General features: G+C 37.5%; 5 protein-coding genes across 6 annotated transcripts; 4 read left to right on the top strand and 1 right to left on the bottom strand.

Moving 5' to 3' along the window:
• The first annotated feature begins 3,705 nt into the window (after positions 1–3,705).
• On the top strand, positions 3,706–4,710 carry LOC131022724 (V-type proton ATPase subunit D-like). Its single transcript, XM_057952236.1, has one exon. The coding sequence runs from the start codon at positions 3,706–3,708 to the stop codon at positions 4,486–4,488; it is 783 nt and encodes a 260-aa protein (XP_057808219.1). The 3' UTR covers positions 4,489–4,710.
• Positions 4,711–4,985: 275 nt separating this feature from the next.
• LOC131022722 (protein SIEL) lies at positions 4,986–11,008 on the bottom strand. Of its 2 annotated transcripts, XM_057952235.1 has the most exons (9): positions 10,230–11,008; positions 9,723–9,803; positions 8,970–9,203; positions 8,637–8,828; positions 7,717–7,857; positions 7,326–7,415; positions 6,711–7,192; positions 5,732–6,402; positions 4,986–5,646 (listed from the first exon to the last, which is right to left on the bottom strand). In XM_057952235.1, exons 1-9 carry the CDS (start codon positions 10,995–10,997, stop codon positions 5,633–5,635), a joined length of 2,673 nt encoding a protein of 890 aa, XP_057808218.1. In that variant the 5' UTR covers positions 10,998–11,008; the 3' UTR covers positions 4,986–5,632. The 2 variants fall into 2 exon arrangements, with proteins under 2 accessions (XP_057808218.1, XP_057808217.1); XM_057952234.1 differs by having other exon boundaries at positions 4,986–6,402; positions 10,230–11,006.
• Positions 11,009–27,493: 16,485 nt separating this feature from the next.
• LOC131022721 (uncharacterized) lies at positions 27,494–30,145 on the top strand. The gene is made up of 2 exons (XM_057952233.1): positions 27,494–27,764; positions 29,864–30,145. The coding sequence occupies exons 1-2, from the start codon at positions 27,654–27,656 to the stop codon at positions 30,089–30,091; spliced, it is 339 nt and encodes a 112-aa protein (XP_057808216.1). The 5' UTR covers positions 27,494–27,653; the 3' UTR covers positions 30,092–30,145.
• A 12,392-nt stretch (positions 30,146–42,537) lies between these two features.
• Positions 42,538–43,445, top strand: LOC131022720 (PRA1 family protein B4-like). Its single transcript, XM_057952232.1, has one exon. The coding sequence runs from the start codon at positions 42,538–42,540 to the stop codon at positions 43,150–43,152; it is 615 nt and encodes a 204-aa protein (XP_057808215.1). The 3' UTR covers positions 43,153–43,445.
• A 252-nt stretch (positions 43,446–43,697) lies between these two features.
• LOC131022719 (probable leucine-rich repeat receptor-like protein kinase IMK3) lies at positions 43,698–46,205 on the top strand. The gene is made up of 2 exons (XM_057952231.1): positions 43,698–45,240; positions 45,341–46,205. The coding sequence occupies exons 1-2, from the start codon at positions 43,698–43,700 to the stop codon at positions 45,928–45,930; spliced, it is 2,133 nt and encodes a 710-aa protein (XP_057808214.1). The 3' UTR covers positions 45,931–46,205.
• The last annotated feature ends 25,884 nt before the right edge of the window (positions 46,206–72,089 follow it).

Below are 72,089 nucleotides of genomic sequence, written 5' to 3'. Positions count from 1 at the left end.
TTGCAGAGTGAAGTTGTTGGTCTGATCAACCGACCGTGGATGTAGGAAGTATTTTCCGAACCACGTAAAAATCTCTGTGTTATTTACAGCTTTCAGTACTTAGTTTCTTACTTGTGTTCTTCATTTCTTGAACTGAAAACTGATTAATTGCAAAGAGAAACTTAAGACTAACAACGTGCTCAACTCAAAAGGCTATTGCGAAACAAAAGATTTTCGCTGCGTGTGTTATCAGTCTGACTGATCTATCTTCTGATAGTCAGTGAGATTTATAACATCTCTGTTTATTAAACTCGACTGAAGCCTTATGTGCATCAGTTAAGTTCTTGTGACTTAACTGATAATCCTTACTGAAGAGTCTTTCAGTATCAGTCGTCAACCCTGTTTTGGTCAAAACTCTTTTCAGTAAACAGGTGTCTGAGTTTGTGTTTAAAGTTTCGTTTTGATCTCTATATTGAGATATTCAATAAAAATAGCCTATAGGTGTATCCCCCCCCCCCATACACCTATTCGAAACCCTCCGGACCTAACAGAGTCTCTAATCGGGTCGGGCGACCTGGCCGCATATGATGCGGTGGACCGCATGCAAGTTTTTGCGTATGTTTTGTTATTTATATAATATTTTATAGCAGTAATCATTGATATAGATATCAAATTTTTGGATGTTATGGTTGTATTATTATATAGGTCAGTAAACGTGAATATCCATGTGAAAATTTCTAACCGACTAAGTGAATTCTTCCCGAAGAAAGAACATTTATGAATACTCAAAATTCATGAGAAAGTTAACTCATGCCTAACGGTGAAGTTTCAATGAAAATAGTTAGTTAAAATTAAGTGTTGTCTTGACTTGTAGATCAAGCATATTTTCGATGAAATATTTCAAACTATCAACCTGTATTTTATATGAATCAGTCGATTTATCCGAAAAAGGTTTTGAAAAATATGACTATATCACATTCATTTAGCTACCAAATGGTTTTCTTATCACTTGAAGTGGATAAGGACTCACTTAGACCAAAAGAAAATAACCAAGTTATTTAGGATCCGAAGTTCCTTATTTGTGTGTTATTGGAGCACTACTTTTGTCATGCATGATATACAATTCAAAGTTAACATGCTAACAAGATATAATATTTCTCCAAGAAGGAGAATTTGAAATGGTATTAGCCATGTTATCGGTTATCTTCAAAGCAAAATACAATTGGTATTTATTATAAAAGAAATTGAAATTTGATATTGGTGGCTAATGTTAATAATATATCTAATCCTGAAAATCATATTGAACACTTTCAAGATATATTGTTATCTTGAGGGGAACAAGATCTTTTAAATAATTCCAAAAACTAGACCTTGAAGGTCAAATGGCCCTGAAGGCCGAATTGTTGTACTATTTTTTCCTTACAAAGTTTTTTTTCCTACAAGGTTTTCTTAGTTAAGGTTTTTAACGAGGCAATTAGTGTAACACATGAGTAAATGTATGCCTTGTAGTTTTTTCCTCTATCGATTTTTTTTTCTATAGGATTTTTATGGAGAGGCTTTTAACAAGGCATGAACATCTAAATAATAACGTCAAATGAGGAGTGTTTTTGGAGACAAATTGCTTATATCACGCAACTCAAAAGATACATGAAGATTTGTTCAAGTGATAACTGAGCAGACTTATTCATGAAGATATTAACAACATCAACATTCAGAAAGTTGGTATACAAGATCGGAATGCGTCGAGTTGAAGATCTACAATGATGATGTTTTAGAGGGAGTAGTTGTACTATTTTTTCTTCGATTATATTTTGTCTTGTTAGATTTTTTTGATAAGATTTTTATGAGGCAACATATTTTTAGGAATTTTGTCATTCAAATGAAAGTGTTGTAAATATATATACATATATCTTTTCTAGTATAAATGATAATCAAACTCTAAATTTTAACTTTATATCTCTCTATGAACAATGAATAGGAATATTTAGTTCTCATAATAATATACGCTAGATTTATCTAGTCTCTGCAACATAAAGGGGGAGATTTAACTGCGGGATTTAACACAGTGTGTATTGTTTTGTAATGTATACATGCTTTTTCAATCCTTACCATTGACACCTCACTTATTTTAGAATTTCCTAATTTTCAGGAATAGATTTTATAATCCTTTTTGGCAAAATTACTGTAAGTATTTATTATTTATTTTACCAAATTAAAGATTCGTGGGAACCAAATTTATAGATAACTGATTATTAATTGTTGATACTGATTTGAAATATGTTTATACAGAACTGATCATCTATCCACCGTGGGCAAGCGTAACGTGCCCACCATTGATGTGGCAATTTTAATTAGAAAAGATAACTAATAAATCTTACTCTAATTAAAATGGATCGGTTCTGTATGTTTATAATGGATCATGTTCCATGATAATTATTATTCTTGTTCATTGTTCATAGAGAGATATAAAGTTAAAATTTAGAGTTTGATTATCATTTATACTAGAAAAGATATATGTATATATATTTACAACATTTTCATTTGAATGACAAAATTCCTAAAAATATGTTGCCTCATAAAAATCTTATCAAAAAAATGGTGGGTAGGTGATCGGTTCTGTATGTTTATAATGGATCATGTTCCATGATAATTATTATTCCACCCCTCTCATCTCTCCAATCACCAATTCTCACACTACCGCACCTTCATCTTTGTAGATTTTCTTCGGCTCCTCTTGCTCTAATTAAGGTACTCTCTCGAATCCCTAATTCGTTCGATTCTTATGTTGATTGAATCGTTGTCTTTTTCTGACTACGCATTATTAGGTTTTAGATCGCTCTAGTGTTTGACTGCATTCAATTTTGTTTTGGTAATACTCGATTAACATTTGGTGGCTTGTGTGGTTGAGATCGTTGAAGAATTCCCTAGAGATTTCGCTGTTTGCTGATTTAATATATATTCTTGAATTGACGGTGGATCTCAACTTGATTTATGTGATCTATATTTAGTCTGGAATCACTCGATTTTCATCTCTGCAACTTGTTGAGTCACAGAGAGCAAGTTGCCTCAACTGCTCTTTCTTCAGTTCGGCTCCGACTAATTTCTCCCAATTGTCGTAATTCTTAGACATTTCTCTACCTCCACGAAATTGGCTACACAAAGTATGGCTTAAGATTGTTTATATGTACTTCTTTTTATGAGGGAAAATAACTAATTTTTTCATTCAAGTAGATGAATGAGCTAGACTTATTACAGAGATTATTGATATCTTGATTCATAAAATATTGCAAGATTACTAGCAAATAACTAAAATTCAATTCCGTGTGTGAAAGTCTTCTTCAGCTTGACATAGAAATTGTTTTTCAATATTTTGTTGCTTCGTAGTCTGAGTGTAATATTTCATAATCTTCTTTATTTGTTCGTTTGGAGGAAAGGGCTAAGAAATTTGTGAATTTATGAAGAAGCGTGAGTTGGATTGATGGATTCGTCCAGCTTTTGTTAATTAGGGTAATGCACAATGGTTCTACAAGCTAAAGGGTATGTTTGTTGTTTCAGGTGTCGAGAAAGAATAGGCAGTAATAAAACAAGGGGTTGATACAGAGGTACATCTCTGATATTTCAAAGATCTAAAGTTGTAATTGTGTTCATCCGACCTGGCATGCTTCTTATTTGGTGTTTAATGCGTACACCATTTGTTTTTCTTTTTCAGCTATAAAATTTGGCGAGATGTCCGGACAGACTCAGCGCTTGAATGTTGTTCCGACTGTGACAATGCTTGGAGTAATGAAAGCTCGACTGATTGGGGCTACGAGAGGCCATGCATTGCTCAAGAAGAAGAGTGATGCTCTGACTGTGCAATTTCGGGCAATCCTAAAGAAAATTGTTTCCACGAAGGAATCCATGGGAGATATCATGAAAACTTCCTCCTTTGCCCTTACAGAAGCTAAATATGTTGCTGGTGATAATATTAAGCACTCTATTCGCGAAAATGTCAAAAGTGCATCACTCAAGGTTAGATCGCATCAGGAAAACATTGCCGGTGTGAAACTTCCCAAGTTTGAATACTTCGTGGATGGAGAGACTAAGAATGACTTGACTGGTCTGGCAAGGGGAGGCCAGCAGATCCAAGCATGCCGCGCAGCGTATGTGGAATCTATTGAGCTGCTCGTCGAACTTGCTAGCCTCCAGACATCGTTCTTGACCCTTGATGAGGCAATCAAGACCACAAATCGCAGGGTCAATGCGCTGGAGAATGTTGTGAAGCCACGCATAGATAACACAATAAGTTACATCAAAGGAGAGTTGGACGAACTGGAAAGGGAGGACTTCTTTAGGCTGAAGAAGATTCAAGGTTACAAGAGGAGAGAGGTCGACAAGCAGCGTGAATCTGCCAAGGCGTATGCTGAAGAGAAGGTTGCAGAAGAAATGTCGTTACAGAAAGGTATCTCTCTTACATCGGCCCATGACCTGCTATCCCAGTCGAAGAAAGACGAGGACATAATCTTTTGAAAACGGTTTATTAGTTTGATTTTGTTTAAATTATGTTGTGTGATCTTGCTAGATTTCCTGTCTCTTATTTAGAAGGCATTATATTATTATTTGGCGAAGAGTTATTTTCCCGAAATAAGAGCCTTATGTATGCTTTGTATTTATTCTTCAACCCATAAAAACCTTTGTGATTCTGGAAGTTTTGTTGGTTAAAAAACATCTGCTGATCTATCTTTATTTGAACCGTTGCTTTTGATAGCTTGATGATGTAATTGAATAATCTATTTATTCATCCATAGTTTCATCAAGTTTTTATTTAATTTTTGGGTATTGCCAGCAATGATAGACATGAATTTGTTCAAATACTTGAAAGCTCAGTAATGAAGCTGAGAATGATGAATTCTGACATTGTTGCCCAAATATCTTAATACATTCTCTAATTCATGTAGTAATACATTCTACAATTTACATAATCTTTTAATTCATGCGTTTCACAACAAATTTATACATGTTCCACATTTTAAAAAGGGTGTAGCAAATATATATTGAATAATAACACTCGACTTCTCAATACAAATAGAAGATGAAAAACCGTTTTGCAGACTCCAACTGACTAGGAAGAAGAGAAGAAAAAACACACATACTTATTTTATCTCAGATTCACTTTCCCCCCTAGCTTTACAAACCCACACTTCCTCTGCTACAAAAAACAGATTCACTTTCCCCCCTTCCTTTACAAACCCACACTTCCCTGCTACAAAAAACAACACTCACACACACACAAACCATCTTTTCTTCTGCATCCATTCCTCTCTTTCCCCAAAATGGCTTCTCTCAACGCCAACGCCAATATCCCACTCCACCGCAGGCTGGGCGCGGGGCCCTCGGGCCTCGCCGGCGTTTCATCCCTCATTCTCACCAATGACTTTTCTCAAAGGTCCAGACTCTGCTCGCTGCATGCATAATCTCAAATTTGAATCCACCATCGTCATGCAGGCTTTAAAGATTCTGTTTATCTATAAACATCATCTAACAACCATAGACAGATGAACTTCTGTGCCTCTGGAAAGGTAGACGAGCTCGTGTTTGGGCCCGTTGTAGCGCTTCACATATCGATCCTCGGACAAGTATTCCATGGCTATGGAAACCTTCAATACCAAGTGTTTCACTCTGGGTGTCCTAAAGAAAGGAGCAACAAATTTAAACTTCTCGGATCCCCCAAATTCATCCAAATCAAGGAAGACAAACTGAGTTGATTTCTCACCAACAGAAATTGCAAGCCACAATTTGATTTCACTAGACATGTTGCGCAATGTGATCTCAAATGGAATACCAACAGGTAAACCTGGAACAAAAGGGAGAGGCTTTTGGAAATCATTACCACAAGCATCCAATTCCGCGTCAAGGTATTTTAGCTCTCCAGATAACACAATACGCTTCAGCGAGAAGAGCTTAAGAGAGTTCAGAAGCAAGTCCGGCATGTCCACGGCTTTGTCCTCCGAGTCACCAATTTCATGTGATACGTTCAGGAGCTCAGTCACAAAATGTGAACCTTCAACTGGACCTTCTTTATGAAGACATTCAACACTACGAATCACAGAATTCAGTTTCTTCGTATATTCCTCAAAACACGAGGTGTCTCCATGAGACAATCTCATAGCATAAGTCACAAGCATTAGCTCTAGGATATGTAATTCTTCATTTCTGCTCATTCCCACGTATCTATATAGCATTTCTGAGAGTCTCCTTTCCATTTTACCCAACAAGTTCTCCAAAGCTCCCATCCCTTTCAACTGGAGATTTGTCTTAGTAAAAGAATATGCCCAAGCATTTCCAAGCAGTTTAATTATGTGTATGTATTTCAAAGCAAAAACCACGACACCCGCAGTTTGGTGTGTGTCGCGAGTAAAACTACTGATCCCCTCTTTCCAACTCCTGCACATGCAAACCAGTATAAATATTACTGTACATATAGAAAAGAAAACATGACAAAATAATGAACGTATGAGCCAACGAGTTTAAGAGAGCAGTGCGTAATCCATTCAGCAACATACTGAAGAAGAGAGATTCCGTACAAGAATAAATCTTTAACTGGCTAGTCCTGACTGATTTATAGATCTCAGCACCATAAGAATGACTGAATTACAAAAAACCAAAGCAACTTTTCTCAAACTTACGAGGCTCTAGGACTAAAAACAGAATGCAAAAGTCAGCTTCGAAGCTTTGAGTGAAATAGTAATTACCTCAATGTTCGAGTTACTTCATTCATGCATCCGAGTTGAATCAGCGGCCACAAATCAACAACTTTTTGGAATATAATTTCCACGCAGCTCATAGCTTTAACTTGTGACTCAAGGGGAGTTGTGAATTTCTTAGGTCCCATTGTTACAGGAAAAAGAGAGGAAACTTCATTACTCTTTTCATGTAAGTGATTATGATTGTACTTCAAACCAAAATCCAGTAATCCCCCCTCAAAATTTTCAGAAGTTGATGTAAAAGTGAATCTGCTGCACTGAGATAGATATGTTAAAAGGGTGTTCTCATCCACAACCTCAACAAGACCACAGGATATTCTACCCAAGAGTGTAACTGCATAAGAAAATATCTGTGGAGGGATACTGCTGGTTTTTCGTTCAAGTGACACAGGAGCTGAGATGGCCAGCACAAACAATCCAGCTGTTCTCACCTTGTTAAATCCCAACTTGCCATCAAAGGAAGGCTCCAACTGGAAATTTATTCATATCAAGAAAATGAATTGGAGCAAGCAGTATGAGTGCACGCACATAACTGTAAATTTTGACAATAGCATTGAAGAGAAATATCAAATATCTACTTAGAAACATCAAACATACACTTACCTCTTGAGAAACCTCTTGAATGATCTTGACTACAAATTTTCTATGCAAACAACCAATTCTATATAAAGCATAAAAGATATCGGCTTCATCCTGAAAATATTGGATCAAGAGGACTAAATTACTTACAAAAAACCCGAGGAAAAAAAAACAAAACAAAAAAAAAAACATAACGGAAGAGTTATTTCCCTGCCATTTTACGGAATTGTGCTGCTAAAATGTATTTTGGTAGTGAGACCACTGGAACATGAAGATGATGAAAATTTATCTGGATTTTTAGTTTAAAATGATGTGATATATTGCAAAATAAAATAGCAGAATAGTATTCTCTGCAGATGGATTACATTAGGTAAATTCACTTTCAAGATAACAACAAACTTTGAAAAGAAACCACCTCTGGATAGAGCTCCAAGTTCTTTATAAGATTCTCGATGCAAGATCGAAACATTGCCAACTTCTGTAACTTAGTATACTGGAGAGTCTTCCTCATTGCAGACCTTATCAAGGCATCATTGTCAATTAAAACACTAAAGAACTGCAATGAACAAACAGATTAATGTGCCACTATATCCATCAGACAAGACATATCAACTCGACTGCTGTAGATATAAATAGCAAAGAAGAGATGGTAAAGGATGAGGGAAATAGCAATGAAATTATTGACATATCCAGCAATAACATTAAGGCCTATGATTATGGTCTTAAACAGCATTAGGGTCGCAACCTATATACCAACTTCATATTAAAAAATAGGGAAAATTGCACCTAAATACACAAACTTTGCCAAAAATCCATATTTGACGCGAAGTTAGGATTTTACATTTTAATACACCAACTTTCGTTGTTGTCCAAATTTGACACGACTTAATTCTTAAAAATTCAAAAAACAACCCCTTTTTGTAAATAATTATACAAAGACCCACTTATGTTATAATTTGGGACATTTAAACCAAAACAAGATATTTCCTTATGATGTTTTCTTTTAAATCATTTTAGAGTCGGATCAAAGATTAAAAGAAAACATCATAAAGAAATATCTTGTTTTGGTTTAAATGTCCCAAATTATAACATAAGTGGGTCTTTGTATAATTATTTACAAAAAGGGGTTGTTTTTTGAATTTTCAAGAATTAAGTCGTGTCAAATTTGGACAACAACGAAAATTGGTGTATTAAAATGTAAAATCCTAACTTCGCGTCAAATATGGATTTTTGGCAAAGTTTGTGTATTTTCACGCAATTATCCCTAAAAAATATTGGTTGAGTCCCCTTCTGAACAAGAGAGCACCAGAATGTATGGTCAGAGCAAGAATTTACCATGTGCAGGTGAGATTCTGCCACATTTAGATGGCCGTATGTAGCCATATGATGCAGAGTCTCCAACGCTTGTAAGCGTACCATCACCAAGTCATCATTCAGCATATCCATCAATATGTCTACAGTCCCACAAGAAAATTCAGCAGATAGGACCGTCGGAGTTTGCAGAGCACGGCAAGCAGATCTTCTGACCTTGAGTAAAAATAGAAGATGAAAACAGAGAAACAGCCACGAATATTCATCAAAAAGTTATACAATGAACATAATGGAACTTTAAAAAGCAATCGGAATAGGTGGCATCTACAAGCAATGGTGAAAGTAACAATACAATACCTGAAAAAATTCATCCTCCAATCCATGAAGAAAAGCAAATGCAGCAGCAGTTGCTGGAATTTTAGATAATTTAGCAGTGTACCGGCCTGGGTAAACTTTTTCTTTGGTTGATGGCAAAGCCTTCTTAGATAAGGTTTGAAGCAATATATTCTCTGAAACAGTTGGAATCTTTCCAAGCGCATTAAAAGCAGCAACCCTTACCTCCATATCCATGTCTCTTACCATCAAGCAAAGCTGGAAGCATAGGTGCAACAAAAACACCGGACTAAGACAGCAATATAACAGTGATAATACAAACAACATAACTTAACCAAAACCCAAAGAAATCAAGCTCTTTCTAGCATGAAATTCCTTACAAATCTTCCACAAATTTACACACATTAGATGATAATGAATTGGTGCGGCTCCAATAGAGTAATGAACATCAAAACCAACCCTCGCCAAGGAAGCATTGCAATATCAGAGCCCCATAAGTTGACATACTTTTATCCATGAGAGCAAATCAACTACCATTCGTACAAAAATCTCATCCAAAAGATAGAAGCAGTTGGAGTTATTACAAGCGTGTTAATGTATATTTCCTAAAATATCTAAAACCGGTTAAACACGAATGCATCTATAAGCATAAGCCAAGTAGCCGAATGGTTCAGTCATGTGCTACAACGCCGGCATGCCTGATCATAGTGTGCACATGCGGGATCATTACTTAGCAGGAGGAACCTGTTAACTAGTGCAGAAAGGAACATATCAAACCTGTAGAAATAATGCATCAGACCAATCTCTTTTACTTTCATCTGGGTTTAATGCAACATGCAAATGCCCCCATTCACTGACCTGGAACCATGAACGAAATATTAAACATTGACAGGGCAAGTTAAGAGCATCTAAAAAATCGTACGATCATCAGTAAATAAATGCAAAGAAAGCTGCCCTCAAAACCTTTCTAAGTAAAAGCAAACACTTTCCAATAGGAAAAGACAGAAATTCAAAGAGAAAGAGACCAGCAATACTAGATTGCTCTTAATTACGCCTTCAAGCAAAACGATGCCAATGACTTACTCTCACTCCGACGTGTTATTACAAGCTGTGTTATATTTAGCATCAAATATAGGGAAAGTTCAGACGAGTTCAACTAAACACTGTTCCACTTCCTATACGCTTAAAATGATAGTCAATTAACACATTAGCATTGGAATAGAACTAAGCAATGTCTGTCATGGAAGGATTTCAACTAAAGTTACGGAGCATTAGAGACAATACCGCGCGCACAGCCGACCGTCGCACTGAATTGTCCGCATCAAACAGAAGCTCTGCAGCACGAAAGTAGCAACCTCCAACCAAACTTCGATCCTCCACCACAACACCATCATTCAAAATCATCACCAAACCATCCAATGCAGCTTCCCTAATATAGGGATAAGGATCCTTAGTAAACCCTAAGAGCACCGTCAGCAACACCGATGGCCTCATGCGAAATTTACTCACATTCCTCAGCATCCATTTTCTCGTTTTCACGCACTCATAGAAACAGAGGGAGAGAAACAACGACTCATCGGAGAAGAGGTCGAGTGCGGTGGAATCCGCCGGGTTGAGAAACGAAAGAGCGTGGGGTAGGGCGGAGGTTGGTGTTGAGGGGAGGAGGATGAAGGCATGGACGGCGGCTCCGACTCGGTGGCGCAGGCGGGGGTGGTAGTCGGACAGAGCGGAGAGGAGTGAGAGAATTTGTTGGTGGTTAGAATTAGGATTTTGGAGATGGAGGTTTAGGGTTTCTACAATGGTGGTAAGAGTTGAGTCGGACGTGCAGGGGTTGGTGATGAGAGAGAGGACGGCGACTGACGATTTAGGAGAGAGATTAGGGTTCCGGCCGACGGCGGCGACGAGGCGTTGCTCCATCAGTAGCGGCGGACGTTGATGGGGAGAAGACGTTACTTTTGCAATTTTGAATTTTGGGCCCAATTCTTTAATTTTGTATTTGGGCCGGAAATTATAAAATAAAACTGAATATTTTGGGCCGACGGATATGCACATTTTTCTTGGGGTAATTCTATTCATAGCCCCCGTTTTACTCAAGTTTTCTTTTTTGGGCCGTCCCACGAATCTTGATACGTTTTCATTTTGGGTAATAATTATTATCTTCTCTCTCCTACTTTATCACTTTTATTACTCTATCTCTCTTACTTTATCACTTTTATATTTTATTAATTACACACTTAAAACACTAATCTACAAGTCCTTAATTTCAATGTCGAATTCAAACGTGTCAAAATTCGTGGGACCGATGGAGTAACTATAAATAAATATGAATTTACTATTTTACGCTAAACCTCATAGCCTCCACATTAAATACCCTATAGCCAATATCCCCCAGACAATAAAATTTTATGTTTTCATACGCAATTTTTTCTTCAAATTCAGTGTAGACCTTTGATTAATCTCTCTGTTATTTCTTTCAAAAAAAAATCTATCGACAAGCAGAGAAATACATAAGGTAACGTGAATACTTGGTTTCTTTCTTAGAGCTCGTTTGGTTTTCAGTAAATGATTATGTAGTATAATTTGTAACCAAGATATTTAGCGTGGATAATGACAGATTATTAATACTGAGTTGGTGTTTGCTATCATGGCTAAATACAGAATATCCTGGTTTAAATTAATCCTAGGAGGGAGGTGGTATTATTAATCCTAAGAAATCTGGATTAATAATATTGGGTCGTGGGATTAAACCGGGTCATCCGCATTATTACTAAATAATACTCCCTCCGTCCACGAAATAAACTCCCAGTTGGGGTTCGGCACGGAGACTAAAAGGTGAAAAAGGTGGTGTAAAGGTGGTGTAAAAGACTAAAAGGGTAGTGTTTATGTATTGTTATTACTTTTACTAATCTTTAACTAGCAATTTGATAATAATAATAATAATAATAATAATAATAATAATAATAATAATAATAATAATAATAATAACAATAATAATAATAATAATAACAATAACAATAAGGATAACAATAACAATAACAATAAGAATAATAATAATAATAATAATAATAATAATATAATAATATAATAATAATATAATAATATAATAATAATAATAATACTAATACAAGAAAGATCATAATATAACAACAACAACAACAACAACAACAAAATAATACGAATAATAATTAATAATAATAATAATAATATAGATAAGAATAATATAAGAGATAATAATATTAATAATAATAATAATAATAAATTAAGGATCATAATAATATAATATAATAATAATAAATAATAATTAATAATAATAATAATAATAATAACAAAACAATAACAACACAACAACAACAATAATAAATAATAATAATAATAAGAATTAATAATAATAATAATAATAATAATAATAATAATAATAATAATAATAATAATAATAACTACAGTAATTACAACAACAACAACAACAACAACAACAACAACAACACAACAATAATAATAACAACAACAACAATAACAATACAATAATAATAATAAAAAAATAATAAGGATAATAAAAATAAACAACAACACACAACAACAATAAAAAATGATAAGGTATAATAATAATAATAATAATAATAATAATAATAATAATAATAATAATAATAATAATAATAATAATAATAATAATAATAATAACAACAACAACAACAACAACAATAATAATAATAATAATAATAACAATAATAACAATAACAATAATAATAAGAATAATAACAATAACAATAACAATATCAATAATAATGATAACAATAACAATAATAATAATAATAATAATAATAATAATAATAATAATAATAATAATAATAATAATAATAATAATAATAATAATAATAATAATAATAATAATAATAATAATAATAATATTTAATTTAGGGGATATTGATTACATAATTAATGGTGGAATAAAGTGGGCCCAATAGATAAAAGTGTAGTAAATTTAAAAGCAAGAGAGGGTATAATTGTTCAAAAAGCAGAGTAGGAGTTTATTTCGTGGACAAATATTTAAAGACAAGTAGGAGTTTATTTGGTGGACGGAGGGAGTACCAAACACTAGACTGATCTGTACTAAATTAGCTAATACAGTGTATTAGCCAATATCAAACACGCCCTTAAAAAGTTCATCTATTATTTCCTTCTGTGCCATAATAGATGTCCTGAATTGCTGCAACTCATAAATCTCATTTCATCATTATAATAACTTGTTATAGTAAACAGAAGAAAAAAAAACTCATAGTGATGAGGAGTAATATATGCAGAGCAAATGAATGAGCTTTATCAGAGGGACGAACCCCACCAGAGGAACGGACTTTGCCAGAGGAACGGGTGTCGTCAGAGAAATGAGCTTTACCAGAGAAATGGCCTATGTCAGAGAAGCCACACCCGCCAGAGAAGTGGCCCGCATCAGAGGAATGGCTTTCGCCAGAGAAGTCATTAGAAAGAACGGAGAAATCTCCCGCTTGAAGGGCAAGTTTATCTTTATGCCCTCGACCACGCGAGGCGCATGTTTCAACGCTGAATTTACTATTTTGCCCTTAGCCTGTAATCTATAAATAGCCATGTATACGCTCGTTGTAATTCACGCTATCTTCACTTGTAATACTGCAGCAATCGGAATTTTGTGCTACCAACTTTACTTTTCTCTCTCGATTCTCAAGCAACACTAGGTATAATTCATAGTTCTACAATAATCCATCGAGAAAATCTATACCCGTTCAATTATACTTCACCACATAGTTAGAAGAGATAAAAACCAGATATTTGCAGGAAAAAAAAGGAATTAAAGCACCGAAAAAATTTCTTTTTAACTGCTTAACCCATAAATTATATTTCCCAGGCACTTTTCTGTCTGCAAAGTAACACTTAAAAAATGAAAAACCAGAAAAACAACTTCAAAATTACAAAATAAAATAAAATAAAATTATAAATTGAACTAAAATCTATCCAGATTGTGAGACAGACCAAATTCCAAAATCATATTCTCAATCAGTCATTCAACAATTTTTTTCATATCTACACTACAATCTACATAAATTTCCATCGAATTTTGTCTTCTTAATTTTTTCTTCAAGAGTTTTATTAATTCTTCCTACTTACAAGTTGTGACATGCCTGTAGAGATTAACCAAAGGCTTCGACATGGAAGTGGGCACGGCCGCCGTGCCTGCTCAAGGATACATTAATCTCTTCATTTTTTTTTGAAAGAAATTACGTGTTGTTTGGGGGGCTACGAGTGATAGGGTATTTAATTTGGGGGTTATGAGAGTAAAATAATAAATTTATAATTATTTATTATTATTATTATTTTAAATAAGGTGCTATATTGAGTAAAATATGGGCTATGAATAGAATTACCCTTTTTCTTGATATTCAATCTTTTAAACTGTAGTGATTCATTTTCTATTTTGATTAACTTTTTTTAATCCTTCTCGTATTAATGAATAATGATGTTAGGTTTATAGATGGGAGCTGTCTTAATTAGGATTTCTCTAGTTTTGTGTCACATCGTTTTCTTTCTTTTATTTCATTGAATTTGTGTGTAGCTAGGAGTGTCAAAATGGATCGGATTGAATACTTTATTTCAAATTTGCGGATACTCGACCCGTAAAATATCCTAAACTAACTAGCTTCATCCGACTCGACATGTGACGTCGGGTATCCTAATACCCGATGTGGGTATTAGGGTACCTGCAAACTCGTTATTTGGCGCAATTTCTACATTTCTCATTTGATTTCTCAAGGTTCATCTTTCTTTTATTTTTTAATTCTTTGGCAATTCGGCCGCATTTCTTTGTATGTTACACTTACAATTAGGCGTGAAAACAGATACTCCCTTCGTCTCATTACAAATGTTCCATTATTTTTTAGCACGGTGATTAAAAATTGTGTAATTAATAGATAAAATGGGTTGGTGAAAATTGTTTATGTATTATTAGTATTTTAAAAGTAGGTATAAAGAGAAAATATGGTGGATGGGCCATAAAATTCCTTTAATTATTTATCCAAAAAAAAATGATACATATATAATGAAACATCCCATTATAAAAAGTGGAACATTTGTAATGAGACGGAGGGCGTATCATTTATCAATAATCTGCAATAAGGGAAATCAAAACAGTCTAGAACCATTGATTACGACATATATATTTTTCTAAGCTTGAAAAATGAAAATGAGTATAATAACATCATCAACCAACCATACTCTAATCTTGAAGAAATTCTCCAACCTTAAAAGCATATGCACGCACAGAACACACACAATCACAGGCATTACGAGATTCATGACATACTGCTGCTGCCCTATACACCAATTTATTCAAACATGCAACATAATTAAGCCCCCTATTAGTATAAAGAAGAATTAAGAAGCAATAATTTTAGAAAAATGACTAAAAAGAAAGAATAGAATGTAAAGAATTTTACAGCTAAATTAAAACATAGTCGGATATTTGGGTATACCCGACTACCCAATATCCGCAAATCTGACTACTGCTCTACCCGATCTCGCCTCTCAGTCCGACTATAACGATTACCACTGCTCGTTTGGACACCCCTATGTGTAGCCGTCTAACGGGTTAAAATTAAAGATTCATACATACGATTCATTAAAAAAATAAAAAAGACAATTTTGCACCTATTGAAAGTAGAGAGAAAAGTAGAAGAGAAGAGAATAGCGTAGAGAGCTTAAAGAGAATAAATCTGTAAGAGCGTATTATTATGAGGACTAAATGCCTCTATTTATAGGAGATACAAAGCTAGGGTTAGGGTTTAGAGTTAAGTCATTTAATAGGGAAATATATATTTTATATATATTTACAACACTCCCCCTTAAATGACTAACCCTAAAAATATGCTGCCTCATTAAAACATTGCTAGGAAAAATTCAATGGAACAAAAACCTAGTCTAAGGAAAAAGAGTACAGCTGCTCCCCTGAAAATGATCATTGTATATCTTTGAGTCGATGCATGTCGATCTTGTGTACTAGCTTTCTGAAAGTTGATGTTGGTAATGCCTTTGTGAATAAGTCCACCAATTTATCGCTTGATCGAACTTCATATATCCTTTGAGTTGTGTGCAATTTGACTTCAAAGAAAACTCCTCATTTGATGTTAGAGTCTAGATGTTCATGCCTTGTTAGAAACCTCTCCGTAAAAACCCTATGGGAAAAATTCGGTAGAGGAAAAAAGTACAAGACGTATATTTACTCATATATTACATTAGTTGTCTCATTAAAAACCTTAACTAAGAAAACCTTGTAGGAAAAAACTTAGTAAGGGAAAAAGAGTACAACCATTTGGCCTTCAGGCCATTGACCTTCAAAGTCTAATTTTCGAATCTATTTAAAAGATCATGCTCCCCCTCAAGATAACAATCTTGAATGTGTTCAATATAGTTTTCGAAATTAAATAAATAATCTACATCATCCACCAATTTTGAATTTCGATTTCTTTCAGAACATAGACCAATTGTAATTTGCTTTGAATATAACCAATAACATGGTTAATATCATTTAAAATTCTCCTTCTTAGAGAAACATTAAATCTTGCTAGCAAGTCAATTTCGAATTGTATATCATGCATGATACAAGTAGTGCTTCAATAACACACAAGTAAGGAACTTCGGGTCCAAAATAACTTCGTTATTTTCTTTTGGTCTAGGTGTGTCTTTATCAACTTCAAGTGATAGAATAATCATTTGATAGCTAAAAGGATGTGTTATTATTCAAAATCTTCTTTGGGTAGGTCGACTAATACATATAAAATATAGTCGATTGGTTTGAAATACTCCATCTGGGAGATTCTCGATCTTCGGGTCGAGATGATACTTAGTTTAACTAAGTTTTTCAAAACTCATCTTTAGACATGAGTTAACTTCCTCAAGTTTTGAATATTCACAAATGTTCTTTCTTCGGAAAGAATTCACTTAATCGATTATGGACTTTCACATATATGTCCATGTTTAATGACCTATATAACAATACAACCATAACGTCCACAAACTTGATATATTATGTCAATGATTACTGCCATAAATGTTATATAAATAACGAAACATAATGCCATGTATAACATGAGAATATATTTGATTAATTTTGATTTCTCAAACCCTTGAGCTACTAATCTCGCTTAATTATTTTCATTTAGCGAGTTCAGCTCTGCCTCATTGATTATTTCTACATTTTTCAGTGCTTCTGGCACACTAATATAACTTATTTTGGATCCAAATAATCTTCGAGTTGAATTTGCAATTTGTTGAGGCAAAAGTGTTGTCGACAACTATGATTTTTCTATTACGATTCTCACGTATTCACAAAGTTCATGGCAACTTTAGTAAAACTAAAATTTCACCATTTCTCATAATATTTGGTCTAGTTGTTTCGTAATCCCAATATTACGATAATTTAGTGCACGTGCAAAATGTATTGGGATTATCGTCTTCAGGACAATCCTCTTCATGAGGTTTTGGAATGATTTGAGTTCTTTATTTGATTTTGTAATCCGCAGATATTTTATCTTGGGCACCAATAGGCCGTTTACGCTTCTGGCGTCAATAAGAATTGAATCAAATTCGTCCATCTAGGACTTCAATTATTTGTGGTGCAATATAAGTATGTTATATGAAATTTCACTTCTTTGGCAGTCAATAATAATTTATTGAACTTTTGGTTCATTAATGCGTGAATCTAACATAATTAATCCAACAAGAAATTTACGGCATTGTATAATTCATCATTCACATATATCTCCCCCTAATGCCGAAAAATATTTTAAGTTGGATAATCAAAGTATCAATATATGAATTAATCCTCAATTATTGGCTCTATATATGTATTTTTCACAAAGTATACATATCATCTTAATTTGTAGAGCTATGGATATACTTGAATGGTGATAAAATAATTTAGTAGATCGGAAATCCTCTTCAGGAGGTATTTTAATCACTCACTAATTGTAATGTAGACAACTCAAATACTCAAGTCTTGAGTTATTTTAAAATCATTTGGGTGTATGAATTTGAAATTCATCTCGACATGACTATATGATAAAATAATAAATCATGTATAATTATTCAATTCTCATGGGAGAATCAATGAAGCTCTTCCGGAGCCCGTACAAAAATAATATCAATTTTCAATTGTGTTATCCCTATTCTCAATAAAAATTCAAAAACTATTGAATTGAGATGACAAATTGCTCTTCAAGAGCTTGTAATATTCATCATGAATATTAGTTGTGCTATTTCGGGAGCAACAATATAAATCGAATAGATAAAGCAATGTAATAATTAAATGAAATACTAAATAATAAAAAAATACCAAAATAAAGCTTAAAATAAAAATTCATTCTCAATATTTTAATATTCTTCTGGAATATTAACTTTATCTCACGTGTTCATCGGGAACACATTATATTTCATATTTAATATGAAGAGATATCGTTGTGTTTTTCATCAAGAACTTCAACGATTTATTTGTAATAACCTTTAAGATTATTAAGAATCATAAATTCATTCCACAATGATGAATTAATTAAATAAAGCAATCCTTCAGGGATTGTATTAATAAATCAATTCAAATGTGTTCATCGGGAACACATTATATTTAAAATTAAGGGATATCGTTGTGTTTCATCAACAACTTCAATGATTTATCTTTTAATAATCTTCCGGATTATTAAAAATTGCAAACTCATGTTTCTTCGAGAAACAATATAACATATAAATGTAATGCATTAAATAAAATAAATATTTCCTATAAATTGCATACGAACAAAGTAACAAGGGACCGAATTGTGAGAAAATAAATCCAATCCTCGCAGAATGAATTGCAATTTTCCATTACATATTAGGGCATTAAATCAATAATCTAAAATGAAATCAAATTCGCATAGTAACAATTCATCTTTTTCATATTGATGCGCGCATTGCAGAATGACTTAACATGGAGTTGACGAGTTGTATCTTGTAAAGAAAGCTATGCATTTTACAATATATGCATACTATACAAAAGAATATCTGTGAATCAATATTCTCGAAACAATATTGATAACATAATTCCAATAAAATTTATAATTATTTTGATTCGTTTTTAATCATTTTTCACAATTTCACAGTAACAATTCGAATATCACAATTATAATCGAATTACAGAAATCATCAACATAATTATTCAATCATGTGTTTAATATATTACCTTGCAGGAACGATTCTTTCCTAGGGCATAACTCCAATATAATCAATTGATTAGAGAGAGCACATCTCCAAAATCACTCAATTGGTTAGAGACTCGTGCTGATAACGTGTTGAAAGTAGAGAGAAAAGTAGAAGAGAAGAGAATAGCGTAGAGAGCCTAAAGAGAATAAATCTGTAAGAGCGTATTATTATGAGGACTAAATGCCTCTATTTATAAGAGATACAAAGCTAGGGTTAGGGTTTAGAGTTAAGTCATTTAATAGGAAAATATATATTTTATATATATTTACAACAGCACCCAAAAAAACAAACAAATAGCAATATATAGTCATAGTCTAGCCCAATAAATAAGCCTAGATAGAAAGATGACTAGTTTTAGCACAATAAACGTTTCTATGGAAATTTAGACCATTGAATATGGGTGGTAAATTATTTTATTTTTTATTAAAAAATACAGTACCTAGATGGGTTATATCTATTTGGACCAATTTATATACAGTCAAAAAATAACTAAAATAATATAAATAGGTAGGGGTCCGATTTCCTAAATCATAATTGTATCATAATTCATAATTCGGGGCACTATCATAGTAATTTCGGCTTATATGTTTAAATCCTTTGTAATTTTTGCTCTTCATAATATGGTTTTGAATTTTTTATTTTTTATTTTTGTTAAAAAAGAAAAACTGTTGAATCTAAGTTGGATTGTAAATTATGAATTTATGTTGTAGACTTTTGTAAGCCATAAATATTATTCTTAAAGCATGCGTGAGTTAACAAAATATTTTCATTTCCAGAACGAGAAGAAAAAACAATAGTTATTGTATATATATATATATATATATATATATATATATATATATATATATAAACAATTTGAAGTCAACGAAAAGTGAGACCCAACTATAATAGGCTGCTGAAAATAATATGAAACAGCAACGTCAATAGATAGGTGTGGCCTCCATTATTTTCTATTTTTTGTGTATGTATAAAACAAAAATATTAGCCTTTCGTGCAAATAAATACTCCCTCCATTGTATAAAATTTTGGGGGATGTCTCAAAATATGGTTCATTTTTTTTTTTTCAATTGTCTTAAAATTTCATTTTTTATTAAAATAATCTAATTTAATGTTTGTGGAAAATTAATAATATGAAGCAATAAATAACGATAAAGTATAATGATTGCATATAAATTGTTTTCAAAGCACATTAGCTGTATTTTTCTATTAATTTATGAAAAAAAAAAGTGAAACTATTTTGATGGAAAGAGGGAGTAGTAGTACATAGTGACTATGAGATTAAAATATTATTAATTCGACTTTTATTGATATCTCTATATTTAAATATATATAAACAAGAGCAGTTAACTTGATAATTAAGTTTTACTTCATGCATCATGTGGCCTTTAAAGTTCCGTCTTATTATCACAACAAGTAGATAAAGACATAAAGTTATTCATCAAACAATTCTCTTGCTTTTCACACGTATTACGTAGCGAGTCTTTTGCAATTCAATAAATTTATACAGTCATATTGTGATGACTACACACTAGTTCAATAGGAAAAAAATAATTTATTTAATTTATTTTTTAAATAAAAATAGAATTTAATTATTTTTTTATATTATCTATATTGTACCTATCGTTTATAAATTTTTTTTTGTCTTTTAACAACAATAAAAAAGTTACGAAAAAATTATAAAAAAATAACTATAATATAGATAATACAGTAAAATAATTAAATTTTATTTTTATTTTAAAAAATAAATTACATAATTTTTTTTTCTATTTAACTAATTTGTAGATGGTGACAATGTGGCTGTTTTAGCTTTAACTCTTTGCAATTTGATGTTTTTGTCTTTGTCATTTCAGACGTAACAATACTTGTGTCATTATCATAAAAAATAATTGTTCATTCCGACCAAAAAAGAAAATCTTGAGTGTTTTCATTGGTTTGGAAGCAATATTTCACATACTAAAATGCACGCGTTTAGCAAAATAAGAATAATATCACTACATATATAAAATATAATCACGTTTATTTATGCAAAAAAAAAGACAACATAATATCACATACTAAATGTTTTTTGTGTTGTCTTTGACATTTCATTTGCCATTTCAAAAGGTGACAGGACAGCATAAAAACATGCAAGTAACATAAAATCTTATATATGAACCATTTTATTTATAATTAGTAGTTTGAACTTTATACTTGAACATGAAAACGTCAACACTCAAATTATATACCCACCCCACCCACCCACCACCCAGCTGACCTCTTCTTAAAATATAAATACATGTAGACGCCATACACAACTTGCAACCAAAATGAACTGAACATTTTTACTCCCTCGTATAAAATAAAAAGAAATTAAATTAATTTCAATTAATAATAATAATAATTTATATTTAAAAATGAATTTTAATATGTTGAAAAATATTTCAATAAGGAGAATTAACAAGGACAACTTTTAACATTAAATTTTAAAGAGAGTCTTCTGTGCAAAAGACCGCACTTGTACGAACTGGGGCTATGCAAGCTGACCCGACTCAGCCCACAGTCACCCGTCTATCGAATCTCCTCTAATTATATTATATAAATGATATTTTACTAACAATAAATTATATTTTTAGTAATATCAATTGAAATCATGCGCAACCATGATATGATTTTTTTTTTAATAGGCGGTGATATTTTTTTAATGTAAATGATACTCTCTCTCTGTCCACAATAAGGAGGTGATTGGTATGATGGAATGGAATGAGGGTGGAATGGAATGAAGGTAGGAATGGAATGAAGGGGGGAAAGGAATGACAAACCTTGGTGATTCCTTTGCTTGGTATGCATAAGGAATACAAAAGGAATGGAATTATAATTCCTTGTTTGATTCCATTCCTATGATTGGTAGCTAAAATAAATTCTAGGAATGGAATGGAATTATTTTGTTTTACTAAATTAACATTTACTAATTTTTTTTTAAAATTTTTCTTGCCACCTCCACTACCACCCAACCCAACCCCCAATTTTTTTTTTATTATTTTCTCGCCACCCCCACCCACCCTCCCTGAATTTTTTTTTTTATTTTTTTTTCTCGCCACCCCACACCCCCCCACCCACACTCACAATTTTTTTAAATTTTTCTCGCCCCACACCTCACCCCTCCCCCAATTTTTTTTAAATTTTTTTATAATATTCATTGTTCTGTTTTGCAATATGCATAGTTCATTTTTTGTTTAGGGGTGGGGGTGGGGTGGGTAGGCGGAGGTGGCGAGAAATATCATGCATATTGTGTCAATAAACATGGCATATTGCAAAACAGAACAATGCATATTATAAAATTGAACCATGCATCTCGAGTTAATGAAGCTTGGAAAAAAATGATTTTTCGACAAAAAAAATAATAATAATAAATTATTGGGGGGGGGGGTGGGTGGAGTGGGGGTGACGAAAAAAAATTCGCACGGTGACATATATTTATTTCACACATATCAGTCAATTCATAAAACAAGAAAAACATATATTAACAATTAATTCTTAAAACAAGAATGCGGCTGCATGGACGTGACAACGCATATCGCGGATTGCTGCTGTTGCGGAGGGGAGGCCGGGGAGCAGTCGCCATCGCTGACTCGCCGATAGGGTGCTACTTGCTGCTGCTGTAAGACGGCGGTCTGCTGGCACCTAACGGGAGGATGTAGGTCGCAGGCTGGGCTACTGCTATTGCGTGGACCTGGCGAGAGGTGGGGCCGGTCTTCTGGCGTGGCGACGGAGGGGAGGCCGGAGCGGAGAAGGAGTAGTTTTCTAGGGTTTCACTTTGAAAGTTCAGATTCTAGAATATGGGTGTGCGGCGCAGCGGTAGTTCTCTAGGGTTTGAGTTTGAAATCCTTTATTTTGTTTGAAATACATGTATTTAGTTTTAAATTTTATAAAATATATTATATATATAATATTTAAATAATATATATATATATATATATGGGTCGGTTCGGTTCAGTTCCCGACCGACCCATTGGCAGAGAATCGAAAACCGAACCATTTTTTCCTAGACCGAACCGAATAAAAAAATCATCGGTTAGGCCGATTTTTTTGGTTCGGTTCGATTTTTGTTCACCCCTACCCACAAACTTTCATTCTTGTTTCAAAATACATAATAAATCACTTTTTTCGAAATTTCCGATAGTGTGATTTTTCGGCGAATTTTTTAAATGACGTGGCGCCGAACTTGAATGATGTGACATATTTAAGGGTTATGTATCACTTTCCCCCTCAACGTTGACACCCCTATCGCCTTTAACACCCTAACGTCAGGGTTGACGTTGTTTAGTACCTCAGCTTTTCAAAATTAAAGCAAAATGCCTCCACGTTTTAACGGCCACCCCAAGCGCAGCTCTAACGGAATCAATCACCGTTAAAATGCAGGGGGCAATTAGATTGTCATGTCACATAATTTCCATGTAATTACATTGTATTGCCACATCATTTAAATTTTTGATCAAAATCTGTCATCGTGGAAAATTCTAAAAAAATGATTTATTATGAATTTTGAAACAAGAATGAAAGATTGTGGGAAAAACCAAAACTTATAAATTTATTATGATTTTATACCAAATTTACCATTTTTTTTATTGCATGTTCAGGTTCACCAGCAAACTTTTCCCTAAGAACTAGATGTTGAGTTGCAATACCAATGGGGCATGTGTCTTTGTGGCATTTCTGCATTATGATGGATGGGTGTGGGTGTGGCTGGGGTGGGGGTGGCGAGTAAATTAAAAAAAAAAATTGTGGGGGTGCCGGGGTGGGGAGATAAATTTAAAAAAAATAAAATAAAATAAAATTTTTGAAGGTGGGGGTGGCAAGAAAAACTAATAAAAAAGTTAATTTTTTTTTGGTTGGTTAAGGGGTGGCGAGAAAAAATAAAATAAAATAAAATGTTGGAGGGTGGGGGTGGGTGGGTGGCAGGTGGGGTGGGGAGAAAAACAAAAAAAAATTGGCGGGGGAGGAAGGGAGGGGTGGGTGAGGTGTGGGGGTGACGAGAAAACTTAAAAAAAAATAGGGGGTGGAGGGTGGGATGGCAAGAAAAATTAAAAAAAAAAAAAAGGGTGGAGGGGGTGGGGTGGGTGGGGTGGGGTGGGGTGGGGTGGGGGTGCAAATTATATAAGGATAATTTTGTCAAAACCTAAATTTAGGTGAATAAGAAATGGAATGGAATGGGTAATACCATGTTGGAGGGAAGGAATGATGATTCCTATATGTAAAGGAATGGTGATTCCCTTAAGAATGGTGATTCCTAAAATAAAATTATACCAAGCATAGGAATGGAATGGATGTAGGAATCACCATTCCATTCCCACCTCCATTCCATCATACCAATCACCTCCTAAGTGTGGTGTGGATGAGAAGGCATATGTTTTAAGATAATATTAAAATACATGTTTGAGATCTGAATATTATTACACACGAATATTCCCAAATAGTAATTTAAAAAAAAAATTAGATAAAGGAGAACTATAAAATTTGAACTTTCAATCTAATTGTTTATATATTAAAATTTATATTGTTTGAGATCTGAATACTACTCCATTCATCTTATTATTTAAGACATAAATTTTCTTTTAGATTGTCCAAGTAACATGATACATTCTTATTTTAGATTCAAATAGAATTCGATTAGTGAATTAATTAAGGCTCGTATAAAAATTAAATCCTAACCCATTTTCTGTACCTAGCTATTTGGCTATTTCCCTTTGTTTGACTCTTTGTTCGCAGTAGCCAGCCATAGTTTCTCTGGCCATCTATGCCTTGAAAAACACCGTCATCACCACCATTCCTATCTCCTGCACTGCAATCTCACACTCCTATGCCTCTCTTAGACACGCTCTCATCTGGTTCCTCCACCTCCCAAATCGAGAAGCTCTAAGAGGGGCTTCGCCTCTTCGACACCCAGCTCGCCACGAGGTCCTCTCCCGGCACCATGATTTACTCCATCAGTTCTCTTCCTCTCATGCTCATCTCCTCTTTCCAATCCTCCCTTCACCTCGCGCGCTCCATATTATCTTAATATTACACCTAATTTTTAATTTGTACATCTTTATTTAATTTGACTAGCTTAATTACGATTTAATATAATTAAAATACTAACTAAATATGTGAACTTTCTATTATTTTTATCTAATCTAACTCTCTTAAATATTCATGTCAAAAATTTCATGTATTAAATAATGAGACTGATGAAGAAAATCTTATTATAGCCCTATTTCATAAAAATATAAGTTTATAGCCCTAGTTTATAATAGATAAGTTATATAACTATTTTAAATTTAAAAGACTATAACACCTTTTGACTTTTCGTATTTTTATTTACTCGATGGCACCATCGTGTACACCATCGAGTATCGAGTACTCAATGGTGCCATCGTGTACACCATCGGGTACTTCGATTATTCGATGGTGTAATAGAAAATCTTCATTTTTTTTTATTACTCGATGATGTACTTAATGGTGCCATCGTGTACACCATCGAGTACATCGAGTACTCGATGGAGCCATCGAGTACACTATCGAGTAAATAAAAATACAAAAAAGTCAAAAGGTGTTATAGTCTTTTAAGCCTAAAATAGCTATTTAACTTATCTATTATAAACTAAGGGTATAAAACTTATATTTTTATGAAAGATGGCTACATATACGTGGTAATTCCCACTAATTGATTACACACAAATATTTCCAACACTTTTTCAAACACGATTCGAGGTCTAAATTCAAAGTTCTAAAAAAATTAATCATCATATAAAAAAGAAAACATCAAATAATAACCGATCTCACAACTCTAAACAAATAATTAATCAGTTGACTCCACAGTTACAAGCAAAACACACAGTTATTTGCACATGCTTAAACATATAATTAATCAGCTGACTCCACAATTACAAGCAAAACACACAGTTATTTGCACATGCTTAAACAACAACATGATATAAAAATAAGTAATTAAAAGCCATTAATTATTTAAGATTCGATGTCAATTTACGTGTGCAACAGTGCAAGTCTTATGCCCATAAATTGAATGTTTTCACAGAATCATAAATAAATTCATCCAGGTGTAATCAAAACTTTTGAAATGGTCTTCTGACTAAATCAGAACTTAAGTCTCAATTGGAAAAATATTTTATCAACTACCTTCTAAAAGTATAGGCGAAAAAATTAAGGACTGATTATTTTGCTTATGTGAGAAACAGCAACCACAATTGAAAACGGTCTATGCCGATGACCTTGAATCATTCATTTTATTTCATATATACATTGAGTCAAAAAATTTCCTTTAATGTTCATAATTTTTTATTATATTTGACTAAACTTTGTAGCAAATTCAAACACATTTAAAAATTAGAACGGAGATCTCATCAATAACTTCATGATCTAGAACTTTGACCTATAGTTATTAGTTGGTGTTTTTAACATTTCTTTTTTATATATAAATGAACAAATAATTTTTAACTATTTCACCCATTAGACTAATACACGTACATTTTGGTACAGGTACTCGAACCCCGAACTGGTCGATAGCCTTTTAAATTAACATTATCTTTTTAATATATTATAAATTTAGCATTATACAATCTTAAGAGCATTAGCATCGTTTGACTCATGCGGGTGGCTCGACTCAACCGATGCAACACCCTCTGACTTGAGGCGCGACTCATCCAAACGAGTCAAGCTCGATGGCTTTTATAATTAATAGACGCATATATTACACACGTTGAATTAAAAAATATACTATATGAATTTACATCAGTGTGTAATTGCTCTTTAGCCAATTTTTTTTTCTTTTATTTTTCTTTTATAAATATCTATTACTCCAACAAAATTTTCACAACCACAATCAAAGTTTTTTTCTTTATTCCTTTATTTTCATGGATACGTCGAGAATGACACCGGAGCAACAATATGCCAACGGGTGGCTAAAATCCCAGCATAACAGGGAGTCGCCGATGATTGATTTTCATATTTTAAATTTATGTCATTTAATATTATGTAATTTAAATAATATAATTTTAATTTAAGAAATTATCGTATTTAAATATATGTCATTTAAATTAAATTAATATTTAAAAATCAAAATTAATTTATATGAGTTAATATGGTGAACCAATCTAATATAGTACTCGACTCATAAATAAACCTAAAGCATGAATGAGTCAAGTATTGAGTATATTAACTCAACCAATTTGAATGCTCCAACGATATGACTCATTGTCTCACACATATAAGACTTTCCCATTCTTCTAAATCTACTAGTAATATTAAATAAATTCAAAGTGAAAAAAAGAAAAAGAAAAAAGATTGTGATGTATGCTTGTGCTGTGGCTCTGAAGTCTGACCCCATCTATAAATACTGAGGCCCAAGAGAAAATAGTCCGCAGCCAGACAATAATTTTTACAAACAAGATAATTATTGAGATCAAATTCTAGAGCGAGAAGATGCCTTGTCTTGATATCTCTACAAACGTTAATCTTGATGGAGTCGACGCCGATTCCCTCTTCTCCACCCTCACAACTGCTGTTTCTCAGATCGTCGGAAAGCCCGAAAACGTATGCTCTCTCTCTCTCTCTCTCTCTATATATATATATATATATAATATTTGGGGTAGGAGACAAAGTGAGTATAATTAACACTCATTAACAGGGGTTATTAAGTTAATTATATATCTTAATTCTGTATTCGATTACAATGCGATAAACACGCCAATAATTTCATGAGTAGTAGTATTTGTTTAGGTTTTGAAATAGTTGGAATTTAGTGTTCCATTAACTGGGATTGTGGGTGGGTGGATGATGATTAATGCATGTGTTTCGGTATACTAGAAGTGAATATAACATGGATTCAGTTATCAATAATTAATTGCAAAATATAAAAAGACAAAAATTAGATATTTATATTTAAGAATAATTTCAGATGTGTAAAATTACAATTATTTATATATATATAAAAAATAAAATATAATCTAAATTAATAAAAAAAATTGCATTGTTTGTTATGCGTCTCATATTGTATTTTAGTATTAGTTAGATTTATGTTGTGTATTAAATATTAAAATAACTACTTGCTCAAAAAAAGATAGCTACTTGTATAGGTGTACTCCTGAGAAGGACGCGTGTATATATAGGGGAGCATTCAAATAAGATTGTTATTTTTTGTGAGACGTGAAATTAATGAGTAAGACATTATAATATAGTATATGGTAGTATATAATGTTGAATAACTTTTTTTTAAGAAATATATAGTGTTGAATAACAATATTTAAAAAATTAATAAAATTTTCGCTAACTCTAAGATTCGAACTCAGATAAAAAATTTCTCCTATCAATCATAGGATGCACTAAATTAACGTTAACTTACAAATCAATCTAAGATCTCACTATATATAAGGAATCTCATTGAAACTAAATCAACGATTATAAATCAATCTAAAATCTCACCATATATAGTATTATGTGTAGACTCCATTCTGTTCCACGAAATATCCAAAGCTTTATCTCTTTTAAAAAAATGTTATTTCAACAATATTCCTACCCATTGCCCAATAGGAAATTCTCTAATTGACATAAAATAATAAGCTCGCTAATTTCACATACATATTTCTTTTATTTATACAAAAAAACATAGCATTAGATGTCTCAACTTTGTCGTTTGAGTTAGGCCTCCTCAACCACCAATTTGCTTTTATAGGTTTACGCCATACATTGCATATTTATGCTAAGTCTACAGTAAATTTTAAAACTATTGGGTGTGTTTGCTTTGAGGTATAAGGGAGGATAATCAACATTTATCATTTTATACTTCGTTTGCTTTGATGTATCAAATAATTCAGGCAGGTTGTATAATTCCTTGGGAAAAGGGATAATTTTATACCTAAGAGAGGATTGTATAATTTTATACCATCTCATAAAGAGTTGATAAATATATTATCCTTCAAACCAAATAAGATATAATAAATATGGTCCCCACTTTAAATGATAAGTTTATACCTCATTATATTGTCACTCCATTTAGAGGGATAAAAAACAATAAGTTCTAATATAATGTTAGCTAGTGAAGTAGATGATTTATGAAATCACAATTTTGTATTTTCACTATTGTTTTCTAAATCGCTTAAGATATTTTCCTTTTTTATTTAAAAATACATGCGTTATAGTTTACTTTATCAATGAAAAAGTAGATGTGCTTTATATAAATAATGATTTTAAAACCTACACGAGGGCCCCTTTGTACAATTAATTACAATATGTCTATACATACTTCCAATCAAAATAATGTAGTCCCCCAAGCCAAAAAAATAAATAAATCAAAATAAAGTAGTATATATAGTAAACGTTTTAGATAATAATGCATAAGATCACTAGTGGTGCAATGTTATTGGATTAAATATTAAGTTAAAGGACCATTACTAATACAAAACATGCTGCCCCACTTTGGATCAATTTAGTCATGCAACTTTTTTGTATTATCTACGATTTACAAAAAAGCATCCCATTTTGCTTCATATTTACTTTTGATCGTTAAGTGAAATTTATTTTGAATGATAGAATAAATTGTGATGATAGTTAAGTATGTGAAGAATAAAATAGTCAAACAAAATTTTGACGCAATCAATTAAAGTTTTAGTGATGATTATCATGATTTTTTGCAGTTCGTAATGATTCTGGTGAAAGGATCGGTGAGGCTTACATTTGGAGGGAATAAAGAACCAGCAGCATTGGCTGAAATTATGGCCATGGGAGGCCTTAATACCAAAGTGAAGAGACAGCTAATTGCAACAATTGGTTCAATTTTACAGGACAAATTGAATATTCCTAAGACTAGATTTGTCCTAAAAGTTTTTGATGCAAATATGGGTAGAAATCTCTCAAAATTGTAATGCATACTAATGCTTTTTAAAATTATCTAATAAAGATTAATTCTATTTCGATAATGTGTTTCTTAAATGGGAAATAAATCATTATGATTTATTAAAGTGATGACGCATCCATAAGCTAATTGGGGAGTTGCAATAGTGGCGGGTTGAGTAATAAATACTCCCTCCGTCCACCAAAAAAACTCTCAGTTGGGGTTCGGTACGGAGACTAAGAAAGCTGAAAAAAGTGGTGTAAAAGACTAAAAGGGTAGTGTTTATGTATTGCCATTACTTTTACTAATCTTTCACTAGCAATTTGATAATAATAATAATAATAATAATAACAATAATAATAATATCAACAACAACAACAACAACAATAACAATAATAATAATAATAATAATAATAATAATAATAATAATAAGGATAATAATAATAATAAGGATAATAATAATAACAATAATAATAATAACAATAAGGATAATAATAATAATAATAATAATAATAATAATAATAATAATAATAATAATAATAATAACAATAACAATAACAATAACAATAACAATAACAATAACAATAATAAGGATAATAATAATAATAATAATAATAATAATAATAATAATAATAATAATAATAATAATAATTGAAATAGTTTAGTGCCTCAAATTACCAACAAAGTAAGACTGTGTAAAGAAAAGAGTAATGTTGGATGCAATGTTATCAACAGAATGTTAATAACATTATGACCAACATGCAGCGGAAAGTAATAACACACAGGAATACCTTTTTCACGGATTATAAATAATCTGTGAGTGCCTCAAGGCTAAATTCACTATGTTGAATCAACAATACAAAGTACAGATTTGGATATTCTTACAGATCTATCTTTACAGAATGGCTGCCTAAGATAAATCAACCTATCTACTTTCAGTACTACAATGTTGATACAACACAGAACCCAAAACAGCCGAATAACAAAAGTTAATCGGACAAAGCAAACAACCTGCTACGCTCCAATGCCCTTGCACTTCAATTCTTGCCCTCGACGTCCCGTCGATACAAAGATAGACTTTACAGATTGGCTGCCTAAGTCTACTTCGTCAAAGCAATCCTTGAAGAACCGGTGACACGTTTGCAGCAGGAAAATGACGAATTGGCTGTGAGTGAATGTTAAGTCGCAGATAATGCACTTCCAAAACGTAAGGATGATTGAAGCTTCTTGCTGCATTTATAGACCTTCATGTCGTGGTTGGTTTCATCAACTTCCCACTTCCAAAACCTTCCTATAACTGCTGCAATCCGTCTTCAATAACAGCTAGTCGACCAGCCTTGGGATGTTGGCTACGAGATCATGGTTCCTGAAAAATAGCAACAACATTCCCACTACTTTGAACCATGCATAACCGCCTATCCACTTATTAGAAACGTGGTCAACAAACAAATGACTATTATTTCACAACCAAAGAATAAGAAAACGTGAAAAGAAGGTAAAGATTAAATATATACAATTACCAATGGAGAGTCAAAGTATGGAGTCAAGGCAGACTTCGGAATGTTGGTTGAAACCCAGAAATGTTAATACCATGAATGTTATCAACATTCCACCCAACATTGAAAACATGAATATTATCAACATTGGTCCCAACATTGTCGGAGTCAACATTGACTCTAACAATAATAACAACAACAACAATAATAACAACAACAACAATAATAATAATCAAATAAATAATAGCAATAATAAGAATAATACTCCCTCCGTCCACGAAAAAGAGTCATGTTTCTCCTCTTTTTTTTGTCCACCAAAAAGAGTCCTGTTTCACTTTTTGTACAATTTTACCCTCTATAGACTTCAATATTTACATTATTTTGCCATTAGTTCATCTACCTCAATAATTAAAAATAATCCACTTAATTCCTTAATTAACACTAATCCTAATTTTTTAAATCTTCCAATTTCGAAAATCCCTATCTATTCTCTTATTCTCGACTCTTGAGCAAAAGAGATTGCCGGCGCCGCTGCTATTGGACCAAGCGCTCCAAGCCTAGGGCAAATGCCTCCTCCGCCGACGAGGACGACGGCGCCGCCGCTGGGAGCTTGCAAGTCCCTCGCTCTCGCCCTACCTCTTGAACTATGGTGACAGGGAAGAAAGAGACCGAAGGCCACACAGCAACGTCGCCGCTGACCGCCTCTCTCTGCGTCTCCCTTAATCCCTCGCTCTCTCTATTTCTCAGGTAACCGCCTCTAAAGCCTAAACCTTCTTCTTCTTCTTCGTTTGTGCTTTCAGCCACTGATCTCGCCGCCTTGCTCATTCTTCCTATTCACGCTAAGGGGCCGTCGCCTCCCTCAAAGCAAGCCTCCCTCAAATCGCCACCTCCCGCCTTCCCCAAATCACCGCCTTGCTCATTCTTCTTCGTTTGTGCTTTTTGTTGAATTTGATTGAATTTTTTACTGTAATTTCTTAAATTTGTTGTGGAATCGATTTGTTGCTAAAATTTGTTGTTAGGAATTTCTTAAATTTTTTGGTGGAATTGATTTGTTGTTGAAATTTGTTGTTACGAATTTTCTAAATTTGTTAGTGGAATCGATTTGTTGATTTTGTTTGAATTTGCTGCTGAAATTCATTTCTTGTTGGATTTGAATTTGTTGTTGAAATTCATTAATAAAGGATTAATCAATTAAAATTGTTATTAACACTACCCCTATAAATTTTCTTCTCTCTCCACTTACACCTACTTTAACAACTTTCTTAATAAGAATAAGAATAATAATAATAATAATAATAATAACAACAACAACAACAATAATAATAAGGATAACAATAATAATAATAATAATAATAATAATAATAATAATAATAATAATAATAATAATAATAATAATAATAAGGATAATAATAATAATAATAATAATAATAATAATATAATAATAATAATAACAACAGCAACAACAACAACAACAACAATAATAATAATAATAATAATAATAATAATAATAATAAGAAGAAGAAGAAGAAGAAGAATACGAATAACAATAACAATAATAAGGATAATAATAATAAGGTTAATAATAATAATAATAATAATAATAAGGATAATAATAATAATAATAATAATAATAATAATAATAATAATAATAATAATAACAACAACAATAATAATAATAATAACAATAATAATAAGAATAAGAATAAGAATAACAATAACAATAATAAGGATAACAATAACAATAATAATAATAATAATAATAATAATAATAATAATAATAATAATAATAATAATAATAGTAGTAGTAGTCGTAATAATAATAATAATAATAATTAATGGAAGGTGCATTATTTTTTGGAGATCAGTCTCAATCTATGATGCACGGATTCTTCAAAAAATAGCACAGTGCAGTATCGGATACGCGCAGGGTGCGGGTGCGGGTGCGATTCGCGTGGGATTCGCCAGGTGGCAAATCCCCTAAAAAAAAAAAGGGCATTCACGAATCCGATTCGCGCACCCACAAATAGGGTGCGTGTCACACCCCAATTCTTGAAGGAATAAATATAATCGAGGTGTGAACAATTCATAGAAATAAACAAGGGAAAAACCTTGTTAAAACTGAAATATGATAGAAAGTCGGGCTATGCCCCTTTGGATCACAAGTTTTGTTTCATGCTTCTGACAACCGACATTCATTAGCATAAATTTAGTAGTGAAGAGTCTAAGCTCGGTCAGGTATATCATTTGAAATCTAACATGAAGATCTTATCTTAAGTTGGGAAAACAAAAGACGGATATGAGTAATTGCTACAGCGGAAGTCTAACATAGGAATTTAACTCTAGCCTCAGCTCCGTCCCGTCAGCACCGGCCAGCCAACCTGAAAACATTTGAAAGTATTTTTGGGCTAAGTACTAATGTACTCAGTGGGCATGCATTTTCATAAACATTTCATATTTTCTTAAAGACAGTTTATCCAATCGTACTTGATATGACTTAGAAGGTTTTAAATTGAAAGAACTTCTAAGCATGTTAAAATAATTTCTTTCATTTGTGCGCACATGTCACACTCCCTTTCCGTTACTCGTTGTGATCCCGGACCTTTTAGCCACCGACGGATCCATTTCTCCCATTGCACTTGCCCTGAGGACGTAACTCAGACAAGTTGAATTGACCTCGGGACGCTACCCAGGTAGGCCTTACATGATACATGCTCCGGAACACATCCCGTCGAGCATCCTTATAACGCCTCTGGCCAGTGCCCGATGGAGATCAACCCACCAGGTTAGCTAGCATGTGTACACGATTCTCAGACAACGTGTTAGGTCATAAGAGAACCTCAATTGATTAACTTTGCGAGCCTTAAACAGAGCAGAGTGCACATAAACATTTTATTGGATAAACAGTTTGCATTTCATTGAATAAATAATTGCATTTCATTGAAACATTTAGAGCTTAGTAACTCAATCATACTTTATACATTTGGAAAGTAAGCCCACCTGGATAGGCAAAGCCTGAAGATCATAATCACATAAACTCATCTCGGGAAAGCAGCGCTAATCCCCTTGGTCCACATAGCCTACAAGAAATTCTATTCTTAATAGATCTCGTAAAGCTAGCCTTATGTCTTAGTGAATGTGCTAAACATTCCTAATCTATCACGCCGGGTTTTCAAAATTTAATGAATAAATAATTGAAAACTAAATTTCTTGAGTTAAGGACACCAACAATATCCTTACTCGATTTTTCTTTCATAATTGGGTTTATGAAAACCAATTTAAATCATGATGCAAATGCATAACTTATATCATGCTTTAATCATATAATAATAAGGTAATATTATTATGCAAATTACTCTTTAAAATAACTAATCAAACTAATCAAGTCTAATTAATTAAATGTAGTGCAGTCCATTTAATAAAATAATGCAGTCCATCAAATGAAAAATCTGCACAGTCCAAGTAATAAGGCCCAGCTGTTTTAATTAAATAAACTGAGTCCAAGTTACAAAATAAAAATCAACCCAACCAGTTAAAAATAGAAATTCGGCCCAACAGCCCAACACTCAAACCCTATACCCCCTTCTTCCTCCCTTTTCTCGTCTCTCTCTGCCTCACAACGCACACATACATACCAGCACCGATCTCTCTATCTCTCTTCTCTCTTCCGGCCGCCGCGGCCATCTCCAGCGAAGAGCACCGTCTCCGGTCACCCTCACCATCTCCCTCGACTGACCGAGAACCCTAGCCTCCGTCTATTCTCCTCTCCTCCGGCGACTGCAGCAGCAACGAGCCGCCGCTCCGCCTTTCTCCGCTCAAGCCCTCAGCAAACCCGAGACCCCAAATCGGCCGCCTCCACTTCTCCCTCTTCCTCTGAACAGGACAACGGCGGAGTCACCGCCGTCGACCGCACCTTCCATCTCTCTCTCTCACCACTCAGCCCCAAATCCCCAAAATCCAGAACCACCCCTTGACTCCCGGCGACCGCACGACCGAAAGGCCGCCGCCGCCGCCGAGCTCAGCTAAAGCCCCCAATTTTTCCGCCTGCCCCTCCTTTCTCTCTACGCGCCGAACGGACAGCAGTGATGAACCGCCGCCGACCGCCGCTCCCTTCCATCTACGACTTCACACTCACGATAGAGACAACATCACCGGCCCTCAATCCACACAACAAAACAGTTCAAGACTCAACCTTTTCTTTTCTTTCTTCATAAACATGCTTTACATATATGTATATACAAGAACAGGTTGTATGCATATGTATTTTGTAATGAAATTGTCATTTGTTCATTCAAATATTTGCATATGTATATGTAAAAGTATACACAATATATACACTGAATGTATGAGTATTTTGCAACTAGAAGAAACTTGACAGTCAAATGGTGTAAGGGAAAGAATGGAAAAGAATGAACCTTTGGAATTATAAGTTGAGGTGTGCGGCTGTTACTGTGAAATTGATGAAAAATGTGAACTTGATTTGCTTCCTATTCTTAGCCGGGCTTGATTTCTTGAAGGAGCAAGGTTGGCGGATTCTTGTGGAAATGAGAGAATGAAACTTGGCTTGCAGTATGAATTTGGTTTGGCAAAGGAGTAGAGGAGTGTTGGGGATGCCTCTGCCAAGCATGGCTTAAAGTTGAAGTTAGTAGCTTAGCATAGGCATAGTGTAGGGTGGCTGATGGGATGGATGAGTGTAAGTGAGTTGAGTGAGGATTTGACATTTAAAATCCCTCAGGATTGAATTATCGAAACTGTAACAATTCATCAGGGTTCGCAAATAAAAATATCTGTTTAAAAGCTTAATGCTCAACTATTCAATTTAAATAAATATGCAATGCGTAAGAATTTAAATAACTAAATTTTACAAAAGGATTTGGAAAACGTTTGTTGGAATTAAAATAAGTTCATTTTCTTTTATCCGGCGTGAATCATCCTGACTTCTAAGTTTGAAATAAATCTAAACTTGGCTACGAGGAAACGGGGTATTACAGTGCGTTTTGGGCTATTTTGTAATTTTTTCAATTATTTTTGAATTTTTTTGCAATTTTTTCAATTATTTTTTGGGCTTTTTGTAATTTTTGAGTTATATTTACATGCAATTTAAAACTTTTACATGCAATTTATTGAAATTTTTACTTTACTTATATTTGCAATGCAATTTTTTCATTATTTTTGGGCTCTTTTGCAATTTTTGAAGAACTTCATTATTGAAACTTTTACTTTAACTTATATTTGCAATGCAATATTTAATTTGTGAATGTTCTTTTCTTTTTTCAATTTGATTGGCCACATATAATAAAATATATATAAATATAACAGACGTATCCTTCACGAATCGCACCCTATAATTTTAAAAAATCCGTTTCCCCGCATCCGAATCGTATCGCTCCCGCACCCGCCCCTCGCACCTGTGCAACATAGGTCTCAATCATTCTCAATACTTTAATTATGTGTTACCACCTCCAAATTTAGAGTTCATTTAAATTAAAATAAAAAATTATATTAAAAAATATGTAACAAAATTGGTGAAATAATTCAAAATTATATTCATTATTTTCTGGCTCATTTAAAATTAAATATGACAAAATGAAATAGGCAAAAAGCCCAATAAAAATTGAACAAAAATAGGGCAAATGAACCCTATTTTCTTCTTCTTCTTCTTCTTCTTCTTCTTCTTCTTCTCTGCTAGTTCCTCCATAGCAATTCAACATTCTTCCAATTTTCTTTTTAAAAAAATCGTGTGTGCTTCACACGCCATCACATTTACTTCACTTCGCGCTCAACACCATCTTCCGCGTCCAGCATGAGTCTGGGGGCACCCTAGCGTGCGCACATGCGCAGCGTGTCGGCTCGGTTCGAGACGCACCCCGACGCTGGAGATGTTTTTATTAGAATAAAATGGCATGATTTTTGATGATATAATAATCCAACTAAAACAACAGGTGATTTATCGCGTTCTTATTCGCTTGAAGTAGGTTTCGAACCGTTGTCAACAAACCAAACAATAAATTTGATACTATAGCCGATGCACCTACACTTCCCTTTTGATTTATCTCATTCTTATATTAAGAGGATATCTCAATGTGGTAATATATGAAACTACCCAACTTCCTCAACCTATGTACCTCAAATACCCACTTTTATAAATTCCTACATTCTATATCCATTTTATTTATTATTATTATTATTATTATTATTATTATTATTATTATTATTATTATTATTATTATTATTATTATTATTGTAGCATGCGAATCTATTTCTGCAATTTCAGCTAGAACCGACACAAACACTTTACCTTTTTGACCGAATGTATTTTATAAATTTTTGTGCAAGTTTATTTTATAGAGTTTTGCACAAATCAGTCGGTGAATTATAAATTTGTTTCATGCGTGAATCACAAATCAATGGTTGATTTGCGCAATATTGTTTAAATGCGTGAAATTTAATTTTGCGTGATTTTTCTATTTTTGCTGTAATTATATATTTGTGTAAAATCATGAATATATTTTGCGTGAATATATTGGTGTAAAATTGTGAATACATTTTGCGTGAATATATTGGTGTAATATATTTTGCGTGAATATATTGTTTCAAAAATTGCGCATAATATATTTGTGTAAAACAGTTGCTCAAAAATCAAATTGTGCATGAACCCATTGAATTTTTGCGTGGAATAGCTTTTTTTGCGTGAAAAATATAATTTGCTTGTGTTAGGTCCCTTAGGGTCTCGAATAGGTGTATGGGGGTATACACCTATAGGCTATTTTTCAAACGAAAACAAACTAACACAACCTTCTCTTTTCCTCTCCACCATGGTAAGCACCAGGCCAAAGTTCCCTAAGAAAATTCCCCCGGGCACCACCATTGACATCACCACGACCCCCTCACCACCAAAAAATTAGAGGAAAAGGCAAAGGCAAGATGACAACCTCTTCCTCCACCAAAACCCCAACCGAAACTGTCCCAAAATCACCCTTACCAACAAGGCCGGAGGAAGTCGAGGCCGCCATTACAAAGGCGACCGAGGAAGCTCCCGCCGAAGAACAGCCAAAGACAGAGCTAGCCAAGAAGCGAGGAAAGCGCATCAATGTAGCTGCAAAGAAGGAGAAGAAAACCGCTCCGACCAAGTCGGAATCCAAATCATCCTCCACCGGAAAAGAGTCCAAACAAGGTGTCACTCCTCCTGCACTAATGGAGGAGGAGATAGCTGATGCAAAAGAAACGGAGGAGAAGGCGGAAGAAGCGGCGGCGGAGAAGGATAAAGAGATGGAGGCTGTGAAGGGGGCTGAGCAAGAAGACGCCGAAGAATGCAAGGTTCGGACTTTGGATGGAATGGATCGACCTTCAAAGTTTTTCCTACGTAATATTTCTACGAATGCATACATGGTTATGTAGGAATATTAAACTTAATTAATATTTCTGAACTGTATTCCGCTCAATTTCCAACGTTGGATGGACAACGAACTATGAGAACTTCCATAGAGAATTCGACCACCTTGAAATTGCCGCCCCCTACCGCTCTCTCTAAAATTCTAATTTTTGTGTGTCTTATTCTGAGAGTAGATATCTGTATTTAAAGACAAAACACAGTCCTAGGGCTCCAACAATTGTAGTGGGCGAATTTTACTCCTACTGGGCTCAGGAGACTTTGGGCTAGTCTAGGGATCAGATATAAGGAATAAAGATGGGCCTCTAATGAATTAATTCTTATGATCAGCCCAGATCATAATTAATTCATAAGTATTAATGCATTCCACTAGAGAATCAATACTGACTTACCACTTTATTACCGATGATGAGTCGGGGCTTGTATTTAGACTTATTAAATCTCCGTATTTAAAATATCTGACATCCATTAATTAATTAGAGCTCTGACAGCTTAAATTAATTAATCTCTTTGTAATCCTTAAGTAGTACCACTCAAACCTTATTATTGCGCCTGAACTTAATCAACATGCAGGGTTTAACACAATAAATCTTATTGAGCTCCTTAAGGGGATGTCATTATCCTATACCGAATACGGGTACTAATACAGATAACCAAATATCATATATTGACCGCTATCACCCAAGATACAGCTCTCACCCATAGTAAATCAAAGTGATACACGAATCAACATATATATCTGAAATCTTATTACTATTAAGATTCTATTAAGTCACCGAGATCTTCATTCTTCACTTATGTAAGATAGAAGAATACATCTCACTGTGATCCTATCAATACGTTATGACGTACCAGTATAGACAAATAGTCAAGACAAACTATTTCCATCTATACTGCAGCCTAGACCAACGACTCGTCCTAGAGTAATCTCGGTTGTAATCTATTTATATCTCTTAAGTTTATTCCAATTATATGATCTTCTGTGATCCGTTAATCACCATATAATCAACTTATATATATAGAGATAAATGACATACATATGCAATCATGAACACAATCAGATAGGAGATAAAATAGTGAACACATGAATCATTGTATACAAGCTTAAAACGTTTTTGCTTTCAGTATACAAATCCAACAGGTTATGTATTCGTGTTCTGACTAGTATCTTGGACATATTGGTCTATATTTTTATAATTTGATGCTTATTTTGTGTTTGGTGATGGAATATGCATGAAATAGAGGCTAATTGAATGTTACCAACATTGTTTTTTTACTTGGCGAAGACATACTTCGACATCACTCGATCATGGTATGTCACAAGAGGAGTACATAATTTAAATTCCAAGTTATTTTTATCTATATTTGGAGTTGTAATGTTTATAGTGGATGACATTTTTTTTTGAGAGAAACGCAACTAATGTGGAAAATTATGCTAATAACTTAAATTGGTTCATCTACATTTACTCGTTGTTTTCTCTAAGTTTTTTAATAAAATTATTTAGTATTTGGAATTTGGAAACATTTTGAATAATTTTAAAAACAAATACTAAAGAAGAGAAAAAAAATTAACGATTTAGGAGCTTATAAACCTTTTCAGAGTATTTGACAATATAACTATATAAGCTCTTAACAATTAAGCTTCCCAATAATAAGTTTTCTATCCTCAACTTATTTTTCATAATTTTATATGTAACAATCATTTTATAAATATTATTGAACTATATTTTATTATTTTCATCATATATTCTTTCAAGTTTTTCTATCTCTAGCAAAAAAAAAAAAAAAAAAAAAACCTTCCAAACTTATAAGTTCCATTGTTTGACAACTTATAAATTTTTAAAAATTAATTTTTGAAAAACTAAATCTTATAAGCTCTTAATACATTTTAAAGTTGTTGAAACTCATAAGATCTTTAAAGTAACCTTAGTCAAACGCTTTCTTAATTTCCATAGTTCCCCAAGCACGTATGTATAAGCATTTGAGATTTAATGCGACAAATTTATTGTCTCACTTTCATCTTTTTAAAACTTTTTTCTTTGTTTTTATTTTCTATTTTCTATTTTTAATTTTTAATTTTATACTCCACAAAAAATAGTTCAATTTTATCATTTTGAGATGTCCATAAAAATTAGTTCAGTTTCATTTTTGAAAACTATCTATCACATGGTGGGTCTCATTCTCCACTCACAATACAATTAATTATCATTATAAACAATACTTTTAAGTGGACCCTTTTCTGCACTCATAATACAATAATTATTTTTATCAAAACTCGTTATGTCCACCTTTAGGACTATTTTTTATGGACGGATGGAGTATATTTTATTTTAATTATGTAATTATTAATTATAAATTATTCCATCAATTAAAGTATATAGTTAATTTATAATTTAATTTTACTTTCATTACTTAATAATTCATTATTAGAGTTGATAAATTTAAAGTTATAAAACTTTATATATATAAAAAGAGAAGTATGTGTCAATAATTTCAGTTTGAAGGGTATAATTGCCATTTGAAAATCTTGATAGTACTAATTTGTGGTTAGTTTTTTTGGTTTCAATCGGTTACATCACAATTTTTTATTTTTTATTCTTATTCTTTACACGAAACACAATAATGGATAAAGATAATAATATATTAGTAAAGCTTATAAATCAAGGTCTTTTATAATTAAATATATAATGAAAACAAATAAACTAAATTTTATAAATCAAGATTCTTGTATAATTAATTTTACAAATTACAGACAAATCAAAGTTTGATTTGTTCTTTTTATTCATTTATTTAAAATTAGAGGGAAAAAAAATCAAACATTGATTTTTAATTAAATTGTAAAACTAATAATGTTAGTAATAATTTTTAATTTTTGAGCCCGTAGAATTAATATAATAAAATACTCACTCCGCCCACGAAATATTGTCTCAATTTGCCATTTGATCTGTCCACAAAAAGTTGTGATAATATAATTTTTTTTAATAAATTTGTGGGTTCATTTCTTCACTCATTAACATGTGAGCTTTATTTTTCACTTATTAATTAATTAATTTTTGTCACTTTTCTTCATTTATGAGCCTCTTTATCCACTAACTAAATAAACAACACAAATTTTCTTAAAACTTGTGTCATCCTTCCTTAGACATTTTGGACGGATAGAGTGTTATATAGGAAAAAAGAATTATGTTAACATGAACTAAACAAATCACAAAAGAAACATTATCTCTATATATAGACATATGTCAAATTTTTGTATAAATTACATTGCCATTAGTATGGAATTAGATTGCTTCGTACATTATGAGTTCAAAATTGAATATAACTTTTATGAAATTAAAGTATCCATACATATTACGTGAATCTAAAAGCTGAGGCACTGCGCATTGTAGGGGAGATGCACTGGTTTTTAGAAACCATTTAATTAATTAATTAATTTAAGTGTAGAAAAATGTGGTTGCATCAAAACAGCCAGGGTCCAAGAAACCAGCGAAGTTGAAGCATCCACCGGCTGACGTGGAGACTACCGTATCCGAAATATTCGCCGTTTATATTTTTCACCGGCAACTGTCCGCGCCAAACCACTAATCTTAAACCATGGCATCAAATCCCGCCGCCGGCGATCAACAATCCTCCTCCACCTCCGCCGTGCGCGCTCTGTTGTCCCGCATTTCGCAGACCATCAACTCCGGCCTCTCCGACCGCCGCCCGTGGTCGGAGCTCGCCGACCGCTCCGGCTTCTCGAAGCCGGAATCCTTCTCCGACGCGAACCTCCGCCTGCGCAAAAACTATGCCTATTTCCGCACCAACTACCTCATGATCGTCACCGCCGTGCTCGCGATCTCCCTCCTGACGAATCCGCTCTCTCTCCTCCTCCTCTCCGCCCTCCTCGCCGCCTGGCTGTTCCTCTACCTCTTCCGCCAGGCGTCGGATCCTCCGATCACCGTGTTCGGCCGCCAGTTCTCCGATCGCGCGATCCTATTCGCGCTGATCGTCTCCACCGTCGTCGTGCTCTTCCTCACCAGCGTCGGATACGTGCTTGTGTCGGCGCTCATGGTCGGCCTCGCCATTGTCTTCGCGCACGGTGCTTTTAGGGTTCCGGAAGATCTCTTCCTCGACGAGGCGGAGCCACTGGCTAGGGTTCCCAGCCTCCTCTCCTTCCTCGCCGGCGGCGCTCCCGCTCCTCAGCCGCCCATCGCCGCTAGGGCTTGAGAATATCCCCAAATCAGGAACGTTCGATTATAATTTTTTGGATTAGATCAATTAGTTATATGAATTCGTTGATTTTTCCCACCAGTATATTTTAGTTGAGTTTTACTGGCTGTAAATTTTCAGCTTAGTATTGCTATCTATTGAAGAAACTCCTTTGTTTCGACAAGGGGAGATTTAGCATTTTACGAAATCTCATCCAACTTGCAACCATCTAGTTTGGTGGAATGGACGAGCTCGACATTGATTATGAATTATATTTGGATTATTGGATTTCCGTTTTTGAAGACGAATAATTTTGTTCGTGTTGCTGGTAATTTTATTTATTTATTATTTTAGCTTTTGCCAATTGCAGAATAAAATTGCAGGAAATATAGCCGTTAAGACTCGTCCCCATCCCCAACCACTCCAGCAACAAAACTAGCCGTTGGGATTGAACTGCAAAGCCTTCTCCTCACTCTTCACATCAGCTCTCTCTCACTTCTGATTCTCTCTCCTCACAGCGAGAGAAAATCAAAACCTCTCGCCATTGATAACTGAAACAGTTGATGGATGAGGAAAAAAATGGTGTTTGGAGATGGAAGCAATCCCTACTTCTGCTGCTCGTGTTAATAATCCGTTCCACTCTTGTTTCAGGCAAGCAACTGAGCAGCGCGGCGACAGCAATGACAGCAACAGAGGCCGATCATCAAGCCTTGAAGGCCGTAAAGCTCGAATTCGTCGATCCCAGAGGCGTCCTGAGCAGCTGGAACACCACTCGTGCCGCGGTCTGCTCCACCTGGGCTGGGATCAAGTGCCTGAATGGCCGAGTCATCGCTGTTCAACTCCCGTGGAAGGGTCTAGAAGGCCAAATCTCCGACAGGATCGGCCTCCTCCGGGGCCTCCGGTACCTCAGCCTCCACGACAACGCCCTCACGGGCCCAATCCCGCCTGCCCTCGGGCGCCTCCCTCAGCTCCGGGGGCTCTACCCCTTCAACAACCGCCTCTCGGGCTTGATCCCCCCGATATTTAGTAACTGTCTAAATCTCCAGATTCTTGATCTCAGCACTAATCACCTCACTGGCATTGTTCCTCCTACTCTTGGTAACTGTTCTAGGCTGTATAAACTCAATCTCAGCTGTAACAAGATTGTGGGAAACATACCTGATGAGTTGGGGAATCTGTTGAAATTGAGGTTTCTTGATTTATCAAACAATGAGATTTCTGGTGATTTTGCTGAGAATCTCTCCAAGCTGTCTTCTCTTCAGATGCTGAATCTCAGAAACAACAATCTTGATGGCTTAATCCCACCATCCATTGGGAAACTAGGAAATCTCGCTGTTTTGGATTTGAGTAACAACACCTTCAAAGGCCAGATTCCGGTTTCTCTTGTCAGCATACGAAATCTGTCTGCGTTTGATGTTTCCTACAACGATCTCTCCGGGGCCGTCCCGTCTGTCCTTGCCGCGAGGTACAACTTGAGTTCCTTCATTGGGAATGATCACCTTTGTGGGTATAGTAGCTCAACCACATGCCCCTCTCAAGAGCCTCAAAACCTACCGTCTTCCCCTTCTCGAGGGGAAGAAGAAGTAAGAAGGCATCGTGGTAGGAATTTGAGAACAAGGGACATAATTCTGATCGCAGCAGGCGGGGCCCTTCTCGTGGTTCTGTTGATAACGTGCTGGGTGCTTCTCTGCTGCTTAGTTGGGAGGAACGCAGTGATGGAAGCTCGGAAGGAGAAGAGGAGAGGAGGAGGAGGAGGAGGTGAGGTTGAATCCGGGGGTGAAGTAGGAGGGAAGTTGGTGCATTTTGATGGCCCTCTTGTGTTTGCAGCCGATGATCTGTTGTGCGCGTCTGCAGAGATAATGGGGAAGAGCGCGTATGGGACAGCGTACAGGGCTACGATGGAGGACTGCAATCAGGTCGCGGTGAAGAGGCTGAGGGAGAAGATGACAAAGGCGCGGAAGGAGTTTGAAATCGAGGTTGCTCAGCTTGGGAGGATCCGGCATCCGAATGTCTTGCCTCTGAGAGCTTACTACATCGGACCTAAGGGGGAGAAGCTCCTCGTCTACGACTACATGCCTCGTGGATCTCTCGCCTCTTTCCTCCACGGTAAGCTAACCAAATGTGGAAATGCAACTAGGGCGGCATGTTTTTTTCATCATACGAGTTTACTGATTTTTCTTTTCATTTTTTCGCCTGTCATATGCAGCTCGGGGACTTGAAACCAGCATTCCATGGCCAACGAGGATGGCAATCGCCTTGGGGATAGCTCGAGGACTGAGCCACCTCCACGGAGATGAAAACCTCGTGCACGGGAATCTCACATCGAGCAATGTCCTCGTAGACGAACAGAGCAGTCCCATGATTGCTGATGTTGGCCTCTCCCGACTCATGACACCGGATGCAGTTTCCACCTCCACGTCTGGCTCGGCGGGGTACCGGGCCCCCGAGCTTGCCAAAATGAAGGATGCAGGCACCAAGAGCGACGTTTACAGTCTCGGGGTGATCATGTTGGAGCTCCTCACGGGGAAATCCCCGAGGGAGGTGTGTGACGGACTCGACCTAGAACTACCCCAATGGGTGGCGTCGATCGTGAAGGAGGAGTGGACTAATGAAGTGTTCGATGTGGAGCTAATGAGAGATGCACCTGACATTGGTGAGGAATTGCTCAATGTGTTGAAATTAGCCCTACATTGCGTTGATCCAACGCCCGAGGCCAGGCCTCATGCGATCGATGTGCTCCAGAAACTCGAAGAATTGAAGCTCGAGTCGATATGTGATGAAGCATATAGAGGTTGAAGAAAGAAAACATTGTTGAGAAATTGCTCAATGTGTTGAAATTAGCCCTACGTTGAGTTGATCCATCGCACGAGGCCATGCCTGATGCGACGGATGTGCTCCAGAAACTCAAAAAATTGAAGCTCGACTCAATACGTGACGAAGCATATAGAGGTTGAAGAAAGAAAGCTTATAGAGTTATCATATATTTGTACTAGTAATTATTTCATTCATTCATTTGTTGTATCTTTATGTTGCTTGTTTTGCTAAGATGCTGTCATTATTTTGGCTGTGTATATATTGGCCTATACAATATACATTGCAACTGTATCGAGTTAATATGTCCTAAAGCTTAATAAAAATTAGAAATAATTTGTTCTTCATTTTTTAAAGAAATGTTTTGCAAGTCTATTGAGGTTTTTAGTTTTACGATGAACCATTTTTATTACTAATAAATAAGACGTTGGTCGGTTAATTGTATGCAAATTTTAATTTTAATATGATAATATATAAAATTTTAATTTATTATGATTTTATATAATTTAATGTAAGAAATTATTACTAATCCTTTACGGAGAGGGGGGGACCACCTGACGGCAATGAAGAAGGCGAAGGTGGCAGAGGAGAAGGGCGGGGGAAGCGAGAGGGTGGAAACAAGCTGCATCGCGTGGGTGTCGAGGAGGCCGGCGGTCCATCAACGAACTTGGGGGAAGGGTGAAAGAGATGAACTTTTTATTATTATTATTATTATTATTATTATTATTATTATTATTATTATTATTATTATTATTATTATTATTATTATTATTATTATTATTATTATTATTGTTTTTCAAATGTCAAATTTTCAATTCAAGTATTAATTTTCAATCCAAGTGTTATTTTCAGCGGCCTCAGTGTCATTTCCGATAGTCATGTTGGCGAAAATCGATGACCGGACATAATTTAAAAGAAAATAAAAGATGTTGGGAACCTTGTGGAATATCCTAATCCTTGTTTTGATGATGCCAAAATTCATAGGTCTTAATTGTAATAGACTAGAACAGTTTTGAACTCAAGTGTTAGAGTTCGTTTCTAGTATAGTATGCGGTTCGGAAGACTGAAGACTGAAGACTAAAGGACGAAGGACTGAAGACTGAAGACTGAAGATACCACTGAAGTATCAGTTGAAGAATCAGTTTGGAACTGATTACTTAATGCGTGCCACAGTTTGATACTAAAATCAAGTATCAGTTGATCATTCTTCCTCGGACTGATCTTCCAACGTTCAAAGGAAGCCACGTACTCACAAGAGTACAGCCGCATTAAATGCAGAGATCTCAGGATCTTATCTCTGCAGAGGTCATTCCTATTTGGTGGTTACTTTATCAGAGACGTCACATCTCCTGTCCCTCAAGAGAGCCGTTTCCACCAGACAAGGAACCTTGAAGATTGAAGCCTCAGCCCAAATTCGAATTGCTCTCCAACGGAAGAAATCTTGAGGACGCTCTACGCCAATGGATCTATTCAAGAGTTCTCCTACAAATAGCGCTCGAGGATCAACTTCAATCTTCACCGATTCAACGACATAAGCTGAAGCTCTGCCGAAATTGCTACTCAACCTAAAGCTTAACCTCCCCCAATGCTTGAATCGAAGAAGAGAATTCCAAAGCCAAAATCAGTCGCTGCTGATTACATACATTCTCTTAGACCTTAGGCAAACCTCTGTTTACCCAGAAGCCAAGGTCAAACTTGCTACAAAGAACTTGTTCTTTGCAGTATAGTTGACACTCGTTCAAACCTCCTTTCCAAAAGAAAGATTTGAGTGTTTTGAGTGATTCGGAGGTCAGAAGGGTTTTCTGTCTCTGAGAGTCTTAGCGCAGATTGTGCTAAGCAAGAGAAATCCGACGCGAGTGAAGCGTGGGTACTGAAGAAGGGTTTTCTTCAGTGGTACGGTTGTGTGCACCCGGCAAGCACACGGTTTGGTTTGCAGTGCACCTGTTAAGCACTTGCGGAGTGGTTTGTTGGTCTGATCAACCGACCGTAGATGTAGGAAAGGGTTTTTCCGAACCACGTAAAAGTCTCTGTGTTGTTTACAGCTTTCAGTTTTACATTCCTACTTGTGTTGTTTCAATTGATAAACTGAATACTGATTAACTGCAAAGAGAAACCTAAGACCAACAACGTGCTCAACCGAGGCTATTGCGAAACTAAGTTTAATTTCCGCTGCGTATGATATCAGTCTGACTGATCTATCTTTTGATAGTCAGGAAGAGTGTTATCATCTCTGTTTTAGCAAACTCGACTGAAGCCCATAAGTGCATCAGTTAAGTTCCAGTAACTTAACTGATAACTCCTTATTGAAGAGCGTTCAATATCAGTCGTCAACCCTGTTTGGTCAAAACTGTTTTCAGTCAACAGGTGTCTTTGTTTGCGTGTAAAGTTTCGTTTAGATCTCTTTCTTGAGATCCCTCTGATTGAGGATTTTGTAAAAAATAGCCCATAGGTGTATTCCCCCCCCATACACCTATTCGAGACCCCCCGAGACCTAACAATTGGTATCAGAGCAGGTTGTTCGCAAGAACACTCTGTGTCTGATTAAGTTCTGATTGAACTAGATCTTTTTTCTCAAGGGTCTCGAAAAAGTTCTCTCTTTCATTTTGTGCTTGCTATTTGTTCTATCTGTTGTTATCTGTTCTATCTTTTTTGATGGAGACTAACCACAACAGATTATCTTCTCTACCTATGTTTAGTATTGAAAAATACGACATATGGAAGTTTCGGCTTGAAAACTTCCTCACCGCCCAACATTGCCGAATGTGGGAAGTCATCACCGAAACCGTCAAATGGATCCCTGTTGATCCACATCAGGATCCTTACGATGAGGTCCGGCCAAAGCAAAAGGCAGATTTCACCACCGAAGAAAGGAAGCAAGATGAGCTTGACAACCTCGCCAAAAGTATCATCTCCGGCACCGTTCCCGACAAGCATGTCATGAAGATCATCAAGTGCGAAACTGCAAAGGAGATGTGGGACATTCTTGAAAGAATGTGCGTAGGTTCCGAGGAAATCAAGGAGAATAAGCTATCCATAGCTTGCCAGAAGTTCGACTCCTTCCTCATGCTCAAGAAAGAATCTGTCGAAGAAATGGAACTTAGATTCAATCAAATCTTGAATGAAGTTCAATCCATTTCTAAAGACAAATACACTCAACGAGAAATCAACCTGAAGATTCTTCGAGCACTGCCACGAGGAGAATGGCAGATCTACTCAGTCGCTCATCAACATAAGCCAGGATTCAGTCAGCTCCCGACAAATAAGCTTTTCTCTGACCTCATGGCAAATGAGTTCGACCTTCAGAGAAGTCTTGGAATCAAGAAGGCTGAAGGATCAGACGAAGATGGTCCATCAACCTCAAGAGGAGCAGCACTGAAAGCCTCAACAAGAGAAGGCAAGAAGCAAATCAAGGAACCAGCGGAACTCAACCCTGAGGACTTCTTCAGTCAATATGCTTTGTTGACTGAAAGATTCAACAAAATGGAGTCCAAGTTCCGGAAGTACAGAAGGTTCCACAAGCAGCACTTCAAAGGAAAGGAAAGAGAAAGCAACTCCAGACATTCCACTGATCGAAGCGGAGAAAGGAAGTCAGCCGCTTACGACATCAAAGACATGGAATGCTTTGGATGCAGAAAGAAAGAGCACTTTCGAAATGAATGCCCTGAACTAACTCAATCTGAGCGCAAAGAGCTGAAAACCAAGAAAGATCGCAGCTTCTCAAGGAAGAAAGCGATGGTTGCTGACGATGCTGATTCTTCCAAAGACACATCAGAATCATCCGACTTCGACAGCACCAGCTCAGACGATGAGAGCCGAGCCCTGATGGCCAATGAATCTGAAAGTGTGGCTGACAACAGCTACGACAATGGAATGAATGGCTCAGAGGTAATCTCTCATTCAAAAACTCCTTATACTGATAATTTCCTGATGCATTCAGGAGACCTCTTAGAATCAGGAGAAAGCTCATCCGATGAAACTGACGAGTTTGATCAACTTATGTCTGATCACTGTCAGTTGAGGAAAATGTTCGAAGATCTTCTTAAGCAGAATCAGAAAATGGACAAGGAGATCAATGATGAACGAGCTAGGAATCAGACAATTATCTACTTTCCGGATGAAACTTGTCTTGATCAGCTAATCATGGAGAACAGTCGACTGGAAGAAAAGCTGAGAATCTCCAACTTGGAATGTGATAGAGCATCTCATGAGATCAAGAGGCTCAATCACAAGCTGGAAGAAACAGTCAAGAACTGCATGATGCAGTCACCCATGATGAACAACTTTCCATCAAAAGGCCTTGTTAAAAGCATTGGAGGAAAGGTTGCAGCTGACAAAGGAAAGAATATCAAGATCATTTCAAAGGACGATACTTCTGAAATCACAACATCAGAAGAATCAAGAGATCATGATATGGATGAAGTTCGCAAATGCAAACTGATGGCAAGATCAAATGTTCCACCTCCACGGATCTACAGACGAGCAAATGAGGCCCCCAACCAGATCATCCTACTGAGAAGACTGGAAAGCAGATTTCAGTCAAAGATCGGGGAAGGAACATCAGGAATCAAGAAGAATCTTCCTCACCGGTTCAGGGGGAAGAAAGGCCACATCAGTCAGAGACTGACATCAGTTCAGTTTCAGAAAGAACAACATCTATGGAGACAAAACAATGATGAGTCCAGACGAGCCAAGCGACATCCACGACGACAAGCAACTGGACATCAAACGACTCATGTTCCACGACATCAGTCAAGTCTCCATCAGTCTGGAAAGACTCGAGTATCTCAAGGAAGATACTTCACCGAGCAAAGAAGACCTCAACCACTCATCATACATAACTCCTACAAGAGTGAGGCCTTCAAAAGGAATTCTCAACAGAAGAATGCTCGTGTGCCAACTGAAGCGCCAACAACGTCAGTCAGACGATCAACAAAGCGCAAGAGATAAGCCAGACCAATTCTGAAGCAGATATGGGTTCTAAAGGGAACTCGAGCTAACATCGAAGGACCCAAATCTTGATTGGGTACCTGAAGTAACTCTTCCTTGCAGGTCAATGTCAGGAAACACAAAAAGAAGGAAGAAGTTAAAGCTTCAATCAGAACATGGTATCTGGACAGCGGCTGCTCGAAGCACATGACGAGCTACAAAGAATATCTATCTCAGTATGTTGAGAAAGCTGGATCCAAAGTTGCATTCGGAGACAACTCAATCGGAGAAACAAAAGACTATGGTGTGCTCAACATGGGTAACGCCAGTATCAGTAATGTTAGCTTTGTTTCTGGTCTTAAACATAATCTGTTGTCTGTGAGTCAATTTTGTGACAGCGGTTTCACAGTGAAGATCAAAAAGGATGAATTCACTGTTAGAAACAATCAAAAGAAGGTGGTTTTGAAAGGTTTCAGACAAGGAAGTCTCTACGTTGTTTCATGGAAAGACAGCCCACCAGAAACATGCCTCATCAGCAAAAGCAGCTCGGAGCTCAATTGGCTGTGGCACAGGAGACTCAACCATCTCAACTTCAAGACGATCAACACGCTTGCTAAACATCAACTGGTAGAAGGTCTGCCTTCTATTGTGTTCCAGAAGAAGCAAGAATGTGAAGCATGTCAAAGAGGAAAGCAGACGCGAATGTCATTCAAGTAAAGTCAGGACACTCCTCTGGAAGAATCCTTCAACTACTTCACATGGATCTGTTTGGCCCAATCTCTCCAAGAAGCTACAACGGTAAGAAGTACACCTTAGTAGTTGTGGATGATTATTCACGATATACTTGAGTTATCTTTCTCTTCAAGAAGAAAGAGACACTGGAGGAACTGCCAAAGCTGCTGAAGAGACTGAGCGTGGAAAAGGAAGTCAACATCATCAGCATCAGATCAGATCGTGGGACTGAGTTCCTCAATACTGTCATTCGTGAGTATTGTGATGAACAAGGAATCAGTCATCAAACTTCTGCAGCAAGAACTCCTCAACAGAATGGAGTTGCAGAAAGAAAAAACCGGTCTTTAAAGGAAGCAGCAAGGACGATACTAGCCGAATCAAAACTCCCCTTGAAGTTTTGGGCCGAAGCAGTCAACAACGCATGCTACGCGCAGAATCGCTCCTTCCTCACTCAAAGACATGGAAAAACTCCTTACGAGTTATGGAAGAACAGAAAGCCCTCAATTGCCTATTTTCATGCTTTCGGTTCTAAGTGTTTCATCCACAACAATGAAAAGAAGAGATTAAACACATTTGATAGCAAGGCTGATCCAGAAGTTTTTCTTGGATACTCTGGAACAGACCGTTCGAGCAAAGCCTATCGAGTGTTTAATTCTCAAACTCTTTGTGTTGAAGAAACACCTCATATGGTCTTTGATGAGTCTACAGATGATTTCAGGGAACAGAAAACTGAAAGACGTGATCAGAACACTGAAGGTTCCAAAGCTGAAATCCACAACACCGAGCCCTCTACTGTCTTGGTGTAGGGACCAGGAAAAGATGAAGATGCTGAAAGGCTTCAGTATCAAAAGATCAGTCAAAGGTCTGAAGTTCAGACTGGAGCCAATACAGATGGCATCAGTCAAGGGGGAACTCCAGTTACTGAAGATCGAGTTGAACGTGCCGAAGAAGCTCCAGCTCAACTCTCCCCTGCTCCAGAAGGTGCTCAACACTTCAGAACCATTCTGACTGAAGAAGCCCCACCATCTCCAGAAGAAATCAAGAAGTATCGAAGATGGTTTGAACTCCACTCAAAGGAGAACATCATTGGAGAACCATCAGATGGCGTCAAGACTCGAAGATCAATGTGCAGCCTCGTCTTTGACATCAATCAGAACTGCATCAACGAAGATAAGAATTTCAGCTGTTTCTTATCATCTACAGAGCCCAAGGATGTTGAAGAAGCTCTGAAGTCCACTCAATGGGTCATCGCAATGCAAGAAGAACTCAATGAATTCAACCGGAATTCAGTTTGGGAGCTTGTGGATCGACCAGACGATGCAAAAGTGATTGGTTTGAAATAGATTTTCAAAAACAAGAAAGACGAAGAAGGAAACGTTGTGAGAAACAAAGCAAGGCTTGTAGCAAAAGGATACAGTCAAGAAGAAGGAATCGACTACGACGAAACGTTCGCTCCAGTTGCCAGATTGGAAGCAGTCAGACTCTTCTTAGCCTTCGCAGCTCACAAAGGTTTCAAGGTACACCAAATGGATGTCAAGTGTGCATTTCTCAATGGAGTGCTCACCGATGAAGTCTATGTGAAACAACCTCCAGGCTTTGAGGTTGCTGGACCAGAAAAGGTGTACAAGCTGAAGAAAGCGCTCTATGGCTTGAAGCAAGCTCCAATAGCGTGGTATGATACTCTCTCGGAGTATCTTGTTGAACAAGGTTTCAAGAAAGGATCTGTGGACAGAACTCTATTCACTCTCAAAGAAGGAGAAGATCTCTTACTTGTTCAGATTTATGTCGATGACATAATCTTCGGATCCAAATCCGAACGCATGTGCAAAAAGTTTGCTGACATCATGACCAACAAGTTCCAAATGTCCATGATGGGATAAATGAATTTCTTTCTCGGATTGCAAGTCAAGCAGACCAGCGAAGGAATACTGATCAGTCAGTCCAAGTATGCCAAGGAACTGATAGCCAAGTTCGGTATTCAGCACATGAAATCAGTCAAGATCCCAATGAACACAAACTGGAAAGTTGATCCAGGCTCAGAAGGAAAATCTGTCTCTTCTACGAAGTATAAAGAAATCATTGGATCATTGATGTATTTGACTGCGAGCAGACCAGACATCGCATTTGCAGTCGGAGTATGTGCAAGATATCAGTCAGATCCGAAGGAAGCTCATTTGGATGCAGCAAAACGTATTCTACGGTATCTTAAAGGCACACCCAACTTAGGATTGTGGTACCCAGCAGACGACGACATCAAGCTCACCGGATACTCAGATTCAGACTTCGGTGGATGCAAGCTTGATCGCAAATCAACTTCCGGAACATGTCAATTCCTAGGCAACAAGCTCATCTCTTGGTTTTCAAAGAAGCAGACTTCAGTCGCCACCTCCACAACTGAAGCTGAATATGTTGCTGCCGGAAGCTGCTGCTCACAACTCCTGTGGTTAGTCCAACAGTTGAAGGACTATAGGATAGACGAAAAGGAAGTCCCAGTCTATTGCGACAGCTCCAGTGCTATTGCAATCTCCCAGAATCCAGTTCATCACACCAGAGTCAAGCATATTGCTATTCGACATCACTTCATCCGTGATCACGTCGAAAAGAAGAATATCTCTGTGGAATGGATTCCCACTGCTATTCAGACAGCGGACCTGCTGACCAAGGCTCTTCCAGAAGAGAGGTTCAACGATCTGTGTGGAAGAATCGGCCTCATCAACCCTGAAGAGTGATGCTGTGTTTGAAGATTTCCTCAAACAGTCATGCTGACTGATGGTCAACTAACTGCTGTTCTACGATCGCTGACGTGGAAAGCAATGAAGTCAGAACGCTCATCTGAAGAAGAAGTCATCCTGATGATTCAACCAGGATCAAGTGGTATCGACTGACTACAATGATCAGTCGATCAGTAAGTATATTTTTTTTAAAAAGGCTTACCTTTTAAATCAATTATTTCAGTTTAGAGCACTGTGTTTTAAATCCAAAATCTTTCTCTAACTGATCAGTTTCTTTCAAAAACTTTAACTGATTGTTGGAAAATGGAATATCCGAGAAGGATAAGTGTTTTAAAAAGGAAAAATCTGTTTTGATTGAACTTGTCAATATCTTCTCTAAAAATCTTTCCAACCTGTTGCCTCTGTATAAAATTTCTTGAGAACCTCATTGACATGACATAATGCAATGATACCTCTCACCTTTTTGAAGTTTCAGTCCCCTGCAGTGACGGCGGACGTGAAAATTTCTTCAAAAACATTTTTAGGCACAATCTTCGGAAAACCTTTCATCTTCTTACTTGGTACAAATTTTGTCTATTTAATACCATGTTGTCTTGATTTTTTTTTCTGCATCAACTAACAACTCTCCACAGCCTTCACTGTGAGAAAAACTTTCAAACCTTCAAAGTTGCAGAGAAATTTTTGTTCCGACTAAAGGAGAAATCTATGACTGCAAAGTCATGGAGTGGGAGAATGACGCTCACATACTTGGTCTTCACCGGACCCTTCCACTGGATCTCAACGTCTCTCCGACGTCAAAGTTTTGCTCTACCCTCACTTGTATCCAGCGAAGCGAGTGTCTTCCATCCTCATGCCCGGACCATATGGCTTGAAGTACCTATCTCAAGCAGACGGACTTCACCTGTTCTTCAGGCGAGCTTCTCACCTTTTCGTGAAGCTTCCATGTGGTGCAACAACAATGAGCAGGAGCTCGTTGTCAACCGGCGCAATATCGACAGTGCTAGTCCTCACGACTACCACTGATTCGATTTTTCATCCTCACCTTCTCTTTCCTCCATGTATGTCGAGGCGTGTTTTGATCTACTTCTTTCATCAAAGCCTCGCCATGCATTTCCTTCGCTTATCCTCCCCACTTCTCGCACTCCTCTAATTTTTCTCATCTCATCTGTCTATTCGCCATCCGGATTGTATTTATAGCTGCATCTCATGTTTATCTCTAACATGCTATGCATACTTTCATTTCCTACACCCTGCTCTTCTCCATCTCTCCGTCTCCATCACTTCTCCGTCTCCCTTCTCATCTCTCCACCTCTCCACTGGCGTCCTCTTCCTTCTGCATCTCGGGATCTCTTCTCCCTTTCAAGTTCTCTCACGAGTGCTTGAGAATCGGAGTTGAAGTCCCATCCGATCAGAGCTTCCATCATCAGCTCTCTTTTTGATGTTGCCAAAAAGGGGGAAAATCAGAAGTCAGAGAGAAACCTTCCCTAAGGTTGCTCCTGTCCCTTCTTTCTTGACTAAAGATGAGACAACAAGGATCACCAGAAGTTGTAAGGATGACGTTCCAGTAAAGACCTCAACTCAAAGGAAAACAAGTGAGAGTGGAACAAGCTTAGGAACATGAAGACACGAAGACAGAAGATGAAGATCTAGAAGTTCAAAGGCGCAGCCAAGCAGACTGCTGGAGTCCATGGGTTTCCCATGTTGTTTTTGTTTTTATTTTTACTCCTATGTAAGTCTCGCTCTGTACCTCGACTGATGGCTTATCAGTCCGTTATTAATGAAAAGAACTTATTTTTTATCTCAACCTGAAGACAATGACTCTTTGTCCAGGCTCTGATTATGTTTTTATGTCTTTTCCTTGTTCTGTTTTAGAACAGTTTCGTTCTTAACTCTAAGTACAAGTTTTTAGGTTCTATTGTTAAGGGGGAACTGTTTTCACTCCAGCTTTAGAACTTGTGCTGTGAGTTCAGTCTTTTTGTTGTCTAGAATTGCTGCATGGTTTTGGCATAATCAAAAAGGGGGAAATTATTGGGAACCTTGTGGAATATCCTAATCCTTGTTTTGATGATACCAAAATTCATAGGTCTTAATTGTAATAGACTAGAACAGTTTTGAACTCAAGTGTTAGAGTTCGTTTCTAGTATAGTATGCGGTTCGGAAGACTGAAGACTGAAGACTAAAGGACGAAGGACTGAAGACTGAAGACTGAAGATACTGACTCATCTAAAAAACACCTAGCGGATGGACTCGAATTTATACGAGGTCGTCCTAGGGCGGTAAGGTGACTCAAGTCGTCTCTCAAGGAAGGCTTAGCAGGGCTTCAATTGTGCTACTCACAGGAAACAGGAAATAAACCTACACACTCTAATCAGATAGCTGGGTCTGGCACTCTCTCTTTTAAATCTAGGCGTAATTAAATAAGGCTTGTAAAATTATCTAATGCAGAATCAACAGAAAGCATATAAATCTATCTAGGCGAAAATAGGAAGCAGATTAAGAACGCATGGAACTAATAAACCTAGGATTCTAACTAGCAATCTAGAAAGCATTAGATAATTCAATCAAATAAGAACAACGATTATCTAGGCGAGATAAAAGAACAATCAGTCATCAAATAACTCGAAGCAACAATAATCTATGCGAAGGAAATAGACTAGCATTCAAACATATAGAAAGCAATAACTAAGTTCTTACAGCGAGTACGATCCAAATCTTCAATCTAATGTAATGAAAACAATCATAATCTTCAATCCACGAAGCCACAAGATGTTTGTTGATGTTTTAGCTACTCTAAAACTAAGGGAAAACAAGGAAAATCGCCTAGGAGGCTGCTGGGGTCGAGAAGTGCCAAGAAAACCCTAAAAATGGGTTTTAAACCAAAAATCCGTAACTGCCAGAAATACGCAGTAGGCGGCCGCCTAGAAGTAGGCGGTGGCCGCAGAAAGTAGGCGGCCGCCTAGAAGTAGGCGGTGGCCTAGAAGTAGGCGGTGGCCGCAGAAAGTAGGCGGCCGCCTACTACCCCTTTCGTAAATCCAAGGTAGGCGAGCGGCGAGGCTAGGCGGGCGCCGTGTGTGCGGCGGTGGCCGCAAGAGTAGGCGGCCGCCTACCCGGAGGCGGTGGCCTAGTCTGGCGGCGGCAGCTGCTCCGGCAGTTGCCTCTTTATCAAAAAATGCTCAAAACTTCACGAAAAACTTCCCAAACTCCGGAATCCTGCACCAACAAGAAAATGCAGCAAACAACACTCGAGCAAGAATAAAATGGCACGAATATGCACAGAGTATGCTCGAATGTGTATCACACAACCCAATAATAACACTCAAAAATAAGGTAAACAACCCCCCCACACTTAATCCATTGCTTGTCCTCAAGCAACACTCACAACATCAAATGGAAATCCACAAGCGATTCTACTCACCAAGCAAAACACCAACCAATCCAAGTTTTCCAAGATATCAATGTCCCCAATCAGGTGTTCAAAGTTAAGGTTTAGAATGCAACAACAAGGTGATACAACTCAATCCGATCAGACCCAATTCTCCGCTAGGGGTGAATTTCCTAATGCAATTTCCTTTATAATCATATCTCGTTCCTTTTTCACATTCTTTCATTTTTTCACATTTCACTTTTTTTTTTTGGGTCAAGTTATTTTCGCTCTTAATAGATGGGCCGTAATTCACGAGATTGACACTTTTGGAGGTGATCCAAAATATTCTCGCGTGGTTTCCCATGCTCATAATGATGCCATTAGAGGAGCAGAGACCCAGAGCTATCAAAAACTCAACAACCAACCAAACATTTCAACTCAGAGAAAGATATTAGGAAATTGCAGTGAAAACACTCCCCCTAGCCTCTATCGGACAAATCACATCAAGAGTTGCTCATCAGGGTATTGCATCCAAACATTAAACTACTTACACCAAATTGGGAACAATTCAATCGCAAAGAACAAGGACAACAAACCACTCAAAACACAAACCAGAATCGCTAGTGAACCACCATCAACATGCGAGGTGCAATTAAAAACAAACAAGAAATCAAGACAAGGGGACCATTCGCCCCCACACAAGAAAGCTCACAAACGCAACAAAAAGAAACACCCACAGGATCCACAAATACCAAACCAACTAACACCCCCCCACACTTAAAATCTGGCACTGTCCTCAGTGCAAACAAAAAGAGGGGTGAAAGAGGAAACTTCCCTGAATACCGATCCAAGTGGTGAGTCTGTAGTGTCCCACGATGTCTGCCTCTCTCTCAACCATAGAACAAGCAGTCTCCAACGCAACAACCTGCACCAAACAACAGAAACAACAAAACACAACGCAAATAAAACGAATGAAAAATGAAACAAGAAAAAGCAAGAAAACATGGGTTGCCTCCCATGCAGCGCTAGTTTTTAAGTCGCCAGCCCGACTAAGAGAACCCCTTAACCAAAATCCGATTGAAGCTCTAGCTGCCTTAACGCCCTTGTAAACACATTTTCTTGCATTGCAGCTGCGGGTCCTCCAAATGAGCGCTTTATGCTCATATCATGAGATGGCCCTCTATCCACATATTCAACGAGATTGAGTGCCCCAGCCTCATCAAGCTTCTCCTCTAGTAGCGAGGCACACAGAAGGCCTTGCTCTTTATTTTCTTCCTCTTGCAGCTTATCCAGGAATTCTTGCTCAATCTCTCTTTCATCCTGCAAGTTAGCAAGAAATTCTTCCATGATCTCGTCCTCCTCCTGTAGCTTATTCAAGAGTTCCTGCACAATACAATTCTCCTCCAAAGCATCAATAGTTTCAACATAAGAGCAGCTTTGAATTAAGGAAGTGGAGGGAGTAGGTTTTTCATCAAAGGTTGAGAATGTTATCGCTCTACCTGCCCCTGCCATACTCACAGTCCCCGTACTCACATCGATGCGAGTCTGGGTGGTGGCCATAAAGGGTCGGCCAAGTAGCACGAGATGCCCATTCTCGCCTCTAATCCCTTTTCCCACATCAAGTACAACAAAGTCAGCTAAAACACTAATCCCCCTCACGACCACCTCAACATCCTCGACAAGGCCTCGTGGGCTGCTAATGGAGCCGTCAGCTAGCTCTATCTTAATGTTCGTGCATTTCAGCTCTTTATTTCCCAATTTCTCAAAAATATCAAGCGGCATCAAATTGACTGCCGCGCCCAAATCAAGCATTCCTAAGACCTTTTCAACCCCACCTAAGCTAATATAAAAAATAAAGCTACCTGGATCTCCTTGCTTGGGTGGTGGTTGTTCCGGTGCAACATGGACAGGTGGCAGTGGCTCACTGGGGCATTGGGTAGCCTTGATAGCTTGCACGGTTTTGCTTCTCCATTTCCCCATGGTCATTGGGGCATTCTCCTTGATTACCGCTACGGCATGGGCTTGATGCGGTTGTTGGTCCTGGTTTGGGAACTTCCCAGTTGGCTGTTCTTGCTGCAGCTGATTCAATGCTCCAGTTAGCTGCCCAACTGTAGTCTCAAGGCGCTTGATGGTAGCACTCTGAGCCTCCATCGCCTGTTTGCTAGCTTGCATGAAAGCTTGGATTTGATCTTCAAATAAGGGGCCTGGAAGTTGGTGCTGCTGAGGTGGGTAGAACTGCTGTTGTTGCTGATACCCCAATTGCTGTGGAGGTCGGGGGAACTGATAGCCTTGGTTTGATCCCGACCCTTGGCCAAGAGCTTGGTTCCTCCATCCCGAATTCTGCTCATTTCTCCAACCCGAGTTGGAACTTTGTTGCCCTTGATTAAAGATGGGCCTCTGTTCAAATTGAGGCTTCCCCGGATAGCTCTGAGCAGCATAGACCTCTGCTTCTCCTTCAGGTGTGCATTCCCCCATGCGATGGCACGCGTTGGTTCCATGACCAAAATCGCCACATATGCCACATCCTTCTGCTGGTGGCGCGTGAACTGATGGGGCCTCTGCCTGGTTCATTCTGAGGTGTTGTACTTGCCTCATCAAGTCCGCTACTTGCTTCTGAAGCTCATTGTTGGGAGCTGCTGCATTGGCTTCCACCCTCCTTCCTCTAACTGATTTCTGTTGAGAACTCGCGGCAAGTGTATCGAAGATCTCCTTGAGCTCATCAGCTGTCTTCCGGGCAATGTTGCCCCCTGCTGTACTGTCCACCATAAACTGTGCCGTCTGAATCAATCCGTCATAGAAGAACTGCAACAACATGACGGGTGCTAACTGGTGCTGCGGGCACTGGCGGAGGAGCTCTTGGAATCTCTCCCAAGCCTCGTGGAGAGGCTCGTCAGCTCCTTGCATGAAGTTCATTATTTGGCTCCTAATCTCCTGTGTCTTGTGATTAGGGTAATATTTGAGCATGAACTTCTCACATGCCTCGCTCCACGTGGTTATGGAGTTTGGCGGCAGGGACAGCAACCACGTCCTCGCCCGGTCTTTGAGTGCATAGGGTAAGCACTTGAGTCTCAGCTGATCCTCGGTGAGCTCCAACAGCGGGAAGGTTTGCACTTGAGTGCAGAAATCTCGGATAAACTGTAATGCGTCCTCACTCGGCATCCCATGAAAGAGCGGCAGCAAGTTTGAGTCGTTGGGCTTCAGATTATAATTTCGGACTGCCGTGGGAAGCACTATCGCCGACGTGCTAGTGTTCCCGATAACAGGCCTGGAAAAATCCCCCATATACTGTACATTTTGCTCCGCCATGACTTCTTGGTCGAGACTGGGGTAATCCTCTTCACAATCTTCCTCAGGATACTGCGATTCCACAAAGTTTCTCGAACTGGACTCAGACTCCTCCTCCAGGCTAGAAAGGACCTCACGAGGTCGGTGAATGTTGTCAAAGTAAGGTACTAGCTTTCTTTTCAAGCTGCGGCGACCTTGCATACACAACACTAGCAAACCAAATCAAACGCACCGGAGGGAGAAAATAACCAAGTCAAAAGAAATAAACAAAAATAAACACGGAAAACAATGCAACACAATCAAATGCCTAAAGCCTTCCCCGGCAACGGCGCCAAAATTTGACTCATCTAAAAAACACCTAGCGGATGGACTCGAATTTATACGAGGTCGTCCTAGGGCGGTAAGGTGACTCAAGTCGTCTCTCAAGGAAGGCTTAGCAGGGCTTCAATTGTGCTACTCACACGAAACAGGAAATAAACCTACACACTCTAATCAGATAGCTGGGTCTGGCACTCTCTCTTTTAAATCTAGGCGTAATTAAATAAGGCTTGTAAAATTATCTAATGCAGAATCAACAGAAAGCATATAAATCTATCTAGGCGAAAATAGGATGCAGATTAAGAACGCAGGGAACTAATAAACCTAGGATTCTAACTAGCAATCTAGAAAGCATTAGATAATTCAATCAAATAAGAACAACGATTATCTAGGCGAGATAAAAGAACAATCAATCATCAAATAACTCGAAGCAACAATAATCTATGCGAAGGAAATAGACTAGCATTCAAACATATAGAAAGCAATAACTAAGTTCTTACAGCGAGTACGATCCAAATCTTCAATCTAATGTAATGAAAACAATCATAATCTTCAATCCACGAAGCCACAAGATGTTTGTTGATGTTTTAGCTACTCTAAAACTAAGGGAAAACAAGGAAAATCGCCTAGGAGGCTGCTGGGGTCGAGAAGTGCCAAGAAAAACCCTAAAAATGGGTTTTAAACCAAAAATCCGTAACTGCCAGAAATACGCAGTAGGCGGCCGCCTAGAAGTAGGCGGTGGCCGCAGAAAGTAGGCGGCCGCCTAGAAGTAGGCGGTGGCCTAGAAGTAGGCGGCCGCCTACTACCCCTTTCGTAAATCCAAGGTAGGCGAGCGGCGAGGCTAGGCGGGCGCCGTGTGTGCGGCGGTGGCCGCAAGAGTAGGCGGCCGCCTACCCGGAGGCGGTGACCTAGTCTGGCGGCGGCAGCTGCTCCGACAGTTGCCTCTTTATCCAAAAATGCTCAAAACTTCACGAAAAACTTCCCAAACTTCGGAATCCTGCACCAACAAGAAAATGCAGCAAACAACACTCGAGCAAGAATAAAATGGCACGAATATGCACAGAGTATGCTCGAATGTGTATCACACAACCCAATAATAACACTCAAAAATAAGGTAAACAGATACCAACTGAAGTATCAGTTGAAGAATCAGTTTGGAACTGATTACTTAATGCGTGCCACAGTTTGATACTAAAGTCAAGTATCAGTTGATCATTCTTCCTCGGACTGATCTTCCAACGTTCAAAGGAAGCCACGTACTCACAAGAGTACAGCCGCATTAAATGCAGAGATCTCAGGATCTTATCTCTGTAGAGATCATTCCTATTTGGTGGTTACTTTATCAGAGACGTCACATCTCCTGTCCCTCAAGAGAGCCGTTTCCACCAGACAAGGAACCTCGAAGATTGAAGCCTCAGCCCAAATTCGAATTGCTCTCCAACGGAAGAAATCTTGAGGACGCTCTATGCCAATGGATCTATTCAAGAGTTCTCCTACAAATAGCGCTCGAGGATCAACTTCAATCTTCACCGATTCAACAACATAAGTTGAAGCTCTGCCGAAATTGCTACTCAGTCTAAAGCTTAACCTCCCCAAAGCTTGAATCGAAGAAGAGAATTCCAAAGTTAAAATCAGTCACTGCTGAGTACATACATTCTCTTAGACCTTAGGCAAACCTCTGTTTACCCAGAAGCCAAGGTCAAACTTGCTACAAAGAACTTGTTCTTTGTAGTATAGTTGACACTCGTTCAAACCTCCTTTCCAAAAGAAAGATTTGAGTGTTTTGAGTGATTCGGAGGTCAGAAGGGTTTTCTATCTCTGAGAGTCTTAGCGCGGATTGTGCTAAGCAAGAGAAATCCGACGCGAGTGAAGCGTGGGTACTGAAGAAGGGTTTTCTTCAGTGGTACGGTTGTGTGCACCCGGCAAACACACGATTTGGTTTGCAGTACACCTGTTAAGCACTTGCGGAGTGGATTGTTGTTCTGATCAACCGACCGTGGATGTAGGAAATGGTTTTTCCGAACCACGTAAAAGTCTCTGTGTTGTTTACAGCTTTCAGTTTTACATTCCTACTTGTGTTGTTTCAATTGATAAACTGAATACTGATTAACTGCAAAGAGAAACCTAAGACCAACAACGTGCTCAACCGAGGTTATTGCGAAACTAAGTTTAATTTCCGCTGCGTATGATATCAGTCTGACTGATCTATCTTTTGATAGTCAGGAAGAGTGTTATCATCTCTGTTTTAGCAAACTCGACTGAAGCCCATAAGTGCATCGGTTAAGTTCCAGTAACTTAACTGATAACTCCTTACTGAAGAGCGTTCAGTATCAGTCGTCAACCCTGTTTGGTCAAAACTATTTTCAGTCAACAGGTGTCTTTGTTTGCGTGTAAAGTTTCGTTTAGATCTATTTCTTGAGATCCCTCTGATTGAGGATTTTGTAAAAAATAGTCCATAGGTGTATTCCCCCCCATACACCTATTCGAGACCCCCCGGGACCTAACAAAATGTTATGGGTTCAATTTCAAGAAATTTTAAGAATTCAATTTCAAAAAAGGTTATAATGAAATTTTTAAAAAATAGATGCAATTTCAGAATTCAATGAAAAGTTTTGGGTTCAATCCCGCCTGCGTGCGGGTGAATTTTTCCACCTATGTTGTGTGGGTAGTAGTCACACCTGCATGCTAGTAGTTTTTCCATTGTTGTGTGGTGTAGAGGTCATATCTGCGTACGTGTTGCTTATTTGATTATACAATAGATACCTCTTATAATTCTTTAAAAAAAAAAGATAATCGTTCAAAATATGATTTAATATTATAATTTTCTTTAAACATACATTACAATTTTTATGTTTCAACAATATTCACAATCTTAACCTCAAATATAAATAGAAAAAATATTGTAGTTTGTGATGTTTTTGCAACTTTGTACTCAAGCGTGATAATTTACATTTTTATGTTTCTTTCTCATACAGTAAAGTGTGTAAGTGGAGCTCATATTTAAATTTATTAAATAGAGAATATGCACTCATGTTGGGAACTTAATTAAATATCTTATTCCTTGTTTTGATGATACCAAAATCAATAAGTTTCACTTGTAATAGACTAGAACTTTTTGAACTCAAGTGTTAGAGTTATTTTTCTAGTTTAGTTGTTGTTTTGAAGACTGAAGACTGAAGCCGGGGACTGAAGACTGAAGACTGAAGTTGCCGACTGATGTGACGATTAAGGCAAAGTAAAATACTGATATTTGACTAATCAATCCAAGAATCAGTTACTACTAATTATTTAATGCGAGCCACGTGGATTCAGCGGACTGATACTAAAGTCAAGTATCAGTTAAACATTCTTCCTCAGATTGAACCTCTAAAGTTTAAAGGAAGCCACACACTCCAGAAGTACAGCCGCATTAGATGCAGAGATCTCGAGGATCGTCCTTTCTTTGCATAGGCCCCTCCTTCTTGGTGATTACCTTTTCAGAGATGTCCTATCTCCTGCTCATCAAAGTAGCCGTTCTCACCAAACAAAGGAACCTCGAAAATTGAAGCGTCAGCCCAAGTTCAAATTACTCTTTAACAGAAGAATTTTTGAAGACCATTTCAGCCAACGGATCTATTCAAGACGTCTCCTATAAATAGAGCTCGATGATCACTTCAATCTTCACTGATTCAACTACATAAGCTGAAACGCTGCCGAATTCGTCACTCAGCATTCAAAGTCATTCCAAAGTTTGAATCAAAGAAGAGAATCACAAAGCCAAAAATCAGTCACTATTGATTACATATATTCTATTAGAACTTAGGCAAATATTGTATATCCAAAGCCTAGGTAAAACTGATTACAGAGAACCTGTTCTTTGTAATCTAGTTGGCAAGTTTTCGAACCTCTTTTCAACCGACCAAATTGAGAGTTTGAGTTGTAAGGAGTTCAGGCCAGTGTTCTGACTCCAAGAGATCTTAGTCTTTGCGGAAAGACATAGTTTTGTCTCAGTGAAGCTAAGAGTGAGAAATCCAACCCAGTGTGTTGGTACTGAAGATAGGATCTTCAGTTGTCTAGGTTTGCTGTGCACCCGTAAGCACATGCCCAGTGAAGTTGTCAGTCTGATCAACTGACCGTGGATGTAGGAAGTATTTTCCAAACCACGTAAAAATCTCTATGTTGTTTACAGCTTTCAGTTTTTACCTTCTTACTTGTGTTCAAACCTTCTCCAACTGAAAATTGATTAATTGCAAAGAGAAACTTAATTTCTGACAACGTGATTAATCTTACAGGCTATTTCGAAACAAAAGTTTTCCGCTGCGTGTGTTATTAGTCTAACTGATTAATCTTCGGATAGTCAGTAAGATTCATAACATCTCTCTGTTCAACAAACTCAACTGAAGCTTTACGTGTATCAGTTAAAGTCTTTGACTTAACTGATAACTTCTTACTGAAGAGTATTCAGTATCAGTCGCCAACCTTAGTCTTGCTAAAACTCTTTTAACTGAAAAAGGTTGTGTCAGTTTGTGTTTCAAGTTTCATTTTGAAAAATAGCCTATAGGTGTATTTCCCCCCTCCCCCATACACCTATTCGAGACCCTCCAGACCTAACAATTGGTATCAGAGCAGGTTGTTCGCAAGAACAATTTTGCTTTGACCAAGTTCTGCTAAACTAGATCTTGTTCTTTAAAAGGTCTCAAAAGCCTCTTTCTTTTTCACAAAGTGCTTATTGCTTTTCTTATCTGTCTTTTTTTGTCTTCTTGTACTATGGAAACTAACTACAACAGAGTATCCTCACTACCTATGTTTAGTATTGAAAAATACAACATATGGAAGTTTCGACTTAAGAGCTTCCTCACCGCTCAACATTGTCGAATGTGGGAAGTCATCACCAAAGGACCCATCATCATCACAGAGGTGATCAAAAGGGTTCCTCTGGACCCAACCAGAGATCCTTTTGATGAAGTCCAGATCAAACCAAAGGCTGACTTCACCACAGAAAAAATGAAGCAAGATGAGCTCGACAACCTCGCCAAAAGCATCATCTCCGGCATAGTCCCAGACAAGCTCGTCACCAAGATCATCAAATGCAGGACTGCAAATGAGATGTGGGATATTCTAGAATGAATGTGCATCGGATCGGAGGAGACAAATGAGAACAAGTTGTCAATAGCTTGTCAAAAATTCGACTCCTTCCTCATGCTAAAAAACGAATCAGTCGACGAGATGGAACTCAGATTCAACTAGATCCTGAACGAAGTTCAATCTATCTCAAAGGACAAACACACTTAACGAGAGATCAACCTGAAGATTCTACGAGCACTACCGCGAAGAGATTGACAGATCTACTTTGTTGCTCAACAGAACAAGCCGGGATTCAACCAGCTCCCAACGAACAAGCTTTTCTCGGATCTCGTGGCAAATGAGTTCGACATCCATAGAAATCTTAAAATAAAGAAAATTGAAGGATCAGACGAAGATGCTCCATCAGCCTAAAAATGAGCGGCGCTGAAAGTTTTAGCAAAAGAAATCAAGAAGCAATCAAAGGAACCAACGAAACTCAAACCAGAAAACTTCTTCAGTCAATATGCTCTGTTGACTGAAAGATTCAACAAGATGGAATCCAAATTCCTCAAGTACAGGAAGTTCCACAAACAGCACTACAAAGGAAAAGAGAGAGAGAGCAAGTCAAGATATTCCACTGATAAAAGCGGAGAAAGGAAATCATCCACTACTAATCTAAAAGATGTGGAATGCTATGGATCCAAGAAGAAAGGGCACTACAAGTCAGAATGCCCTGAATTGTCACAGACTGAGCGCAAAGAGATGAAGGCTAGGAGGGCTCGCAAGTATGCGAAAAGGAAAGCGATGGTTGCTGACGATGCAGGATCTTCCGAATATGCATCAGAATAATCCGCCTTCAACTCCACCAGCTCAGAAGATGAGAGTCAAGCCCTCATGGCCAACGACATCGAAAGCGTGGCCGACAACAGCTACGGTAACGGAATGGATGGGCCAGAGGTAAACTCTTACTCAAGAACTCTTAATACTGATAACTCATTGTTGTTTACAAGAGACAACTCAGAATTTAGAGATAGCTCAGTCAACGAGACTGAAGAGTATGATCAGCTCATGACTGACCATTGTCAGTTAAGGAAAATGTTCGAAGATCTCCTGAAGCAGAATCAGAAAATGGAAAAGGAGATCAATGAAGAGCGAACCAAGAATCAGACAGTCATCTACTTCCCAGATGAAACCTGTCTTGATGAACTAATCATGGAGAACAGTCGACTGGAAGAAAAGCTCAAGATATCTACATCAGAATGTGAGAGAGCTTCTCATGAAATGAAGAGGCTCAACTACAAATTGGAAGAAATAGTCAAGGACTGTATGAAGAAGTCTCCCATGATGACCAACTTTCCATCAAAAGCTCTAGTGGAAAGTATCGGAGGAAAAGTAGTTCCTGCCGATAAGGGAAAGAATATCATGATCCAGGAGGTGACTGATACATCTGAAGACAACAACCACTTTGAAAGAGTCTAGGGATCATGACATGGAGGAAATTTGGAAGAGAAAACTGATGGCAAGAATAAATGTTCCTCCTCCACAAAGCTACAGACGAGCCAAAGAGGCCCCCAACCAATTCATCCTACTAAGAAGACTGGAGAGCAGATTTCAGTCAAAGTATGGGGAAGGAACATCCGGACTAAAACAATAGCATGCCAGCAGAACAAAGAAACAGAGTCTTCCTCATCAGTCCAGGGAAAAGAACAACATGAACAATCAGAAACTGAAATCAGTTCAGTTCCAACGAGAGCAACAACCATGGAGACAAATTAATGATAAGTCCAGACGAACTCGAGTTCATTCACAACAATATGCAACTGGACAACATCAACCTCATGCTCCACAGCATCAGTCAAGACTCCATCAGTCAAGGACAACTTCTGTGTCTCAAAGGAGATACACAATGGAGCAAAGGAGACCTCAACACTTCACCAGACAAAGCTACTACAAAAAGAAGGCTCCAAAGAAGAAAGCTCATGTGCCAACTGAAGCACCAACCACTTCAGTCAGACAACCAACCAACCGCAAAAGATCGTCGCCAATACCTATTCTGAAGCAGATATGGGTTCTAAAAGGAGCACGAACTGCCATTGAAGGACCCAAACATTGATTGGGTACCTAAATTAACTCTTCCTTGCAGGGTGATGAGGAGTAATATATGTAGAGCAGAAGGAATGCTTTCACCAATGGAATCACGGGAAACAGCGAGGTAGATTTCATCAAAAGAATCGTACTCGCTGGAAGAATCATCCTCACCAGAGGAAGCGCACTCGCCAGAGGAACCATCCTCGCCAGAGGAATCATACTCGCCAGAGGAACCATCCGCACCAGAGGAATCTCGCTCACCAGAGAAGTCTCTTTCACCAGAGGAGTCTCGCTCACCAGAGAAGTTACTTTCGCCAGAAGGAATCAACAAAAGCACGGTGAAATCTCCCGCATAAAGACGAATTTACCATCATACCCTCGACCACGCAAGGCGCATGCGTGGGCACTGATTTTACTATTTTGTCCTCCTATGTAATCTATAAATAAGCCCTGAGCTCGTGCTTTGTAACTTACGTTATCTCTAATTCTCAATACAGCAACAATTTTCTCTTGTGTTCTAGCATTCCAATTACGTCTTTGTTCTTTTCCGGTCGATCAAACTAGGTATAATCCACATTTCTTTAATAATCTACCAAAAAATCTCTATCCATCTTTCTGTATCTCACCAACTGGCGCCGTCTGTGGGAAGTAACTGAGCTAGGATGTGAGTCTCCGTTCGCCGGCGCATGCAGATTCGAAATTATGTTCGAATCTGCGTGCGCAGGCACCGATCGGGCCGATAATTCGGTCACCCAAATGAATTCGAGTTGATTATCACGTTTTTCGGGTTGATTTGCCTTTAAGCTTCTGCGATCTGTGTTTATTTATGATTTTCGGGTGCATGGGGAAAGGTGGTGAAAGTTGTAAATCACGAATTGGGAGGATTTGTGTTTATTTACCGATTGATCGGTTTAATTGTATGCGAACGAAGGGTTTCTTCGTAGAACTGGGGTTCTCTTACAGATCTGATGTTTTACCGGTGGATTGTGGGATAGTACTCTGTCTATTTATGTTTTTGCTGTTGATTTACGGGTTTTGCACCGATGATATGTTGATTAATACCTTGTTTCTGTTATCCTGGGTTTTTGCTGTTGATTTACGGGTTTTGCATCGGTAATATGTTGATTAAACACTCTGTTTTTGTTATGCTGGGTTTGTGCTGATTGATTTACGGCTATTTCTCGTTTAAGGGTGATAATTATCGGTGTTTTCCATGTTTTTACGGCTAAATCTTCGTTTTATACCTTGTTTAACACGTTCTGTTAATAATTCGGCTGATTGCTGTGATGATTTTGCTGTTTTTGGGAGTTGTGGTTATTTTACTGCACGATCGTGATAATTTTGGGCCGTGATGTTCGTTTTTCCTGCATAATTCTCTTTCTCTATCATTTCTAACGCACTTCGCTAACGAATTTTGTGGTTGATGTCTTGTTTATATCCATCTTTGGGGTTTCTTACGAGTTCAAAGGGGAATTTCCTGGTTGTTGCTCTGCCATTCATGCTCTGTTATTTCAATCAGTGCACTGGGTTTATTTCCCAGTGCACAGGGATATCTTGAGGGGGAATTTTTAACGGCCTCCGCGCCGGTGTTCGGGATTTCCTATTTCGGCAATTTCAATCAGTAAAGGAGGATCTACTCATTTGTCGTCTGGATTTCTTCTCACTTTGTTTATGTGCAGGTACTATGGGTTCCTCTGAAACTCGCCGTATTCTGGAGAAGAAGTTCGACAACGTGGGGTCTGGCTCTGCTGCCCACACTACTGAAGTGCCCACCTCGCTGTTTAATGGGCTGCCCACCAGCACCATCTTCACTTCACCGCCGGGTTTTCACACCGTCTCAGCCACTCCACCGACATGGCAAAATGTGGGTGTCCAGAGATTTGCTCTGGTGACTCCGGGTTCTGAGGTGCCAGGCTTGGCCCCTACATCTGGTGGGGGACCGCTCAACTTTGGGCTGACATAGCAAATGATGGCTCTACTCAACTACGCTACTATGCGTCAGGCGCTGGGGACTCCTCTGCTGTCCACCATCCCCGCTGCAACTCCTCTGGCAGGAGCGCTCATTCCACAGGGTACTGAAGCCCCGCCTCCCACGGTTCAGGAGATGAACAACCAACTCATTAAAGCACAGGCCCCGCTGCTGAGGGAGATACAAAGGGTTCCTGCTGACAAGGAAGTGGAGAAAAGGCCGGAGGGGAGTCGAGTCAGGCTTAATAGTGTTGTTAGACGGGAGAGGGTTGATGAGTCTGATAGTCAATCCGTCTCGCTCGTGTTTGAGGAGGAGAGGCCAAAGGAGAATGCACGACTGAAAAACCAAGTGTCACAACTAAAACACCAGCTTGAGGACCTGGAGAATTCACTGAGGGAGAAGTCCCAGAGGGACGGCCGAGCCCAGAGGTCAGAAAAGTCTCATAGGGCAGAGAAATCACATCGATCAGAGAGATCCCATCGTTCAGAGAAATCACGTTATGTAGAGAGGGCAGAGGAACGGGAGCTGGAGTATTCCTCTGGCAGGCCAGGGCGCAAGGATCACAAGCGCCCCCACGCTCACGACTCCCCGAGAGACAGATGGGAACATGGGAGAGATAAGGAAGACAAGAGGGCTAAGACGTCAAGGTTCCACCCCATCAACAATCGCAGTCCGTTCTCCGATGACATCCTAGCGGATACCCTGCCGCGAAGCTATAAACCCATTTCTCTGGACTACGACGGTACCACTGACCCAGAAGTACATCTCAACCGTTTTGAGGGATTGGTTACCTTGCACATGTATACTGAGGGCATCAAATGCCGGATTTTCTCCACCACACTGACTGGCCCCGCTCAGTTGTGGTTTGGGACACTGGCCCCAAATTCCATCCACTCGTTTGAGGAGTTACAAACACGTTTTCTGAGGCAGTTCGCGAGCTCGCGGAGAGTAGGGAAGTCAGCCCTTTCTCTAATGGATATCAAATAGGACCAGAATGAAACACTGAGGGAATATACTGCCAGATTTAACTTAGCCGCTCTGGAGGTGCCTGAGGCGGAATCTCAAATTAAGAATTGCGCTTATGTCAGAGGACTGAAGCCGGGCCTATTCTTTGACGAACTACAAATTAGGCCAGCTAAGGACTTCGATGACATCATGTCTCGACTACCGGGGTACTTACAGTTGGAGGATGCCAGGATGGCCCGAAAAGCGGAAAATGATAAACACAAAGCCAAAAGGGCTGAGGAAGCACCAGAGAGGCAGAGACATCAGGACAGGGCACCATTCAGAGGGTTGCCTCCAAGGGTACTGCCACCCCAGGGAGAAATGCCACCCCGACAACAACGTACGGTGAATGAAGTCACACGATTCACTGAGTACACGCCCCTGAACAGACCACAGGAGGAGATTTTTCACATGATAATGGGCCAACCGTTTTTTCGGGCACCAAGAACTTACCGGGATGGGCCGCCCCAGGAGGGGCCCAACAACAAGCTATGCGAGTACCATAACACCTACGGACATTATACCAAATATTATGGGCATCTTAAGCACCAGTTGGAACTACTAGTGCGTCAGGGAAACCTCGATCAATTCATTGCCAGAGGAAACGAGGGCCAGAGGCGAAACCAGGGAAATGATCAGAGGGATCAGAGGGATCATAGGGATCAGAGGGATCACAGAAATA

The sequence above is a fragment of the Salvia miltiorrhiza genome, chromosome 4, assembly GCF_028751815.1.
Source record: "Salvia miltiorrhiza cultivar Shanhuang (shh) chromosome 4, IMPLAD_Smil_shh, whole genome shotgun sequence".
In the NCBI taxonomy this organism is placed as follows: Eukaryota; Viridiplantae; Streptophyta; class Magnoliopsida; order Lamiales; family Lamiaceae; genus Salvia; species Salvia miltiorrhiza.
The sequence above is the reverse complement of the archived record's forward strand: the minus strand, read 5'-3'. Positions and strand labels throughout refer to the sequence as shown.

Excerpts from the sequence above, each read along its gene's own strand:
- LOC131022724 (XM_057952236.1), top strand. The coding sequence starts at position 3,706 with ATGTCCGGACAGACTCAGCGCTTGAATGTTGTTCCGACTGTGACAATG.
- LOC131022722 (XM_057952234.1), bottom strand. The coding sequence starts at position 10,997 with ATGTGCATATCCGTCGGCCCAAAATATTCAGTTTTATTTTATAATTTC. Across the intron at positions 9,204-9,722 it reads CTGATGCATTATTTCTACAG|CTTTGCTTGATGGTAAGAGA; the intron begins GTTTGATATGTT and ends CTATGCTTCCAG. Across the intron at positions 7,416-7,716 it reads ACTTGGAGCTCTATCCAGAG|GATGAAGCCGATATCTTTTA; the intron begins GTGGTTTCTTTT and ends CAATATTTTCAG.
- LOC131022721 (XM_057952233.1), top strand. The coding sequence starts at position 27,654 with ATGCCTTGTCTTGATATCTCTACAAACGTTAATCTTGATGGAGTCGAC. Across the intron at positions 27,765-29,863 it reads TCGTCGGAAAGCCCGAAAAC|TTCGTAATGATTCTGGTGAA; the intron begins GTATGCTCTCTC and ends GATTTTTTGCAG.
- LOC131022720 (XM_057952232.1), top strand. The coding sequence starts at position 42,538 with ATGGCATCAAATCCCGCCGCCGGCGATCAACAATCCTCCTCCACCTCC.
- LOC131022719 (XM_057952231.1), top strand. The coding sequence starts at position 43,698 with ATGGATGAGGAAAAAAATGGTGTTTGGAGATGGAAGCAATCCCTACTT. Across the intron at positions 45,241-45,340 it reads TCTCGCCTCTTTCCTCCACG|CTCGGGGACTTGAAACCAGC; the intron begins GTAAGCTAACCA and ends TGTCATATGCAG.